Here is a 60,948-nt window from a genome sequence, read left to right as displayed (position 1 = left end):
GCCTGTGAAATGCTGGGAGAATATAGCCTGGGTCAGATAAGTGCAAAATTGAAGTCTTTGGATGCCATAATACTTGGAGGCCAAAAGGCACTGCATATCACCCCAAAAACACTAAACCACTAGTGAAATTTGGAGGTGGGAACATCAACGTAGGGCTGTATTTCAGTTTGCGGCACTGGCAAACTTCAAATAATTGAAAGAGGGATGAATGGACAAATGTACCGAGACAATCTTGATAAAAATTTGCAGCCATCTACCAGGATGATGAAGATGACAGTCAAGGAAACTCAACTGGTTTCCGAGAAAGAAAATAAAGCTGCTAGAATGGCCTAGCCAATCACCTGACTTGAATCTAATAGAAAATGTATGGAAGGAACCAATGCTTAGAGTTCATAGATTTGAAGAGTTTTTGTCATGCTGCGACTGTACGAGATTGGCGAAAGGGGCTCTGCACCATCCATGGAGCTGGGGGCCTAACTATACCTGCTCCCAAAGGTACCTCTAAAGGTAAGGAGGTTTGGGCCATCAGGCTTACTGTTCTGTTATACCCTAAGATGTACCCTCCCCCAGGAGGCCTGGGACAGAAATGCTAGTGTATAAAAACACAAGAGACAAACAGGAATAACGAAAAGAAACTATCATACAAACACTCACCAAAAGTAGAGTTGAGTATAGGGAGGGTTAGGAATGTACACACCAATGGGAATAGGAAAATGAAAGCTTACACCCAAAAACAGCATAAAACAATCTCCAGCAGCAAATATTTCCAACTTCAACAGAGCAACTTCAGCAAACCATGAAGTAAACTTTCACTGGTGAGCAGGGCCGGACTGGCCATCTGGCAATTCTGGCAAAAGCCAGAAGGGCCTGTCTGGCCATGGGCTGCCTTGTCTACTATGTTGTTAACCGAATTGGTGTTCTCAAGACACCCATATTGTTAAGAGTGCTACGGAGCACAAAACTGCTGACTCCAATACTTACACCAGCATTCCACGGGTATCACCAGAAATATTGGTCTTGTAATAAATCTTGCTTTCCTCCATTCAGTGTAAGATTAGTAATATATCCCCATCTGGTGCTTGGAGATGGGGTCAGCATAGGCCTGTGTGATTGCAAATGCCAGGGCTGAATTTTCGTCCCAGTCCGTACCTGCTGGTGAGGAAGAGAAGTTCTGACCAGATTTTATAGAGAGAGGAAATGAGCGGGTCAAGAGCAGCTGTGAGATGGAGCTGCATAACCCTAACCAGCATACAAGGGGTCATTAACCTCTTCAGCACCAAAGGAAACAAAATCCATTTAATGTGGGGAACAGACACGCAGGCTAACTGGAAGCCTTGCGATTCATAATACGTAATGATTTCCTAACCCTAGATTTCCCAGGAGGATGTAACAGTTTTTGTGGGGAAGAATGGACTAAAATATACCTGAGCAATGCATGCGACTAGTTTCTCCAACCAATAGGCGTCTTGAAGCTGTCATCACCAACAAAGGCTTTTGTATGATGTATGAAATACATGTCAATAAGCGCGTTCAATACTTTTTCCCTGTGTCATTTCTCATTATTACACATAACTTAGTTTATGGACATCCAGGGTTTGATTTCTTTGCCTGTGTGGATTGGATGGGTTATTACTGACATCTGGTAATAATTTCATGTCAATAGCACCTTTAGAAATAGATTTACTTAGAAAATTGCTGATTGGTGTTCAATACTTTTTTAACCTGCTCTATATATCCAACAGTCTTACTCCAGTCTAACACATGTATCTCTCTCTCACTCAGCCCTACAAGCCCTACAAACTTCCCAGTCTGCTCAGTCATAACCTCTCTGTTCACTGCCACCGAAGAAGCTCTGCACAGCCCAGTGCAAACTTGTCTGCTATTTCAGGTCTATTTGACACCAGTGTACTGTGCCGAGTTTAAGCCTGACAACCTTTTTTTGTACCGATAGTCTCAAGTGCACCCCGGAGGACCCAACTCCCTTGCAGGTGGTGGACAGATGACATGGGCGCTCACTTTTCTAATGTATCTGGAACAAATTTTCTTTTGAATCCCTTAAACTAATTGTAGAATGTATCCACATTGTGAAACGGGAAGAAGGTTCCTTCTTCGGCTCTGATCACGAGGCCCATATGGCACCGGAACAGTGTATGGGGGGGTCACTGGATATCAGAGCCTATACTATGACCACAGTGGTTTGCAGGGAAGGTATCTCCACTGGGAGCTGAAACACGAAAATCCTATAACTAAATAATGAGTCTGATACCCTTATTGGTCCTTCATCCAAATCTGCTGCTTCAAACATGCATGTGACTTCCTGGAGGCCAACCTAATGGCCGGCCACGGGAGACGGGGTAGCGTTTCGGAGAGATTTTGGACTGTAAGTGCAAATGAAGAGACTTTTTTATTTACTGAATTGACGTCAAAGCGTAACTTCATCTTGGGAAACTTTTGACGTCAAAATGCTAAGACGAAGGTGCTAAGCCTTTACGTGTAAGCTATGACAAGCAAAGGAATGTTTCCAAAAAGCTCAGGCGCCCTCGCGTTGTGGTTCATTTATCATTTTTCTTCCCAGCTGTTTACATGGGACATAACATCAGCACTGCACCCAATGCCAGACACATTCTCACCGATGGTCTCGGGGAAGGTGACTTCTGTGCGGTTTATTTTTTACAACCCCTCTAAAGGCTTATTCAGACATCATTTTTTTTACCATTTGTGGGCTGAATCCAATTTTTGCTCTTGTGTCCGTTTTTCTTACCATCGGTGTGGCATGTTCTCTCACTCGCAAAACCGGCCAAAATAGTAAAAACTGGGCATCACTCAGATGACGTGTGGATGGCGTCCATGTGCTGTCGTGTTCTTCCACCGAACCGTTGATTTGAATCCACAAATTGGATAAAAATGGGACAAGTCTCCAATCTCATGAACAGCTCCGCAGACGATAATGGGTTAATGTTCTGTAGGTGAAACACACTATAAATGAGGCTTTGTAGGAAGAGCCCTTTAATAATATAATTACCAGATAAGTGACCATAGCTTGGAAGAAATGAAAACAAAATACATCTTACCCACTGTGCGACAGTCTCCATAGCTATGGCACAGCGCCTGTCGTGTGTAGAGTTGGGATTGCGCCTTGTGCTACTGATTGATGCTCTGCCAGGATTCTGCTGACAGATCTGCTCCACAGGAGAGTGACACACAGAGCAATGATCACTCCTGCTGCCCCACATAGCTGGCGGCAGGGGGAGCCCTTGCACACGATCACTGTGATCGCTGAAGCTCTGCTCTTCACTATATCAGTGCATTTGCTTGCAGGTTTGATGCTGAAGAGGTTCTGCAGCAGCAGCAGCAGGACAGGCTGTAGCTGGTACTGACGTGCACAGTGTGAGGTGTGTGCTGGCACCTGACTGTCCCTTTAACGCTCAGGAAGGGGCAGCGCTGGCGGAGGAGGAGGGAGCTGCCTCTGTCTGGCTGTTTGCAGACGGCTCTGCTGTGCACTCGATCTCCCAGAGCCTGATGATCGCTGGCCATGTAAGCGCTGCCCGGCTGCACAGACATGGATCGGGCCAACCTGCCCGGGGGCATCCGGGGGGACCCGGCACAGCTCATCCATAGATCCCTGGACTTCAAGAGCCAAGGGGCGCAGTGCTACAAGGACAAGAAGTACCGGGAGGCCATCGGCAAGTACCACCGAGCGCTGCTGGAACTGAAGGGGCTCCCGAGCGAGCAGGACAGTGCCGGGGACGTGCAGCAGCAAGTCCGGCTAACGGAGGAGCAGAGGAGGGCGGTGGAGGGCATCGAGGTGGACTGTTACAACAGCCTGGCAGGTGGGTGCTGGGTGGGCATGATGCCTGACATGTCACATCACAAGTGTCAGCTGGGGGCACCTGGTATGGTGGGCATCCTGCACAACAAAGAACACAGTGCCCTGTGCAGGGGAGCTCTGCTGAGCATGCCCTGTGCTACCGGGGTGGACTGAGATGCCCTTCCATGGGGCAAACATTGCAGGCTGTGATGCCCAACCTGCTCACTGTGTCTGTTATGTCCCCTTGGCATAAATAGATGGTTGCAATGCACCCCCTGGGCATGTAGTGACTGACAGTGATGCACCCCCTGGGCATGTAGTGACTGACAGTGATGCACCCCCTGGGCATGTCGTGACTGACAGTGATGCACCCCCTGGGCATGTAGTGGCTGACAGTGACGCATCCCCCTGGGCATGTAGTGACTGACAGTGACGCATCCCCCTGGGCATGTAGTGACTGACAGTGATGCACCCCCTGGGCATGTAGTGACTGACAGTGATGCACCCCCTGGGCATGTAGTGACTGACAGTGATGCACCCCCTGGGCATGTAGTGACTGACAGTGATGCACCCCCTGGGCATGTAGTGGCTGACAGTGACGCATCCCCCTGGGCATGTAGTGGCTGACAGTGACGCATCCCCCTGGGCATGTAGTGGCTGACAGTGACGCATCCCCCTGGGCATGTAGTGACTGACAGTGATGCATCCCCCTGGGCATGTAGTGACTGACAGTGACGCACCCCCTGGGCATGTAGTGACTGACAGTGATGCACCCCCTGGGCATGTAGTGACTGACAGTGATGCACCCCCTGGGCATGTAGTGACTGACAGTGATGCACCCCCTGGGCATGTAGTGGCTGACAGTGATGCACCCCCTGGGCATGTAGTGGCTGACAGTGATGCACCCCCTGGGCATGTAGTGGCTGACAGTGACGCATCCTCCTGGGCATGTAGTGGCTGACAGTGACGCACCCCCTGGGCATGTAGTGACTGATAGTGACGCATCCCCTGGGCATGTAGTGAATGACAGTGACGCACCCCCCCGGGCATGTAGTGTCTGACAGTGACGCATCCCCCCGGGCATGTAGTGACTGACAGTGACGCACCCCCCCGGGCATGTAGTGTCTGACAGTGATGCACCCCCCTGGGCATGTAGTGACTGACAGTGATGCACACCCTGGGCATGTAGTGGCTGACAGTGACGCATCCCCCTGGGCATGTAGTGGCTGACAGTGACGCATCCCCCTGGGCATGTAGTGGCTGACAGTGACGCATCCCCTTGGGCATGTAGTGGCTGACAGTGACGCATCCCCCTGGGCATGTAGTGGCTGACAGTGACGCATCCCCCTGGGCATGTAGTGGCTGACAGTGACGCATCCCCCTGGGCATGTAGTGGCTGACAGTGACGCATCCCCCTGGGCATGTAGTGGCTGACAGTGACGCATCCCCCTGGGCATGTAGTGGCTGACAGTGACGCATCCCCCTGGGCATGTAGTGGCTGACAGTGACGCATCCCCCTGGGCATGTAGTGGCTGACAGTGACGCATCCCCCTGGGCATGTAGTGACTGACAGTGAGGCCCCCCCGGGCATGTAGTGACTGACAGTGACGCACCCCCGGGCATGTAGTGACTGACAGTGACGCATTCCCCTGGGCATGTAGTGACTGACAGTGAGGCCCCCCCGGGCATGTAGTGACTGACAGTGACGCATCCCCCTACGCATGTAGTGACTGACAGTGAGGCCCCCCCCCGGGCATGTAGTGGCTGACAGTGATGCACCATATAGGCAAGTTGTGGTTGGCTGAGACACCCCCCCCCCAGCAGCTGGTCATAATGCCTTGCCTTGGTAAGTGGTGAGTGGCTGTGATGTACTCCATTGAAAACAAGCCACTGGCTGTCATTCTGGGCCCCATGACCCCAACAATAATGCCTGGCTGTTACACCTCAACCCCAGATGAAAAGTCTCGTGGCTGTGATGCTGTTTGGTCTAAAGTAGCTTGCTGCAGCCTGACCTGTCTCACTATGTTGATGCCCGGGTTGAGCAAATGAAAGATTGGCAGGGAACTTCCACCATTCCGAAACCTGCCCAATATTTTAGGATAGTAGGGATGTAGTATAGTACTATAGATGAAGTTCTCTCTGGGTAACATTGGTTAGTTGCCCATAATTTGGGTCTTTGTGGCTGATGCATAACGGTCTTGTTTGAGGAATTTCCCATTTCTGCATGGCATTAAGAGTTCTGTAGGCTACTTCGTTTTTCCAATAATAGTCCCCCACTTGTCCATAGGTTGTGTATAGTATTGCAATCCCATTGGAGTTGACCATAAGGAAACCTATAAACCAATGAGGCACTGTTCCTACACGAAGCAGCCATGTATTTTGAATACTGTACAACCCCCTTAATGGTGGCGCATATTAATGTCAATATTACATCACCAATATCCAAACTATGGTGGTGTTCGTTCGTTCAGTAGAACCATGGTAGGTCCTCTTACTGAGGCCACAGTTCTGGCACTCAAATGAGCCTACGTTAAGGCCATCTTGAAGCAGCTTCTGAATTCAGGGTTAGTGAAAACCTCAGAGCTAATTAGAAAACGACCCAAAAAAGATAAGCGCCATCAGCAAATTGAAAATTCTTATTGCTGGGCTACTAAGGAAAAATCTAACTAGCTTATGATGGGGCACGTCGTAGAAAGACCTTTAATTGGCACAAAAAAGTATTCTATCCACCGATCACCTCTTCACTGGTGGAGCTGCTGGAGTCCTGGTGGAGCTGCTGGAGTTCTGGTGGAGATGCTGGAGTTCTGGTGGGACACCGGGCACTGTGCACGGTTACTGACCTCATTAATTATGAACAAACTGGCATATAAGTAGCCTGGCACCATCCCTACTGTGTTATAAACAAATGGGCATGGATTAGTTTTGCAGCGCCATACCCGCAGCTATGACTGAGCAGCTGTTCTTACGTGCCCGGGCCGCCGGCTCGGCACCTAATTTGCGATCCAGACGCTCTTCTCATTCTCTGAGCAGCTGTTCTTGGCTGTGGACATGGAGGCCGAGCACAGGATGGCTCAGCTGCCCCAGTTGGTCAGATTTTGCTGTAGATGAACATGATTCTTCCAGTATTTGTACAACGTCCTATTTTTTGAGTGACAGCTGTGCATTGCCGGCTACACGTAAAATTAGGACAGTACTTGGTGACTATTTGGCTACCCACAGAGACGTGGTATTTAGAGAGCAGCGAGGAGATGGTGTATGCTGGCGAGTATTTTTATATACCTTATATTTTATAATTTCTGGGGTTCACTAACTTTTTAGGAATATTCGTTATCGTATTCCCCCATCCCAAGTGCCGATCCCAGGGACCGTGGCCTGCATTTTAGATTGACATGATAAATGTGGCTTTATATTCTGGGTTTTTTTAAGTTTTCTATAGAATTTTTAGGGCGTGACTCGTCACCATGCGGCCGGCAGTCACTTTTCACATGGCACGTGCTCCTCCAATGGGCCTGACATTTTTAGATCGTTTACCACTGTCGTAACTATATGACCCAATTCATTATTGCATTTGTTCCTTTTTTTATTTTCTTAAAGCCCGTTTACTTTCTCTATTTTATGTGTTCACTTGTTTTTATGTTCGCCGATGCGGCCTTGGATTTAGTTTTTGAGGTGTTTGACAGACAGTTCATCAATTGCATTTTTGCGCAAATGTAATTCTGTCCCCCTCTGAGTGATTTTATTGATGCCTGTAATTTTTGCGACATTTTACGCTTAAAAAAATAAGATAAAAATAAAGAGCATTATTTTTTTTATTTTTTTTAAATAATGCTTTAACGAATACCACAAGACAAAAGAAAAGTGACTTTAAACCCCCCCCCCCATCTCCTCCAATGATGAATCTTGCCCATAGACATCTAAAGAGGTTGCATATGATTAAAAAAAGTCTTTATTTAAAAAACGGCACCACCACAGGTGTTGTGTGGTATTGCAGATTAGACTTTTCACTTTACTAGTCCAGAATTACATTTTATTTTTTTCTTAGATCGTTATAACGAACAGAGGTATACTCTCCTCCGGTCACCCCTGTGGGGCCAGCACAAGCCGCTGTAGTGGCTGGTAGCGATGACTGAGGCATCCAGATGTCACAGGACAGCTGACACCTCAGGTGACTGGAACAGCTCATCATTGTTTATTTTTTGGCTGCTTCAATCTCCTGACCTCTTCGGATGATCGCGGGCCTCAGAGGTCCTGTGACAGCCTGGTGGTGCAGTCATCGCTTCATGAGCCGGTGCTGACCACCAAAGTGTGGGGCGACAGGAGGTAGGGTCCTCCTTATAACAGTCCGTGGCTAAGTAAAAGTAAAATGTAATGCCGCCCCACCCCTTGAATGGCGCTGAGCTGAAATACTAGACACAACAGGTATGGCGCTGTTATTGGGAGAAGCCACCATGTTTCTGAATCTTGTACAGTTGTGGCCAAAAGTATTGACACCCCTGCAATTCTGTCAGGTAATACTCAGTTTCTTCCTGAAAATGATTGCAAACACAAATTCTTTGGTATTATTATCTTCATTTAATTTGTCTTAAATGAAAAAACACAAGAAGAATTGTCCTAAAGCCAAATTGGATATAATTCCACACCAAACATAAAAAAGAGGGTGGACAAAAGTATTGGCACTGTTCGAAAAATCCTGTGATGCTTCTCTAATTTGTGTAATTAACAGCACCTGTAACTTACCTGTGGCACCTAACAGGTGTTGGCAATAACTATATCACACTTGCAGCCAGTTGACATGGATTAAAGTTGACTCAACCTCTGTCCTGTGTCCTTGTGTGTACCACATTGAGCATGGAGAAAAGAAAGAAGACCAAAGAACTGTCTGAGGACTTGAGAAACCAAATTGTGAGAAAGCATGAGCAATCTCAAGGCTACAAGTCCATCTCCAAAGACCTGAATGTTCCTGTGTCTACCGTGCGCAGTGTCATCAAGAAGTTTAAAGCCCATGGCACTGTGGCTAACCTCCCTAGATGTGGACGGAAAAGAAAAATTGACAAGAGATTTCAACGCAAGATTGTGCGGATGTTGGATAAAGAACCTCGACTAACATCCAAACAAGGTCAAGCTGCCCTGCAGAGACAAAAGTAGAGCTTTTTGGGCAAAGGCATCAACATAGAGTTTACAGGAGAAAAAAAGAGGCATTCAAAGAAAAGAACATGGTCCCTACAGTCAAACATGGCGGAGGTTCCCTGATGTTTTGGGGTTGCTTTGCTGCCTCTGGCACTGGACTGCTTGACCATGTGCATGGCTTATGAAGTCAGAAGACTACCAACAAATTTTGCAGCATAATGTAGGGCCCAGTGTGAGAAAGCTGGGTCTCCCTCAGAGGTCATGGGTCTTCCAGCAGGACAATGACCCAAAACACACTTCAAAAAGCACTAGAAAATGGTTTCAGAGAAAGCACTGGAGACTTCTAAGGTGGCCAGCAATGAGTCCAGACCTGAATCCCATAGAACACCTGTGGAGAGATCTAAAAATGGCAGTTGGAGAAGGCACCCTTCAAATATCAGGGACCTGGAGCAGTTTGCCAAAAAGAATGGTCTAAAATTCCAGCAGAGCATTGTAAGAAACTCATTGATGGTTACCGGAAGCGGTTGGTCGCAGTTATTTTGGCTAAAGGTTGTGCAACCAAGTATTAGGCTGAGGGTGCCAATACTTTTGTCCGGCCCATTTTTGGAGTTTTGTGTGAAATGATCAATGTTTTGCTTTTTGCTTCATTCTCTTTTGTGTTTTTTTCATTTAAGACAAATTAAATGAAGATAATAATACCAAAAAATTTGTGTTTGCAATCATTTTCAGGAAGAAACTGAGTATTATCTGACAGAATTGCAGGGGTGTCAATACTTTTGGCCACAACTGTATAGTTTCTTGAATGCCTAGTTTTTACAATTTGTATATATAACATTCTATGATTTGAGACACTTCTCGCACATCCATGTTTATTTTCCCTGTCTTGTACATGGTTATTCTACCTGCATGTCCACATTTCTGTGCCACCACCTCCCTAATTGTGAGTCAGTACGGACCCACTGCCAGAATGCCTTCAGGGGGAGATTTAGGAAACTGCCTTCAAAAAAAATAAATTCCATTGTTGCCTATAGCAACCAATCACAGCGTAGCTTTCATTTTGTATTTTGTTTTTGAAAAATGAAAGCGGTGCAGTAACTGGTCGCTATGGGCAACCAAGATGGCTCATATGTCTGCCCCCAAAGGGCTATAACTAGTGATGATCGAGCGTACTGGGATAAGGTGTTCATGTTCTGGTGTTAACCGCGTGTCTTTAGCGTAGCCCATGCTGAGCGCCCTGACTGACTGCGGCGCTGTCTCAAATTTACCCTGGTGGTGCAGACAACAACAGACACTTGGAGCAGCGGTGGAGACTCTGCATTGGACCTGGGGAGGGTGAGTGAAAGGCTAGTTTATAAATAAATTTGAGCCGGGGAGAGGCATTTAACAAAAATGGAAAACCCCTTTAATTTACGTCAAAGAATTCCTAGTCCAAGTGAAATTTCCATTTGCTCATTTTTTTCAAACTGCACACACCAGGTGATAAGTCACCCATGAAGCTATAATCCTCCGAGCCCTTGTTTTGTGGCTGTCAAATAATGGGCAATTAGGGTGCGCTGCTCTAGGGACCTGTGGGCGACCTAGTGCTTGGCCCCCCATCAGTCTCATTAAATACACATGCATTCTTCTGCCATTTCTATTGCCCTATAGAGAAGCCTATGGGAATATTACAAGAGAAGAAGCCATTAGGATAGTTTCTAATTCTAAATGTTCTCTATTGCACCAAATTCTGACTCCTCTTTGACCATCTTTTCTGTTTCGGGTGTACGGTTTATGCCGGGGCTGCATGTGTTGTGTGACAGCAATCCTCAGATAAATTGTGTGACCAAATACATTTGTGAAACTTCTCACGCAATTATTTTAGAGCTGCAATTTTGCTGTGTAAAGCAAAGAAAACAAAAAACACTAGTTCCAATGGAAACTACGGCAGTCTACATTCGTGTGTAACTTGCGATCATCAACAGGAAAATTGAACACATTTGGATACATTGTGACTGTAGATCACAATACCATAGAAAATCACTGCTTCCGAGCCTTTCGTTTGGCACATTTGGCCTGGAAAAGTTCCCAGTATAAACATCACATATATTTTAAGGGTGCATTTGCCTAATGGAGGTCAAGTGAGTCTCTTTGGCCTCTGTTGTGATAAGTATGGCATCTTTTTTTCCCAACCCTACAGCAAAGTGCATCACACTGTGTCTTCCTACACAAGGTGCCATAACAAAAATGTTCCCAACATAAACCACCAACGACCGGCTCAGACTCAAAGCCTTAAGCCTTTTACACATTAGACAGTCAGCTGCACCTGACGTTATCAGCAACAGGTTTGGGAAACGCCTAATGTGGATGAGAGCCTACATAGTTGATTGTCTGGGGGGCTATAGGAATCCAGTATGTCCAGTTTTGGACTTCTGATATTTTTGCTTTCCATGAGATAAGCCACCGCCAGAGATGTCCAACAGTGGAACTCTTGTAGAGCACTCGTGTATAACAGCCCTACATAATTACTTGTCCGGGGATATAGGGATCAGGTATGTCCGATTTCGAACCATTGATCTTTTTGCTCTCTCTGAGGTTAGCCATTGCCAGAGATGTCCAACAGTGGCTTTCTCGAAGAGAACACAGGAGCACTCGGATGGGAGAGTCATATGAGAGAGCTACTGGTTGCGATCAACAAGCATGCAATGCATATAAGGGACTTAATTGTACAATCCTGCATCTCATAGTTATAGATCTGCTCATCACCACGCAACTAGCTAAAACCTATGTATTTATAATAAATTACTGAGCTGAATATATAGAGTTGGGCCGCCGATCTCCTGCAGCAGTTACTACTTTGTTCTTCTGTCTTCTATGGTAGGTTGTTATTTGTGCAGTGTTTCTATTTAACACTTCTGTTTTACGCTACTAAAAATATAGACAATTTGGGCTTTGAATTTTAACATTGCGAGATGTCTGCTGGTGGTGAGCGGGCACATCACAGGATGCATTGCCGTGTAGTCTCACATCTGCTTTACATGTTACCAGCAGTATTAGACAAATACCGGGATATTGATGTCCCCCCAAAATCTGCTTCCTGCCTGATTTTTATGTCTGTCTTAATGTTAGGGCCATCTCCAGTATCTCCTGAATTGGTCTAATAGATTCCTAAACGATGCCGTGTATGGAGTTGCCAATGGATCAGTTTATTTTATCAGATGGTTGTCATGATCCATGCGGGATCAGAACTGAGATAAAGCACAGGTAACCTTTTTTTTCTGTGCTTAGGTTTGGTCTTTGCCCCCAGTGGCCATTAGGATTATTGCACTGTGGTGTCTTTTGTTCTAAATTTGCCCCCCCGGTGGTGGTGAGCGTCATTGCACTCTGTTTCTTTAGTTTAGTGCACATGATTATAAAACAATTGTGATTGCTCTATAAAAGAGTGTCAGGTGTGGTAATCACTGTGGGTGATAGTTCCTCAGTTACAAGCAAGCCTGGGTGAAGTATGGAGCTGAAGGAGAGTCCCGGGCAGCTCAGTGAGAGTCCTGGAGTGGCAGCTATGGTGTCTGCGAGGAGGGCTGGCTTGGCTTGGCGGAGTTGCAGCTATGGTGTCAGCAAGGAGTTCTTGCATGACTTGGTGGAGTGGCAGCTATGGTGTAGAGCTGCACTCATGATGCTGGACTTGGTTGCTGGAAAGCTGGACTCATATGCTGGACTCTGTTTCTGGACAGCTGCACGCAGGTGGTGGACTCTGTTTGCTCCAAGGCTGCACTATGGTGTTGGATCCGGTCGGAGGAAAAGATGCACGCAGGTGGTGGGCTCTGTTGCTGGGAGCGTAAGCAACAGAGCAAAGCTAAGTGGTGTTTCCCTGTTTTGTCTCTTTTCCTTATGTGTGTTTTAGTGCAGTGGTAGGATTAGTTTCCGCACCGTCCACTTCACTAGTGAGGGTTTAGGTGCAGGGCGAGTCAGGGTTTTTAGGTTCCTGATCGTCGCCTGGTGCGGAACTGGCCTAGGGAACGTTAGGAATGCAGAGACACTGACTCAGGGGAGTGCAGGAGGTCTCCACGTCCCCCGTTCCCTATCGCAGGGCCACCATTGTTATTGTTACCCAGGTTTTCCCTTTTATTGTTTAAATTCGTCTTACTGGAGGCGGGGTTTCCAGACATACGTGTATTTCCGAAATTCGGCTGTTGGAGGCGGCGTATCTAGCTGCACGTTTTATTATTTAAATTCGCCCAACTGGAGGCGGTGAATCCTGGGTCACGCGTGTCATCTTAGTCCGCCCTGCTGGAGGCGCTGTGTCCAGCCATGCGTGACCATGACAATGGTTACCTGGCTAAGTGCCTTATATTAAACAGGTTTTCCTATTTACTGAAGCGATTGATACTTTATGATTGATGGGGGTTGGACCTGTGGGAGAACAAAGAGTTTTTTGAGCTCCACAGAGTTAAAATTTGGGATTTTTATTGAATCATATTAAAATCAAGATAAATATCCAAAAAAGGTTCATGTAGGAAACGCCAAACATTTTTATTCATGATGCATAGGACACATATAGAGGCCACTTAATTACTGTTCCATCCTGTGGGACCCCCACCAGTCCTAAGTTTAATGTGTAACTTCCTGCAGGTAACTGTGGCCCATTCACTGCCGTTTCCTGCACAGCCGGGTGGTCAGTGTGAGGGGCTCTGATGCTCATGGTCAGTATGGGTTCCAGAGGTCTAACCTCACTAATTATAACGCGATAGCATATCCCGATGATATGCCATCACTTTACGAGATGGAAAACCTCTCTGGCTACAGTTGTGTCACTAGTCCCAGGATTGGAATAGTCTCAAGTCCTTCCTTAACTCGACTGTTAACCTGAAAAAAAATATTTTTTGAGAAGTCGGGAATATAATGGGCTATGCCTAGTATTACAGCATCGTACCATTGAAGAACATGGAAGCTGAACTGCAATATCACACACAACCTGTGTACATATGTGGTGCTGTTTCTGGAGGCAAGCAGCCATTTTCTTTGAGCCCTTTAAATATCCCCATCTGACTTGTGTTTAAGTGTAGAGTTCATTAGTAAAATGATGTCGGTCACATATTTATCAGGATTTCTTTTGCTAAAAAAAAATAATACTCAGCCACATACAGAGTGTTTTATTCCGTTGAGCTTTTTGTAATGTTGCATCTGGCCAGGCACTAGTGGCAGACTACATGTGTTACATAGACATAACACCTTGGAGACTATCCTCCTGGGTTACAGCATACGCAACACCTTAGAGGCTATCTTCCTGGGTTACAGCATGGGCAACACCTTGGAGGCTATCCTCCTGGGTTACAGCATGGGCAACACCTTGGAGGCTATCCTCCTGGGTCACAGCATACGCAACATCTTGGAGGCTATCCTCCTGGGTCACAGCATACGCAACATCTTGGAGGCTATCCTCCTGGGTTACAGCATACGCAACATCTTGGAGGCTGTCCTCCCGGGTTATAGCATAAGCAACAACTTGGAGGCTATCTTCCTGGGTTACAGCATGCATGACACCTTTGAGGCTATACTCCCAAGTTACACAGGCCCAACACCATTGAGGCTATCCTCCCAGGTTACACAGGCACAACTCCGTGGAGGCTATCTTCCCAGGTTACTGCATACCCAACATCTTGGAGGCTATCCTCCCGGGTTACAGTGACTAGATTTATTTGAGTTGTTCCTTAAACATTTTTCATTGTATTAGTGGATGAGGTTGCAGGTCGGTCATCATTTAGGATATTCTGTAACCTGTCTATATGCGCGATACATTTTGTGAATGGGTTTACTGTAGCAATAAATGTAAACAATGCAGCAGATATGTATCCTGTCCTTCCCTGTGTTGTAATATACGCCCTCACATTTCCTGCTTGTCAGGATGCCTCCAGGACAAATAACACAGCAAAGTCATTCCTGCACAGTCTGCAGCTGTTTCTAGCAGTCATGAGAAGTCTCACTTGCTTCCTTAATTTTCCATAAAGAGCATCGTGTTTTTTTTAGCTAGAATTTAGATAGAAGTTACCTTGTTGCATAGACATAATGTACAATTTCTGGACATGTTAATATCAACATAGTGAAGCTGCACAAAAATAACTTGGCAAAGAAAATAGATTTTGGATGTTTGGTCTCTCCGATCAGTGACCCCTGTGTGGTGTTTCTGATATTGACAATGCAGCTCAGGTTCACCCTGGACTTGGACACAATTTTGTCATCTGGGTAAACTCTACAAGATGTCCACAAATAGCTCAAACATCCCCAATTAGGAACCGCCAGTCTAAAAAGTCCAATGAGCGACTGATGAGACTAAATATTTCCTGTTCTTGGTTATAACTACGGTATACGTTTTCCTTCTTCAAAAGGAGAACATAAGTGTTGGTGGTGGGTCACCAATAATTGCCACCCATGTTCTTTATGGAGTAATGGATAACTGTGCTGGTCTCCAAAAGAACAGAGAGATGCAATGTTGTTATTTGCGAACCACAGAACGAATGGCAAGGAAACATTTTGGACACTGGGCACCAAATTCCGCAAGTGACCATTGTCACTTTCCATAAATCTCACTTTGCCTGCCTGACCTGGCCTGCTTCCTTTGGCTGTAGTACAGTTAGGTCCATACAGTATATATATATGGACAGAGACAACATTTTTCTAATTTTGGTTCTAGACATTACCACAATGAATTTTAAACAAAACAATTCAGATGGAGTTGAAGTTCAGACTTTCAGCTTTCATTTGAGGATGTCCACATTAAAATTGGATGAAGGGTTTAGGAGTTTCAGCTCCTTAACATGTGCCACCCTGTTTTTAAAGGGACCAAAAGTAATTGGACAATTGATTCCAATGCTATTTCATGGACAGGTGTGGGCAATCCCTTCATTATATCATTCTCAATTAAGCAGATAAAAGGCCTGGAGTTGATTTAAGGTGTGGTGCTTGCATTTGGAAGGTTTTGCTGTGATGGAAACAGCCGGTCAAAGGAGCTCTCCATGCAGATGAAACAAGCCATCCTTAAGCTGCAAAAACAGAAAAAACCCATCCAAGAAATTGCTACATTAGGAGTGGCAAAATCTACAGTTTGGTACATCCTGAGAAAGAAAGAAAACACTGGTGAACTCATCAATGCAAAAAACCTGGGCGCCCACCGAAGACAATAGTGGTGGATGATCGCAGAATAATCTCCATGGTGAAGAGCAACCCATTCACAACAGCCAACCAAGCGAACAACACTCTCCAGGAGGTAGGCGTATCAATATCCAAATCTACCATAAAGACAAGACTGCATGAAAGTAAATACAGAGGGTTCGCTGCACGGTGCAAGCCACTCATATGCATCAAGAATAAAAAGGCTAGACTGGACTTTGCTAAAAACATCTAAAAAAGCCAGCACAGTTCTAGAAGAACATTCTTTGGACAGATGAAACCAAGATCAACCTCTACCAGAATGATGGAAAGAGAAAGGTATGGCGAAGGCGTGGTACAGCTCATGATCCAAAGCATACCACATCATCTGTAAAACATGGCAGAGGCAGTGTGATGGCTTGGGCATGCATGGCTGCCAGTGGCACTGGGTCACTAGTGTTTATTGATGTGACACAGGACAGAAGCAGCCAAATGAATTCTGAGGTATTCAGAGCCATACTGTGTGCTCAGATCCAGCCAAATGCAGCCAAACTGATTGGTCGTCGTTTCATACTACAGATGGACAATGACCCAAAACATAAAGCCAAAGCAACCCAGGAGTTTATTAAAGCAAAGAAGTGGAATATTCTTGAATGGCCAAGTCAGTCACCTGATCTCAACCCAATTGAGCATGCAATTCACTTGTTAAAGAATAAACTTCAGACAGAAAGGCCCACAAACAAACAGCAACTGAAAACCACCGCAGTGAAGGCCTGGCAGAGCATCAAAAAGGAGGAAACACAGCGTCTGGTGATGTCCATGAGTTCAAGACTTCAGGCAGTCATTGCCAACAAAGGGTTTTCAACCAAGTACTAGAAATGAACATTTTATTTACAATTATTTAATCTGTCCAATGACTTTTGGTCCCTTTAAAAACAGGGTGGCACATGTTAAGTTGAAACTCCTAAACCCTTCATCCAATTTTAATGTGGATACCCTCAAATGAAAGCTGAAAGTCTGAGCTTCAACTGCATCTGAATTGTTTTGTTTAAAATTCATTGTGGTAATGTCTAGAACCAAAATTAGAAAAATGTTGTCTCTGTCCAAATATATATGGACCTAACTGTAGTTCTTCTACATCACACTGCGACCCTATTCCACTTGTTCAAGGATCCAGTGGTGCTAATTGCTCTACAGTAATGTGTAGGGGGCTTTACAAGGAATGTTCCTCCACTTCAATGAGGTGGAACAACAACGTCCATTTGGTTCTGTTACTGAGCTAAGGTTTTTAATTTGATTCTTTGGTTACTGACCCAAATTTATATTTGACCGTCTTGTCTACAGCCCACTCTGACTTCTGCATGTCTGTCATTGTTGACCGTTGCTTTGACTGATTGAATTTCCTGCTTGGCACCACAACGGTGTCTTTAGTTTGACTAGATTTCAATTTTGGCTAACTGTGATCACTTCAGGGGTACTGTACTGGGATTTCCCTATGGAATATAATGGTGTGTGAAAAACTTGCGATTTATTGGGCTCTGCTCATTGTGTTAGCCTTAAACCAAATCCATTAGCAACCCCTGAGAGTACTTATCTCCCAAATACTTAATTACAACCATTTTATTCTTTGTGTGTCAAATTGTTTCTTATTCAGTAGCCCGCACTGTGTTCTGCATAGTTCGTGTTCTGACATTCCAGATTGTTGGTCTGTCGCTGTCTTTGGCAAACATGGCATCCTAAGTGGTCAAACTTGTCACCCCCTTCAGATGTTTGGGAACAAACCAATCTAACTGGATGGGATCAGATATTTGGGGGGAAGTTTCATGCTTCCAACTTCTTTCTTCAGTTTTTGTGGAACAGGAATTTCATCTCAGTTGTACATTTTCTTCTTGAAGGTTCTCTAACCTGATCAGTAGATGTCAGACAATCGAATGTTTCTTAATGTTGTCCTCTCCCACTGGTGGTCAAGACCAAGATTGCCTGTTGTCCAAAATATGTCTTATAAAATCAGGTTTATTAGGACCTTGGAGAGCTTGCACAACAATGAATAGGCTCTAACAGCTCACCGTTCCTTCTATTGCCTATTTCACTGCCGCAGCAAATAGGATAAAATGGTCACGATCCACCGGCGGTGTCCAATCTTTAAGGTAATGCCATTTATCCTATTATGCTCTTTAAATTCCAGATTGAATTTGCAAAGCTGCATCTGACTTAAAAGCTCATTGAACTCCACTGATGTTCGTTACCCGCTGCAGTACTGTGCCAGGATTTATAGGAAATCACCGAACGTGCAGATCAAAGTTGCGATCATTTCATTGCAGTTGTGGGCATTGCTTTTGTTTAAGTAATCGGATATGTAAGCTGCTCTCCGTAACCATATAGATCAATGACTGACCTAAATGTACTATTATAAAATATATATAATGTAGCGTTAAAAATTACAATTACTGAAGATACAAAATGTATGTAGTCCTCAGTGTCGCATATTACAAGGAATCCCTGCAGATCTGTGCTGCGGTGCTGTAGGCGCTGTGAATACCGCTGTTTGTAATATGGTACAGCACAAAGAATCAGAGAGATTCTCCTCTTGAAGCGGCGCATTTAGGGGAGAATAACTCAGATCTGGTGTTCAATGGATTCTAAATAATATCACGGGAATACTTTGTAGAAATTTGGATTTTGGAATAACGTCAAGGTCTTTAAACATGACCTGTCGCCGTGCCAAATGTGGCCAATTTTTGCTCTTATATTATTCCTGCTGCACCCCTAAATATTCCAGTTTTTGCATTGTAAAAATCCGCCAAACGATTCTAAAGATATAGGCCTTTTATTTGGTGATAATTTTTTGCCAAGGAAGCATTGCTCACTGGGTAATAATGCAGCCTAATGACACGCCCCCAGAGTATCCTGTGAGCCACACCCCCTTGTAAAGATAGGTGCTAAACAAAAAGGCTTGTATCTCTAGAACTGTATGGAAGATTTTAAAAATACAAAAAATGGCATACTCAGGGGAGCAGCGGAAATAAAGTAAGAGCAAAAATAGGATAACTTTGATCTGGTGACAGATGCCCTTTAAGCCATAGTAAAGCAGTGTGCAGACATGTAAAGAATACTGCTGTGCATAAATCTGCAAAATGATCCATAAATGATCTTGGATCGCCCTCCCAGGGCTGTGGGGTACTCGGTACCGGGCCGGTCTCTCAGAGGGGATTGTCACAGCAGCGGTGACCCGGTCCGTGGCCCTGGGCGCCCATGTAAAAAGGGGTTGAGTTGGGAATAAAGTTTATAAGTGATTCGTGACGCCACCTGTGGTGTTCGGCAAGGGAGGTGTTAAGCCGACGCTGCAAGCAGATCCTCTGGGACAGATGGTGTAGTGCAGCAATGATGTTGTAACCCTCCACAGGTAGGGCTGTTGGTCCCAGGGCAGTGTAGCATAATGTTTAGGAAGAGGGTGCAGTGTTTGGCACAGATGTAGCAGTGCTGAGGATGTTGCAGGAAGGAGACAAGGACACAACAGGGTGCAGTTTCTTTACCTTTACTTGGCAAACGCAGTCCAGGGTCCTGGTTACAGATGACACAGGAGCAGGCTAGCCTGGAAGCAACTCAGGGATCTCTCTATCATATGGGTTGTGTAGTCTTCTTCCTAGCGCTGGCTTGAGGTACATCCAGTACTGTGTTACACTGAAGTTCCTCCCTCTTATCTTCTCTTAGAACTACCTCGTATGGCAGACAGCTGTAGCCCTCTATCTCTCTTGGCTCACCCGTTGCTGTTGTGCCTCCGAGTCTTAGGTGGGAATACAGCATTTACAGCTTCCTATTCCTCTGGTTTCTGTTGCAGGACCTTCAGTATCCATACAACCGTAGAGACCAGGCTCCAGATCATGCGCTATCACTGGGAGGGAGCTCTCTATATCCCGCTCAACCTCCAGCTTCTCTCCACACGTCTACACCCTTTGCCCTCCTCACACTAACTAATTTCCCTTCCTGGCCCTCAGAGAGCACTCCTCCCCCAATTCTGGTTCAGAGCTCCCTCTGCTGGCCTGGAGTGGGAACTGTGTTGCATGACATGGTTAACTGTCAGAGAGACCCTTCATTGCCTCCATGCCTGACATCACCCTCCCTGGAGGAAGACAATGCCACTGTGGCGACCATACTCCTGGGGGCGCCACAATCTTCTTCTGATTTTTGAGTTAGCAAGGTATTTTGCTTGACTGAAGGGTAGTAGTAGATCGGCACTGCTCAGAAGTGTCGCGATTTTTCCTGTGGATTTGCATTAGTTTGCAGCATATGTCACGTACATGCAGCAGCTCATGAATTCGCTGGGTTCCTACTCCATAGCACTCTCAGCGCATTGCACGGAGTACTGCTAGTGTAGCCAGAATGCGGTCTATTTTTTCCCCAGTGAGGCGGCATACTCGTGCTGTCCGGTTCCCTTTAATGGTTGTGCATCATATAAAGTGCTACTACGTTTTCTTGATCATTACAGCACCAAATCTTGATGTGGTATCACTGTGTGTAAAACGTTCATGTATATTTTAATGTAACACTTCTACATTATAAAATATTCATGTGGCTGATCGGCTTCCATTACAGTAATTTCCCTAAAACATTAAAATGATTTAGAAAGAGCATTGTGAGGCGTTAGAAGCCCTCCCAACCTCCCTCATCTGCAGAAAAATGAGAAAAATGTCACTTACCAGGTTATTTAGCCCTGAAGCAAAAGATGTTTGTATGTTGGTCCTATGCAGCAGCCATGAACGCAGCTCAGTATCCACACTATGCATGAAGCAGCTCTCTCCCCCCTCTCCCAGCAGGAAACCTTAGCGCCCCCTCTCCCAATGAGTTGTGAATTACATCCAGGCCGTTAGTTGTATAACTGGACCCTTAGTCCCTGTTCGTATTTGCATTTGGGGGCTTCTGTTTCCAACACTGTACTGGATGCATTGCACGATGGACCCAAGCAGTGCCCGGTACCGCTCCAAACACCGACGTAAGCACACCCTCAGAGGTGAAGAGGGGTGTCCCTACTTTTTGCTCATGAATAAAGGGTTGGAATAAAAATGTTTCAAGGAGCAGATTTGGGATAATCTCCTGATATTTGAGACGGTCGTGTTATCGGAGCCATATTGGTTGTCACCCGTTGTAGCAACCATATTGACCCTTTGCTGTGTAGCGGTCAGTGCTATTTTCTTCCATTACTTTGTTACTTGCCGCGGTCGGTGCACATCTTTCCAGATGATGGGAGCAATCACCGGTTGCTTGTAAAGTGTCATGGCTGCCTATAATAGCGGGCTTGGATTCCTGCTAGTACTAGTGTGTAATTCCACCTCCCATTCCCAAGATAGATTACAGAGTATTTCCTCCAAAATAATAGTTGGTTTTGAAATTGCTTTTGTCCAGGTAGGCAGGCTGTGGACGACGTGTTCTCCATTGGGGTCGCTGATGGGCGTGCCGAAATCACAGGGGACCATTGCTCCACACTGTCACATCTAAGTTTGTGACGCTGACATACATACATTTTGTAGCGCTTACCTTTAGGGTAGGGAACATGGCTTCTTGTCCTCATGTGATCTTAGGGTAGGGAACATGGCTTCTTGTCCTCATGTGATCTTAAGGTAGGGAACATGGCTTCTTGTCCTCATGTGATCTTAGGGTAGGGAACATGGCTTCTTGTCCTCATGTGATCTTAGGGTAGGGAACATGGCTTCTTGTCCTCATGTGATCTGATGAACAGGAGGGTTTGGATTTTCTTTTGTTTTTTCTTTGCAGACCACCACCACTAGCCATGCAGGACTTAAAGAAGTTATCCAGTGATCGGTGGGGGTCCTAACACTGGGATCTGCACTGATTAGCAGAACAGGGAACTTTTATCTCCATCAGAGTGGCGTGACAGTGTGCAGGCTCAACCTACGCCCCATTCATTGTCTGTGGGGCTGCCAAACCCTACGCTCCTTTTCCCGGAAGCCCCATAAATTGCCCCAGTGATTGGGTATTCAATCTACCCCACCAATCTGCAAAGGTGGTAAGAAAAATAAATCCCAATCTACCGGTCAGTGCCAGATACCAGCGCTTGGACCAGTATGTTATCACCTATGCTATGTATTACAACTACGTTTGCAGTACCATGTACAACCTCAGACAATAGTAGCGCTGTTTTTGAAAAAAACAGTTTAAAATTTTTTTTACAACCCCTTTAAAGATGGTTGAACATGGCAGATTTCTTGTTCTTTTTGTTAAAGGAAAAGGAGGGGAGTGATGACATCGGGAGGGATTGTATTTAGAGGGTTGGACAGAGTTGCCTTTTGCTACACGTTATTTTTAGTGATGGGTGATCGTGCTGGGATAAGGTGTTATCTAAGCATGCTCGGGTGCTAACAGTATCTTCGGTGTTTGAGTCCCCGCGGCTGCTCTACAAGAGACTGGAACATATTGTTTGAGCACACGGAATACACTCTGTTAGCACCCGAGCATGCTTAGATAACACCTTATCCCAGCACGTTCGCCCATCACTAGTTATTTTCATACATGCAGGTTCTCATGATCTGTCGATATTAATGCTTCAGCAGAAAATGCACCTATGTAATAAGGTAAGAGGCCCCATGTTCCATCGGCATCTCACCGCAGAGTCGCAGCCACACCTGGCTCAGGAATTCACCCCGAAGTTGTGTGTCCTGGTTTGTCTCTTCTATAAGTGAGATGATGAAGTTTGGTGACTGCAGAACCCCATCATGTCTCTGGGGGTAATTTATCAAGGTGTTGGTGCCAAATTGTGCTTTACATTGATTTAGCGAAAACCTTTCTGATTTCTGAACCTCTCAACACTATTATAATGTATTTTTTTTTTTATAGAAGAAAGAGGGAGTTTTATGTTTTGCTCTTTAAAAAGAGGTTCTGCAACAGCCAAGGTAGCGCAGAGATTCATGACATGCATAGAAATGAATACAACTTGACGGCTGCTAATGTTTTTAAAGGGAATCTGTCATCGCTTTTTCCTACTCCTGAGAGCAGCATGGTGCAGAGGCAGAGACCCTGATTCCAGCTGTGTCACGTACTGGGCTGCTTGCTGCAGTTTTCTCTGCTCTACTGCTGAGGATGTAAGATCTGCAGCCGCTCCATTTATTTTCGCTGCCACATGTGCATGACTTTTCTTAAAAATTGAATTCACACTTTGCAGATTTTGATGCAGTTTTTTTGCAACGGAAAGTTGGTTTCATTCATATAAATGGGATCTTTGCACAACCTTCTGCAACAAAACCTGCACCTTGTGAATTCGCTCTTATCCTTTGTGTAAGTACCCTTCTTGTACCAGCGCTGTGCATGGTTTCTCTGACACGTATGACTGGTTGCTGCCAGTCTGGATGGTAATTTCATATGATGAATGATATGTAGTACATCCACAGCTTCACAAGAATAAATATGGGAGCAAATGAAGAACAACTAATGGAAATCGTAAGTATACGACAACAGCTTTCCTCCATGGGAATATGGATGAGCCGCTAATAACCTCTGTTCCCTGGAGTATGGTGGAGAGATTTCATATCCACTGTACAGGTCAATTTTTTTTTAGAGTGCAAGCGAGATTTCATTAACAGCTCCACCATTGTAATATGCAGCAGATCCGCCCCAAAAATGCACAGCCCAAGTACGGCATCCCTAAAAGATGTGCCAAACTCATTAAAAGTCCTGTGCCATTAATCCTTTCCTTCCCCAGCTGGTCGTAGGAAACGTCAGTATCGGTCGGTCAGCCCCCCGAAGTATGTAGTGTAGTATGTAGTGTATTATAATGTTATTCTCACCTTCATAGATAGTTTACTATCCCGCAATAACTTTCCGCAAATATTCCACCTATTAAAATTTGCAGCCAATCTTGCGATATTAATGCTTATCTGTTGTTTACAGCTTGTTGCTTAGGAGACGGACCACCTCTGCAGCCGAGCTTGTAAGCAGTGCGCTGAAAATAACTGGGATTATAAAGTAACCGTGCTCTCCTGTAATCCCGGTCAGTTTCTTTACAGTGCTTACAAGGTTGATAGAAAAGAGCTTGTAAGCGCTGCACTTGTTCTGCTATGTAGCAGTAGTGGTCAGTCTCCAAGGAAACAATCTGTAAACAACCTGGAATCAGGCTTTCTGCCTCTACATAATGGTGCTCTCAGATTAAATAGTAAAAACCTGCTTCTTGTTTAAGTATTTTTGATAAAATGATTTTTTTTTTTTTTAAATTGCTTTTGCCAGCCTTCTTCACATTCTTTGTCTGACAAAATGATCGTTTCCCCACAGCGTGCCTTCTGCAAGCCGAGCTGGTGAACTATGAGCGAGTTAAGGAATACTGCCTGAAGGTTCTCAAGAAGGAAGGAGAGAACTTCAAGGCCCTGTACAGATCTGGAGTCGCCTTCTACCACCTGGGAGACTATGACAAAGCACTGTTCTACTTGAAGGAAGCCAAGAGCCGGCAGCCAGCAGGTACAATAACTACAAGAGCAGGCAACATAAATGTTCAAATGGTGTAGTGCCACGTTCCCGAGGTCTGCGGTGCTCCTGATAAGACGGGTGGTAAGAGGCCTTTATTTGGAAATGAGTGAGGGGAATGGATACTGATAATCTTGCACAATTCTCCCTTCCCCCAGACTTGCTTGGAATCCATTATTTTACACAGTTCAGCCACTTCATGACCTTTAGGCCCATGCTATCTTGCCATATTTGCTATCTTTTGTGGGGCCGGTGAAAGTAAAGAGCCCAGGATAAGGCGACAACAGCCGGAAATGGACAAGTCAGATGTGAGCACTCCGCCACTTCTATTATGCAGGCTCCTATGTCTGTAGGGTATAAAACCAAATCTATGGGTGAAAGGTGTAACGTATCCCATCCGTTTTTCCGTCTGCCTGCTCGGACCTCAATATTCCCTATAAACAGTTACTTGGGATGATGGAGGTGTTCTGCCTCCTGTTATACTGTAGTCCTATGCTCAACTCTGCCAAGTCATTGTAATTGCTGTTTCCCCGCCAGCCTGTGATGGATGTTCTGCTATTTCCATCCTCCATTTCACAAAGGGTTACATGAGAGCCAGATAGTTGCGCAGCGTTCTTCTCCGCCTGCTCCCTCTGACAATACAGTATATAGTCTATGCTTCTGTATTAGACTCCTTTGATCAATCATTAAAGGGATTTTTCAGGATCAACAAATATTTAGCTTTACTTAGCAGAATCGCAGTCACTCAACCGCTCCGATGCTCCCCAGTCCCCACCAGTGTCTGCAGCCAATCACTGGCCTCAGCGGTGACAGATGTTTGGCTACAGAGTGAGAAATAAAGGCCGGTGGGTGGTAGCGCTGTAGGCTTCATTGCGTAAGTTCCACCTTCAACCATATTTTTGTTGATCCCAGTAAACTCCTTTAATGGCTTATCCTTATTCCAGGTGCAAACAGCCATACTGCAAATGGACCAGTCACGACCGCAAATTGAGACCGAGTCTGCTCCTCAGCTTTGTGGCGGAACTGCCCTTATATTGCATGCATGGGTCTGATCAGTAGAACAGAGCAGAATGGTGCACCTTGGCTATAATGGGCCTATGTGCAGTACATGGTGCACACAGACATCACATGGACTGAATATATGCTTGTCTGAGCGAGCCCTTAGGGTCCGTATGCACCACAGACTCATTCTAGCCAGTGTTCCAGTGCACATGGTCGATCTATCCGTTCGAACTGCTGGTCTATGTGGAAAAAAAACTGCATCAAGCGCTTTGGTCCATTTCAACTCCAATGAAACACAGCTGCATCACCCTTTTGCAGTGCGGACGAACACGAGGGGCTACACACTGCTGCGCCAGTCACGTCTGCAATTTGCGTTTGCGACTGGCCTAATTTTTCAATCCACCCGTCTCAACCCCAGCATATTCATGAGATATGTTGCTGCAGCCTCTTGGCAGATCCAGCTACATTTGGTAAGATCTGTTGAGAACCCGTAGTTTGTGGTGGGCATACACCCAGTATTAGCAGCGGTCTCTACAATCGGCTGGATCCATAGAGAAGAATGTCATCTCTATGGCCAACTTAGGCCAGGCCAGGTCATCCATCTCCTGGAAAACTCCTTGATGTTGGGTGCACTCATAATGGGAGTGTGATCTACAGTCATTTCTCGCACATTACCATAGTTTTGTGATTAGGCGTTTTGCTGCGCTGTTTTCACAAGTAAACCGTGCCAACTCATAGGTTTCACATGCAGAAGAACGTGCAGATAAAAAGTGTATTGCAAAACATGTATGTCCTGCTACAGATGACTATACATGAATCCACCCCTGCCTAAGGTTGCATTTTTTTTTAGATCTACTGAATGATTAAATATCGAGCCGCAGCCCAAAATTATGAGGTGTAGGTGACACATTCAGGAGCACTACAGAAAGACTCCACTGAAACAATGGTACGGTGAGGGGCAGCCTGACAACTGCGAGAGGGTCCTGCAGCAGCTAACACATGCATGACCGCAGCCTTAAAGGGAATCTGTCAGCCCATTTTTGGCCTATAAGCTGCGGCCACCGCCATCAGGGGCTTATCTACAGCATTCTGTAATGCTGTAGATAAGCCCCCGATGTAACCTGAAAGATAAGAAAAACACGTTAGATTATATTCACCGTGGGGTGGAGTCGGGTGCGGTGGGTGTCGCGGTCCGGCACCTCCCATCTTTTAGAGATGATGTCCTCCTCCTTGCTTCTCCCTCAGCTCCGGCACAGGCATACTTTATCTGCCCTGTTGAGGGCAGAGTAAAGTACTGCAGTGCGCAGGTGCCAGGAAAGGTCAGAGAGGTCCCGCGCCTGCGCACTGCAGTACTTTACTCTGCCCTCAACAGGGCAGATAAAGTATGCCTGTGCCGGAGCCGAGGGAGAAGTAAGAAGGAGGACAGCATCGTATAAAGATGGGAGGTGCCGGATCGGACAGTGACACCCATCGGACCGGACCGAACGCCAGGGTGAGTATAATATAACTCTTTTTTTCTTATCTTTCAGGTTACATCGTGGGATTATCTACAGCATTACAGAATGCTGTAGATAAGCCCCTGATGGCGGTGGCCGCAGCTGATAGTCCAAAAATGGGGTGACAGATTCCCTTTAAGTCATTTTCACACACTTGTGTTTGGTGGAGCACAATGAATAGAGCATATGCGGCTCTCCTGACCCAACCGTGACTACCTCATAGGCATATACAGTACTCTACAACAGTTTTAGGCATGTGTAGAAAAATTGCTGCTTAGTAAAAAAGCGTTAAAGTATAGAAGTGTTACTTATATTTTGTTTTTATCAATTAAGTGAATAAACAAAAGAGAAATCTAAATCATATCAATATTTGGTGTGACAGACCTCTGCCTTCACCAAAGCATCAGTTCCTCTAGATACTCTTACACTCAGCTTTTGAAGGAATTCGGCAGAGTTTGTTCCAAACATCTTGGAGAAGTAACCACAGATCTTCTGTGGACGTCGCTTGTGGAAATCCTTTTTTCTCTTCCTGGTATCCCAGACAGACTGGATGATTATGAAATTAGGGCTCTATGGGGTCCCGATCATCACTTCCAGGACTCTTTGTTCTTCTTTTATAGTGGATAGCTTTTAATGACACTGGTGGTATGTTTTGTGTCGTTGTCCCCAGAAGGATTTGCACAAGCAACATCCACAGAAGATCTGTGGTTGGTTATTCAAGATGTTTGGGACAACATCCCTGCAGAGTTCCTTCGAAAAGTGTATCTAGAAGAAATAATGCTTTAATGCTATTATGAAGGCTTAGAGCGGTCACATCAAATTACATTTCTCATTCATTCATTCACATAGATGAAAATATAATCAATCAAAATGCAAACTATTAATACTGATATATATATTTTTAAAGCATTTTTACTCGGCAGCATTTTTTTTTTTCACATCTGCTTAAGATCTTTGCACAGTACTGTATCAAGGTGTTCAGGTCAGCAGATCGGCAGTCAGTCCCTAATAGAATATCGTTATTGCAGCTTTTCTTGTGGAGACTTTTCTATTCTCCATGATTTCTAGAGCAGCCTCGAGCTCATCAATGGCCTCCTGGCTATGGCACAAGCCCTTCAGTGTCTGCTCTGGGGTTATGTAATCTTTTGGTCTGTACTGGTCAATGAAGCTATTATGATGTCAGGATAGTCCATAATTGCTATGTAAGGTCTATAAGTGACTGCTCTGCATCCTTTATTGTATCCTGAGTCGCTCATGCAGGATATCCTTCTTGATATATAGCCTCCAAGTAGTTCAGGGGTTCAGGATCATCAAAACCATACACAATAATCCAAGTCATAACTGATTAATGAGTGACAAGAGCTGGTGTACTGCAGATCTGTAACCCCCCCACCTAAAGCATCACATCTTTCCACAATGTCATCGCTGTCAGTGTCCCACAAGGGTTGTTAATCTCTAGGCACCCGGAGCCCTGTCACTATGGATGGTGGAATAGGAAAGTCTAATCATAGGAGACGGTGTAAGAAAATATCAAATCGTTGCATCCTATCACTGTACATGATAGTATGCTATCCACACTGCCAAAGTACCAATACCTGGTTTAAAAGCAACAGTATCACTGTGCTTGATTGGCCAGCAAACTTGCCTGACCTTAACCCCATAGAGAATCTATGGGGTATTGTCAAGAGGCAGATGAGAGACACCAGACCCAACAATGCAGACGAGCTGAAGGCTGCTATCAGAGCAACCTGGGCTACCATAACACCTCAGCAGTGCCACAGGCTGATTGCCTCCATGCTAATCCACATTGATGCAGTAATTGATGCCAAAGGAGCCCCGTACTGCGTGCATTTACAGAACATACATTTCAGTTTTTTCAAGCTGGTGTTATAAAGTATTCTAATTTACTGAGATAATGACTTTTGGGTTTTCATTGGCTGTAAGCCATAATCATCAACATTAACAGGAATAAACACTTGAAATAGATCACTCTGTTTGTAATGACTTTTATATGAGTTTCACTTTCTGCATTGAAGAACTGAAACAAATTAACTTTTTCATATTCTATTTTTGTGAGAGGCACCTGTAGATCATAGCTGAAATTTTCATGCCACCCAACACCGAATCATTCCCAAATAACAATTTAAAGGGTTTGTCCAGTGAAAACAAGTTATCTCACATATAATAGGCAATAACTTGTGAGTCCTACTGCTGGGAGCCGCACCGATCAGCAGATCTAGAACTTTTTATTCCCATTACAAGATGGAGCAGCTGGTTGGATGCACGATCGCTGCTCTATTCATTCTTGATGGGGCTGCCAGAAAAAGCTTAGCGCAGAGTGCAGCACTGGTAAGCCCCACAGAGAATGATTATAGCTGCAGTTTGGATGCTGAGTGCAGCACTGGTAAGCCCCACAGAGAATGGATGGAGTGGCAGGTTGGATGCAGAGTGCAGCACTAATAAGCCCCACAGAGAATGAATGTATCACGGGTGCAGTTGCTGATTTACAGTAGGGGGTTGCGCACGTGTCCTAGGGGAGCATGGGATACCTGGTGCACGAGGGGAAAACGGTAACAGGCGTGCCAGCAGGTGCACAGGACCTGCGGCACGTGACCTCTGGGGGAAGTGCCTGGAGGCGGGTCCGGATGCCGAGTAACGGCAAGCAGTGGTGGGGACCTTCGATGCCGGAGGAAAGTCAGATGAAGCCGAAATCGAGCCAGGAGGATAAGTCGGTGCCGACGGGTGCGACGTAAGGGATGGTGATGTCAGAGCCAATAGGTCAGAAACCAGAGATAGCGAAGCAGTGCAGAAGGGACAGACAGGCGGGGAGTCAAAGTACGGAGCCGAGGTTAGGACCAAGAGTAGACGGTACAAGCAAAATCAGCAGACAAGTTCACACAACGGAAAAAAGGCCGGGTCATTCACTAAGAGACAAACAAGTGAAAGCAGTATACAAGTACACCAGGGGGTCAGCTACTCAGCCGACAACTAATGTATCACTGACCGGGAACTCTGACAGGAGTGGGTAAATATAGCCCTCCCCAAACCAAAAGGAGGCCACACAAAATTATCCCTGAGAGGACGAGACAAGGAAATCCCGTCCACAGCCATGACAGAATGAAGCTGCAGGTTGGATGCAGAGTGCAGCACTGATGAGCCCAAAAGTAAGAAAGTAATAAAAATGCCTTAAAACATTCTCTCTCATTATTCTGGCATTTGGCAAATATAAATAATTATGGCAATCCTAATTGACCTAAAATGGGAAAGGTTTATTCTGATTTCATGTCAGATATTGAGGAAAACCATGCATGTGTGTCTTTTTATATAGTGTATGTAAACTTCTGGTTTCAATGTAATTATTGGCATATGAGGTGTTGGTTGTATACTACACTCAGGATCAGAAATGGTTTAGATCCCAGCACCCCTCAAATGTCATGAATGCTATTAAGTGGTCAGAGAGAGGTAGGGGGCATCCTATTGTTAACCCTTGTAATTCCTGTATTCTACAAGTTAACCATTTTGGGTGTCACAAAACATAAAGACAATAGATCAAGGTGTGCAAAGTTGATATATACCACAACATGAATCAGATACTGGCTGCACTGGGAGAAGCCGACCAGGAACTGTGCTTGACTATTCCTATGGTCCCTGGCCAGATCTTTAAGGTATATTTTCTGGGGTAAATAATTTGTTCCCTTTGGATAAATCCATGGCCGTGTTCAGTAGATTGTGGGATATTAATGAGAATTATCGCGTAGGAGACTGGATGACCACAATCACCTCTAGTGTTTTGGTTGACGCTACACCTACGTGATGATAGATTTGATCGATCAGTTCTGTAATTCTGATTTGTTTCTCGTCTTTCTACAGATACCAACGTCATCCGATACATCCAGTTGGCAGAAATGAAGCTCAGTAGATGTTCCCAAAGAGAAAAGGAGCTATCTTAAATCCATTTTCCATTTGCCATTGGGATCACATGACTGTTTCATCACTGCGAGCTGTGCGGGTCGGGGGTCTTCCAGTACCACTGCTTTTTATCATTTTTATTTTAAGGGGTACCCAGCTGGATGCATCTTTGCTTAATCCCTTGAAACCTTACTGCCAAGAGGGCCAGGAGCTGCTACAAAGGACCTGCAAGTGTGATCTACTGTGTAATTCTTTCGTGCACCCTGCATCCGCTGTGTAGGAAAGGGAAGGGGTTGATGTCACAGGGGTGCACATTTCACATTAAACCTGCATATATTTTTTAAATCTGCTTACGGTTCCAACAGTTGATGTTCGTAGGGTCTCCTGCACTCTGCAAAACCTTCTCACCCAGGCTTGATTCCTCCTTCACTTTAGACACCAATAGATCTGTAATTGTTAGAAACGTGTCTACTTAGGAGGAAAAGCTCCATGCCATTCTGGAGACAGAAAAAACGTGCAGGACAGGGGGAAGGAAATGGGCACTTAGTAATCTGCAGCCATCAAGAGTAAGTCTATGTGTGCAAATTGTTGTCTGGGCTGGGCCACATTCCTCTTACCATCCCACACTGATTATGGGGTGCAGGTCATCCGTACCGGACACTGCACCCTGTAGAGGCGGCTATTAGAAAAATCGGATCCGGCAAAATCTGCCGCCGGAACCGGTTTTCTCTCATTGAATTGTATTAGCGCCAGATCGCACCGCATGGCCTTCCGTTTCTTCCGGTTTTCGCCGGATCCGGCTAAAATTTAGATTCTGGCGTCTGGAAAAATTGTCTCATGTAACGTTTTTTGTCTGCGGCGACCACCGGATCCAGTTTTTTAAGTCTGAGCATGCTCGGATCCAATTGGCCAGCCCCCAGGAAACAGATATAAACAATGCTAGTGAGCCTAGACGGATCCGGTGTAAAAACTGATCAGTTTCATCAGTTTTCCTCAATTTACGCCGGATCCGGTTTTTCTAAAAATAGCCGGATCCTGCCTGTCGGAAAAAACCTGATGTGTGAAAGTAGCCTTAATAAAACCTGTTTTGTAGCTGAATCTTGATAGTTTATGGTGCTTGGGAAAAAGCTTGTTACATTTCATCGCCTGGGGGCCACTCCTGACAATGACCAAGACACGTACCTGACACCTGGCCAGTTCCTGCCTTTTATGACTGCTGCAGGCCTCAATGGGTTCAATAACATGAATGAAAGGGATTTTCTCGATATAGCAGGGAGTCGGAGGTCCGGCTTTCAGATATGACCTGCTCCAGACTAATACGAAGGTTTTGTATTGCTGTGTATCTATCTTTGCACTTGACGTAGGGATTGGACTTGTGCTGATCTCTAGTACAAGCTAAAGGTTGCTGTATACTGTAGATAACCAATGGCCGCTATTCTTCCACATACATAGATGCCAGGGCAACAGTGAGAGGGAAATAACCTGTTGTCAGACGACCCTGGCATAGGCTTATCTCCACAAATGTAAATTTGTGCTTTTTTCATTTTGCCTTTGATAAATAATTCCAAAAGTATCTGACCATGTTACTACACCTCTTTTTGTTACCCCCCTTTTTTTTTTTTAAAATGTGCGATTTCTATTAAAATCAGGAGTAAAAATGAAGTATGCAACATGTGGTGTATAGTTTATGCCAAGTGATCAAGTCTACTCCAGTCCATCTTGCGCTTATTTTTGTCAGCTATATCAATGTGCTTTTGGAAAATATCCTTTAAAAGGTGAATTGTCAAATGTAAAATGCACACAAATTGTAATTAAAGGGTTATTCCAGTCTTCATCGACGGATATTGTCTGACAGTGCTTGTCTAGACGAGCAGTTTTGCAATTTAATGCCTGTTAAAATGTTCATGCATTTTTTTTTTAAAAGCTTGTTGTCTTGGAGACATACCGTGGTTGCTAGACAGAAGAAGAGCTTGTAAGCGCTGCACATGTTCTGCTATCAAGCTTGTAAGCATTATGTTGAAGCTGGCCAGGATTGCTGGAGTACGCTGTTCACTCCTAATCCCGGACAGCTTCAACGGTGCATACAAGCTAGACAGCAGTAGTGGTCGGTCTCCTAGGCAACAACATGTAAACAAAAGTGTTAATATTTCAAGAAGTGGCTGCAAATTTTTAAAAATAATACAATAACAAAAGTGGACACAGCCGGGAACGTGGCGTTTTCTGGCAGCAAGGCCCTTTTAATTTTCTGTTACAAGGAAACACACGCCCATACCTGTCCTATATATAATCCTTTTATTCCTACGAGGTTTCTTATGTGTCATTTGGGTTTTTGTTGCAGGTGGTTTTCAGTAGTTTCCTTCCGGGTTGGGTTTGTGATTTTCCCTTTTGTTAGGTCAGCTCTTTGATTTCGTTTTACGCCATTTTTAGTTTTGTTTAACGGTGAACAAAACAGAAGACAAAAAAAATAGCTCAGTATTAGAAGAGTAAAGTGAATGTGGATTGTAGTAATTCTATGAAATGTAATCTCGATCCTCTTTTCTCTTACCTTGGTGTTGTGCCGCTCCTCTGTTATTGCTAACAGAAATGCATGAATAAATTGACATTTGAATGTTAGTCGGGGGCGTGTTCCTGACTGTCCAATCAATGCGCTCTGGTTGGACATATAGGGACAAGCCCCATTGATGATGAAAATGGTAACTCCCAGTTGTCAATTTCTTCATATTTCTTGGAAAAATAAGTGGAATGGAACTCACAGAGGTAGGAGACAAGATGATCCAGAATCTATGGAAACAAATAAATATAATCACCTTCATCAATTCTTGTAACCCATTTATATCTAAACAGGATACCCCCTATGTACTGCCAGACACTGTAATGATTAGCTTTTTTTGCCTTTGTATGATCACTTCCATCCAATCCTGACCTCTGTATACATTACTTTACAATGTGGCTAATACTCACACATCCATTATTCTAAGAGATGGCTCGCCGGATAGGAGATTATGGGAACGATAAAACCAGGACCTGCTGCAAAGTCTACTGGGAACTTCTCCTGTACAGCATCTGTTATACTGGTTGAGATCTTATGATGTTACTAGATGGATGTAAGGTGGACCCCGTCTTATTAGCGAGAAGAATTGTAGGCATCGCTTTACAGCATGCTGCGTTTCTGGAGGGCTGTACTAAATCACTGGGGCTGACTGCATTTTTTTTTCTTATTAGAATTGTTTTGTAAAAAAAAAATAACATTTCAACTATAGCATGATAAATTATTATTTAATACTAATAAAGTTTAATATATTTTCTTCCACCTTAAAAGAATCTATAAATAACTCATTTCTTAAAGGGGTTGTCTCATTAACAACATTTACTGTGCAGATGGTTGATAAATGTATGATGTTGGTCATCCCAAAGTCCCTTGTGTCAATTGGAGTACTAGAGTGCATGAGTAACCAGAGATCCATACACTTCTATGGAACTGAAGGAGAAACCCATAGATATTGTCAAATGGGTCACGTCTAGAGATGAGTGAATTTGTTCGGCTCCCTCCTTATAGCACTTACTGAATAAGCTGTAGAGGGAACCCGGATACCTGAAGCACTACGATAAGCAGGTGTCTGGCGACACAGCTGCATGTCGCGGCTGTTTCACTGTCACATCACATGCATGGAGAGCCTGTTTGTATGGCTATCCATGCATGTCCTGACCTCCTCATTTCCTCTCCCTATAAAATCTGGTCAGACCTTTTCCTTGCCAGAGAACATTCTACTTACAGGCTTCTGGGAGTCGCTCTGCTGAGTTGGAGATCGTTGTTGCTACTGGAGATTGCATGCTGTTTGTGCGTGTATGCTATCCTCCCTGTCCTATTCCCATTTTGTTCTTACATTCCTGTCCTTCCCTATATACCTCTCCACCTTTTCAGTGTTTTTTGCCTTCTGTTATGTCTGTCTAAGGCTAGTTTCACATTAGCGTTTACGGCCGCAGTGTCGGGCTGCGCACGGCCGCCGCTAAGCCCCGGCCCTTGCAACGCCTCCGCCGGTAGCTCCGCCTACGGACGCATGACGCTGTATGCATCCCCTATCTTTAGCACTGGTGACGCAGGCCGTGCGCAGTATGCGTTTGGCGGCGCATGCGTCCTTTTGATGGTGCGCCGACCAGCGCCAAACGCAACAGGTTGCAATTTGGTGCGCTCGGCACCGCGTCAAAAAGGACACATGCGCCGCCAAATGCATACTGAGCACGGCCTGCGTCACCAGTGCTAAAGATAGGGGACGCATACAGCGTCATGCGTCCGCAGGCGGAGCTACCGGCGGAGGCGCGGCAGGGGGCGGGGCTTAGCGGCGGCCGTGCGCAGCCCGACACTGCGGCCGTAAACGCTAATGTGAAACTAGCCTTACGTGTTGATACACCTAACATTTCGGTCCCAAATGTGAAGTAGCGCTGTCATTTAGTTAGGGGATTCTCGCTAGGCAGCGAACAAATCACATCCGGCACAGGTTTTCCAACAAAACATAGCAGTCCATGCGGTTTATTATGCAGCATAAACCATCACAGCAACAGACAGTTCATTTCACCAGCATAGCGTCCATTACAGAGTTTCCCTCTGTTAGAAATGTCCAACATACACAGGCTCTTCAGTCTCATCATTATCTCACCCACGCCAGGGTTTCCTCATGGCTGTTGCTCCACGCTGCAGACATCCTCTCTCTCCTCTGGGACTCTCAGGCTCTGGCAGCCATTACACACAGCCACGCCACAGGCTGTTAGCCAGGAGATGCTTCTCACGGGACCTTCCACTCTGGATCACCCAGGTCCCTGCATTCACCTCAAGTGACCTACCCTGGCCACACTATATGGTTCATAGCCACGCCCACCGGGTCACATGACTGACCACATCACAGGTCCTTCAACCACTCACATATACACTTTACAATAGCGTTAATAAACACCCCCCCCCCCCGGGTGGGTTTGGAGGTAACTAGCTCCTGACACATTGAACCAGCACCTCAGCAGTATCACTGCTGATTAACACATAAATCTCCATCTCAAGGCCACCCACCTTGAGATACATAACGGTCATTCCGTATTTCACCATTCATCCACTCTCCTGGGACATCCATACAGCGCCCCCTAGTGGACACAGTGGTTACTACGCCACACAATCCTGTAGGGGAAGGTGACAGCTTAGGGAATGACAGGAGAACAGTAAGGCTGGTGTCCCAAAACTCATCACCTTTAGGCTATGTGCCCACGTTAGCTTTTTTTAAATGCTCAGGAAACTGATCCCCTTCCCAGAAAACGCGCGTCTTTTTTCCGCGCGTTTCTTGCGCGTTTTTTGCACAAAAGATGCGCGTTTTTGACACGCGTTTTCTGGGAACATTGGGGAAGGCTAAAAATGCTCAGCAATGTGGAAATTAATGAGCATGCTGCGTTTTAAGTCGCTAAGCAATTCCTGAGCGTTTAAAAACGCATGCATTGGCACAAAAAGCCAAAAACGCATGCAAATTAATGTGAAGCTTCTTTTAAGCGTTTCTGCAGTGTCTGAGGCGGCACAAACACTGCGGAAACACTTAAAAAAATGCAACGTGTGCACACAGCCTTAGGCTAGTTTCACACTAGCGTTTATTCCACGCAGCGCACGGCGCCGCTAAGCCCCGCCCCCTGCCGGCTCCCTGCCCGCCCCATCCGGTCATCGCCGCCTACTATCGCACATGGACGCTTGCGATCTGCGCACCCTATCTTTAGCATAGGGTGCGCAGATCGTGCACTGGCCGTGCGCTAGTAGGATTTTAGTGTGCGCTGCGCCCTTTTGAAGATGCGCCCGTGTGCGCCGAACGCAGCGCATGCCAAAAGCCTACTAGCGCACGGCCAGCGCACGATCTGTGCACCCTATGCTAAAGATAGGGTGCGCAGACCGCAAGCGTCCATTTGTGATAGTAGGCGGCGATGACCGGATGGGGCGGGCAGGGAGCCGGCAGGGGGCGGGGCTTAGCGGCGCCGTGCGCTGCGTGGAATAAACGCTAGTGTGAAGCTAGCCTTAGAGATACCTTTGGGAGAAAGAAGAGTTAGCGCCCCCAGTCCTAGGGGGGGCGGTTCACGGCCCCTTTCCCTTATCACAAACAGTCACCATGACACCGATTCACAAAGGGGACTTTAGGACACCCCTTCTTGGGATAGACTGGGGTCCTAGTAGTCTGTCACCCAATTATAATTTATCACAATGTAATATGTTAATTAAGATAGAAACCCTTTAGGAGGCAAGATTTGTGATTAAAAAGGGTATTCTATAGTTGGCAGATTGTTCCACCACAGCTCTCAGGAATTAAGACCCAGTCAATAAAGAAAGACCCTGTGAGATGGCAGCCGTTCTGTTACTACTATTAATGTAGTTACAGAGTGTACAATGAAGGCAACAAACAAAACCAATGGCAGAATTTTTTTTTCCACAATTCCATCACCTTTGGAATTTTTATCCTGTTATTTTCAGTGAATTATATGGTAAAATGAATGGTGTCATTCAATACTACAATTCCTCACATGTCTACAATATGTAAACAGAAAAATAAAAGTTATAGGTCTTGTAAGAAGGGGGTAAAATTGATTAAATCCCTTGGGTGTTAGGGGGTCTCCACAATTTGTGTTCTAAAATAAGTTGGCAGCATCCCATATGATGCCCTACTATATGGGCACTCTGTGGTAGTGAATAAATATTTCTAGAAATATCTGAATAATATAGCAATGACATTTTGGAAGTTGGACAGTTAAAGGGAACCTCCAATATGTGGGCAGCCTGATCGCCAAGGTTGGTGCAAAATGCTGAAATCCTCTCCTGCAAATGCTCTACTGCGGAGACGTGAATGTGGACATCACCAGAGGTAAGCCATAAGATCTAGAGCAGGCTGGTTTCACACTTGCGTTCTTTTGCGCTGCTTTTTAGCGCAAAAAAGCATGCGTTTTTTCCCCTATACTTTAACATGGGTGCGCACGTACGCGTTTGTATGCGCATGCGTTTTTTTGCAGTGTGCACTCGGGCGCACAAAATGCATCCTGTTGCATTTTTTGTGCGTCCGACTTGCCCCCAAAAAACGCATGCGCACGCAATACGTTTTTTTACAGCAAAACACCCATTAAAGTCTATGGGTGTACATACGTGCGCATTGTAATGCGCCCGTATGCTCAATAAAACGCAAGCGTTTTTTTAAATAAAATGCACCAAAACGCACACAAACGCATGATGCTTTTTTTTCATGCGTTTGTGTGGGCAAAAAACGCGCAGCAAAAAAACGCAAGTGTGAAAGTAGCCGTAGAGAGACTGGCTATGTACAGTGAAGCTCATCAACCATGTTGCAAGCTGATAATCTGCATAAAAGCCGCCACCCGGTGCTGCAGTGAGACGCTACATTATTGGCTTTTGGCTGCTACATTTCTATTTTCCTCTGTTCCCATGAAATCATCTAGAAGGATTACCAGGTGTCGCGTGTATAGGCTGTGAGTCATCCAAAAGAAAGTGATTCTCGCTTTATGTCTTGGAGCTAATTACTTCCCCGTCTTCTCTTCATCCCTCTGATTTTCCCCTGATAATTGCTTTTATATGGAAAAAAAAGCGGATCTTGCTCTCTGAATGCACTTTTATTTTAATGAATCTAATCCCTTCCATTGTTGCTGCAGTGACAGTCTATTCTGCCTAAGGCCATGTGCACACGATGCAGATTTGCAGCGTTTCCGCAGCGGATTTTACCGCGCAGAAACGTTGCATATCCGCATTGTGATGTACAGTAGCCTTAAAATCAATGTAAAAAAAAAAACGCTGTGCAGACGCTGCGGATTTTTCCGCGTGGTTTTCCTGCGGTACAAAATCCGCAGCATGTTACTTCTTTTGTGCGGTTTTCTATCTCCCCTGTTACCAAATCCGCAGGGGGAAGACCGCAATGGAAAACCGCACAAAAACCGCATGAAAACCGCGTGAAAAATGGAAGAAATCCGCAGGAAAAATGCAGGTCATTTGAGCTGCGGTTTTCTTCCATTCTGCACGGAAAAATCCGCAGGGCTCAAAACCCCGTCTGCACTCAGCCTAAAAGGCTCCTCGGTGCTCTGCAGTACGGCACAGTCTCTGACCCACAGCTTCAGACCCTGCCGTCACGTGGCACATCTGCATCCTTACTAAGTGGCTTTGTTTGTTGGTTTAATTCAGATACAGAAGATTTGTTGCAGAAATTTCTGGAGCTGAAAATAGTTCCATACATGTGAATAGATGTTCTGCAATGCAGTTATTTGGAGCAGTTGCAGAAGTGTCTGCAAAAAATTTGCAAGTTATTAATGGTATGTAATTAAAGGGAACCAGTCAGGTTCAGAAATGCTATTTACCTGCAGGTATAGGGGAAATTCTGTTTGGCTGCCTTACTGGAGCAGCGACTGCAGGGAGAAAATAAAGTCATGTTCTCCCTGCAGCTGCTCGCTTCCAGTCATTGAGGTGGAGCAGGGAGTGGTTTAAGTCACTGATCACTACACAGTGAAGGCTGTAATCACTTCTTGGAAGTATATCAACACAAGCTGCACAGCAAGGTGTCAGAAAATGATTGCAGTATAGCGAGCGGTGCCAATAACCATTCCCAAAGATTGGAAGCGAGCAGCTGCTGGGAGAATAAAACTATTTTCTCCCTGTAGCCGCATTTCAGGAAGTCTGCCATAAATGCCGGATTTAAATTACTATTTACTTGCAGATTACCCCTTTACCTGCAGGTAAGAAGCATTTTTGAGTGTGACAAATTGCCTTTTAAAGGTTAAGTAATTTGCCTACCTAATAATGCAGCAGTGCCTTTGTGGATATGTGTAACCAGCTGCTGTCTGCAAACTGGAGTTTGCCAGTCTGAGATGAGCGAAGCCGTCGGCACTGCCTCCTACACTATGCTGCCACTGCTACATTTGGAAAGTAGCTGTGCTGCTGACTAGGAGGTTCCAAATCAGCACAAAATGGCTCCTATATGTAATAGACTTCTTCAGGGCTGTATCATTGATGACATAGCCATAAAAGTTCCCTGCCTCACCCCAACCTCCAACTTGATTGACCGTTCAAACCAATGCTTTTCTATGAGACAGCTTTACCTCTGCAGCATCGGAGAGCCCAGGGACGCTGTAGCTGGCTGCGATCAGGAGCTAACCATCTACTCCAGTGATCAAGGCCAGCTTTAGAGCAGTGCTTACAACTCTATTGGAAGGAGCTTGTAAGCACTGTGCCTGTTCTTGAGAATGGACGTGAACTTTCAAGACAAGAACTTTTGCTATTTTCCTCAGAATGATATATAGGTTTACTGGAAAATATTTAGTATAACTTGTATTTTCTTCATTGACATCCCTGGTATTTGTATGGATGAGACCAATGGGCAGTCCTAATACAGGGAAGACTGTCCATCACTGAGTAGACCACTCACTGGACTTGTATGCATAAAAATACTGGAGATTTCAATTAATAAAAAGCAAGAGTTGCTGAAACACTACCCATAATGATGTACATCTGATCAGCATCATGGGGCTTTATCATCACCTGCCTGTAGATTAGATACAATATTCAACATGACCGGTTCCCTAGGGTTGGTCATCAGTGTTTCATTGCTGATGAAAGGTACAGAGCCCCCTTTATCGTTTTCATTGGCTTAGCCATTCATAGGGGCTGAGCCCATTTACCGAAATGGGACGAGTTACAGTCATTGGACGAGCTGTCCTACACACAGAGCTTATAGTGCTGTGGCCCCTCCATTGCCCTGATCGGTGGGTCTGCCAAAAGTCGGTCAAACATCAGGATAGGCCATCATTGTACAGTTCTGGAAAGTAAGCAGATATTATACTGCCTTCCCCCCCGTACTGGAGATTAGCCATTAGTGAAATGGGGTTGGGCGGTAATTGAACATTTAGTCCTGGAAGCCGTAATGGAAGGATTTCTGGATGTTCTGCATTTCTCTGGAGCGTCCGGCATAGCAGAGACTGCATTATTTATAAGTTGGCTGTGCAAAGCTTAAAATAAGTGCGGAGAGATAAGTGACTCCTTACCTGGCCCAGTGGTTTCATAACAATCCAGTTTGCGGGAGTAAATGGGACGTGCATTATTGGCGATTTAGCAATACGGCACAATGCTTTATATGGCCGATATCTGCTGTGTGGGGAGTTTACCACGGATAAATTACACCGCTCTGGAAAGTATCTTGTGCGAGAATACGGCGTGGAAAGATGATGCACCCTAGAGTTATGGTTTATCTCTCTTCAAGTGAAGAGTAAATTACAATTTGGTGCGCAGATAACGCAGCTTCTCGCATAGCTTTATACCCTGCGCGAATTTATGGACTTGGCAATATAAGCACACTGATAACGTGGCCTTTTTCTGCCTACGTCGACAAGCAAGTTTCACAATCCTTGGTTTCTAACAGAATCAAACATTTTATAGAGCGACCGTCAGTAAAAGCCTGGCTGGTGGCTGCTCATCTGCCATCTGCTCTCCGCGTCCTTAATGGACGATTTCTAAACTTACGGCAGGAGGTAAGTCTGGTGTTTAAAATAAAAAGTTAGCTTGTCAAACATCAGTGAAAATGGCTTGTTTATGCCCACAGAGCACATATTAGGCTGCTGTGTTTCTATTATTCAGCAAATCATTTTTTAGCTTTGCTGTATAGACTGGGGCAGAGTGAGCAGAATCACCTCATTGGCAACATTGACAGCTATGTTGTACTGCTGCTTATAAGCATGTACTATTATTTATCCTAGCCACACTCTACCGCATAGTCTCTTCTTTGGGAGACGATATTTATTTTATTCATTTATATAGCGCCTTTAATTCCACAGCGCTTTACAGACATTATCATCGCTGTCCCGGATGGGGCTCACAATCTAAATTCCCTATCAGTATGTCTTTGGAATGTGGGAGAAAACCCACGCAAAAATATGAGCTCAGCTCGATGGAGGACTCGCCAGTTCAAGTCGTTATTTTAGATTTTCAATTTCTGTAATTAGTGCGACTCGTTTTCTACCTCGGGCTCTCTGTTCCTATTTCTGGCTTTTAATGAGTATGGCTGTCTCTGTTATTGCCTTCCTGTGGCTGCTACTGTTATATTATGAAGTAGCGGTGTGTTTCGCCACTCAGAGTGGATGTTCAGTGTTCTGCTTACACCTGGATTTGCCTTCATCATTTTGCACTGACTGGATAGGGAAAAAAAATGGATTGGATGGTCCAAAATGCGTTAGGCTGAGGATTAAATAGAACGGATGGCAGATGGGATGACCTGCATTTTGTCCCATTTTTTTGCTTTTTTTAATCAGTCGCCATGTTTAGTGATGTCATAAATTACAGTCAAATCTTTTATTTTTACTTTTGTTATAAAAACCAGCGCTGTAAATGTAGAACCTGTTCCCAGTAACGGAGACCTCCTTCATGGTTTTGGCTGCTTATTTCATATGGCGATGATCTCATAAATTGGGTGTAATCTAAAAAGTTTTCTTAAGACATTTCCATAATACAGCCATAAATAAGGAGACAGAAGGCAAGCAAACATTTCCTTTATACCCTGGCGGCCCACCAAACATCCCGCTCCAAGGGTATATGGCCTTAAACGTGACCCCATGTTAAATATGACAGTATGTAAGGCAGACACTTTTTTTAATATGGCCACTGTTGAGGCATGGGGGATGTCGTGGAAGGTCTGAACCCCTGTTCTCTGCCGTGGGATGGACACAGCACTGCTTTATCCCACACCAATGAAAAGGCAGGGGAGGCACAGTGCGAAGAACTCCCCGTATCTCCACCGCAGACTTTTTGGAGAAAGATGGTGACCCGCTCTAAGACTGAAGCAACGGCAGCAGCTTGGATATTGTCACATTTATTATAGAGGGAGAAGCGCCTCTTTAAAAGGCAAATTTTGAAAATGTTTTCTTGGTAGACATACACAGACTGAGGATGGTAGGATTCAGGAAGTCAAAGGAGGGAATCACAAGAAAAGAACACCCACCATTGTTTCCCTGGTATTGGTTTAAGGACTTTTTATAGAAGGTTATGTTCACCCATGTCCTTGGATAAGCATGTTTTATTAACATGGGGGCTTATGGGAGACATGATTTAGAGAATTGCCGTGCTTGTCTCTGCTTGAGAGCTACTAATCAAAAATCTTACAAATAGATCAGGGTGAAAATCAACAGGGGGACGAGGACTACCCGAGTCCTGGAGGCAGTCATGCAGCTTTCTACATATAAAAATACCGATAGCGGACCCGTCACCAGGATTTCACAATATTAAATAAGACTCTGAGAACTGATGAGGCCAAGGTACTTCACCTTCACATCAGAATGGATGTATAATCCTTTTTTTTGTAGGATTAGAAAGCCATTCTGACATGGCTTTTCAAAGTAAGTGCCCCAGCTCCATCCAATCTAAAGTCTACCTAGTACAGCTCTTACTTTGGCTTAGAGCAGTTTTAGTGAACTTTTATAAGTTATTATGATTATTTTTCTGTTGGGCTTAAAAATAATAATTTGGTGCCAGGAATCAGATTTTGTTACAGTGCCAAAACTCGATGATTCACGAACGTTTCCCTCGAGCCTCTGAAGAATTTTGGATAACACTTTATCTCGTACCCAGAGCAGCAAAAAGAACATATAAAAACGTGACCGTTAGGAGCCGACTTCATGCACTAGTTATAAACGTGGATGAATGCTTTGTATCATTCCAGCTCTCCAAATCAATTTTAAGAAATAGCTGTTTCCCCAATAATACAAAACTAAAAACCATCCTGGAGGATCTGGTCTGCTTTGTGCCATTTCTCCATCTTTCTTCTTGGAAATGGGAGAATAAGTTGATAACTGGGTCTTAACCTTCTTATTTAAAGAAATGTGCCCCTTATCTTTGCCACTGTCAGCACTGATTGGACAGGGACGCACCCCCAGTTGGTAATACCCAGATGTCAATTTAGGCTAGGGCCAAATGGTGGCTTTGGCTGGTCACAAAAGTGAAGTTCGCTCTATGCTCCTGCTGCAACGTTGCAGCGCAAAACAACCCGGAAGGTACTAGGGAAGCAAGTTGCAAAAGATCAAATGAGGTTGGACTTCTTGTGACTTGCTTGTTGCAGTACTGTTGAGGTTGCAATGCGACCTGATCCATTTGTGCGACTAGTGTTGCAGCCAAGTTTGCCGTGTAACCCCAGCATAATTCTTACATTAATAAGACTTCTAGAAGAAGATACTCCAGAATTGTGATTTCTTGAAGAATAAAACTATTTATTAAAACACGACAGGAGACACATTCAGATAAGATCTATCGTATTACTAAATCATTACACTGCTAAGCATTCACATACACGTACAATAAAGCGGGTGATTGCATATGGATTCTTTTCTAAGACTATTCAAGTATCTCCCCAACTCAGATAAAACCGTTGAAGGGATTACCAAAAACATATTGACGACCCCTATGTAGGATAGGTCATAAACATGAGATTGTTGAGAGTCTGGCATTCCCACAGATCAGCTGTTATTTGCTCCAGCGGCCAATGGATGTAAACATTCTCAATGGAACTGCAAAATTTGGCTCCATTTAATGTGTAGCCACCGCTGCTGGGTGCTGCAGAATGGCTATTTTCTTAGGCCGCCTTCACCCATCTGTATAAAACCAGCACAGTAAACTAGTACCGGTGTCATCAGAATTTGGGTTAGTGTGCCATCAGTATTTTTCCAGTATGGATAAAGAAAGAATGAAATTACAAAGCTTCTCCTAAACACAGGCAGCACATGTACTGTACACCGATTCCATCCGTGTGCTGTACGTGTGTTTCATAGATTTGTATTGGCCATTGTCCTATGTGCTGCTGGAAGAAAAGGACATTAAATAGATGGCCGGTGAGCAGACAAGTCCTCTGTAAGAGAAATCTATTACCATGCCAGTATTTGGCGATACATAATTCCCTCATTCTCACTATCCCTCCTGGCTGTAGCTTTACATTATCCCCTATAAAAAGACTTTTATAAACATAAAAATTCACAAAAGACGTCGGTTTGAAAATATAAAGAGATGGGGCAGGAGAGGGACAACACAATCTGTCATTGCAGCGACTCGTCCCATTTTTGCCGTATCGTGTATTAGAAGTGTCACCTAATAAAACAGCTGAGAAAAGACCATATGCCCCGAATGTAAAAACACCAATATTTGTACCGTGTGACAAATGTCAATGTTTGTGCTGCGCCTGTATCATCCATATGGTTACATAACTTTGTGAAGCAAGATCTTGAAAGCCATTTTTGAATTAATGAAAATAGTAAATTTGAAATAGTAAATTATCAAAAAGGATATCCAGGACTTTGATAATCTATCCTAAGGATTACTATTATTATTATTATTAACGGCCTTCGGCTCGATCTTGAGCCATGGCGACTTGATGGATGAACGCTCTGTAGGAAGATCGATTTTGTGCAGCCTAGATAGGTCCATCAGGATCTTCTCCACCATTATCTTGATAGTATCAAGCCATCGGGCTGCTGGACTTCCTCTTTGCCTTGTTCCTTCTATTCTTTCGACCATATTGTCCTTGTCCAGTGATTGCTCTCTTCGTATGATGTGTCCAAAGTAGGCAAATCGTAGCTTGGGGATCTTTGCTTTAAGTGACATGTCTGGAATGAATTGTTCCAAAATTGGTTTGTTCTTCTTGCCATCCATGGTATTGATGACATCGTTCTCCAGCACCACATTTCTAAGGCGTCGATTCTTCTGTCCTGTTTCTTTATCGTCCAGGTTTCGCATCCGTGTGTTACTTCGGAAAATACCAGTCTATGTACGAGCCGTGTCTTCTTTGCCAGTGAAATATTCTGTGGTGTAGTAACCACTGAGTCCGCTAGTGGGCGCTGTGTGGATGTCCCAGGAGAAAGGATGAATGGCAGAATACGGAATGGCCGTTATGTATCCCAAAGTGGGTGGCTTTGGGATGGAGACTTATGTGTTGTTCAGCAATGATATTGCTGAGGTGTTGTTTCAATGTGTAAGGGAGAAGTCTCCAGGTAACTAGAGAGATGGGCGGACCTGGTTACCTACAAACCCACCCAGGGGGTGTATTTAAAGCACTGTTGGAAAGAGTGTGTAAATGCTTGAAGGACCTGTGATGAGGTCAGAGTCATGTGACCTGGTGGGCGTGGCTATGAACCATATACGTACTGGGGCTGAAATTCAGCCCTGGCATTTCAAATCACACAGGCCCATGTTGTCCCCTTCCTCAAGAACCAGATGGGATATATTACTAATATTAGTTGAACACAATCCAACATTATTAAGAACTTCAGTATATTTCCACATCAGGAAAAAAGTTCAAAACACATGGTATTAGGACAACTCCCAATAAGCAATATGTACCTATATAGAAAAACTGGAGTATAACATCCAAAGTAGTAAATTTCAAAAAGCAAAAGTATAATGAAAAAGGTATAAACTTTATTGATACAAAAAATGAATAAAACGTTTTTTTGTTCATGTATATAATACAACAGTATAATCAGGTATCAGAAGAGACTAATATTACCCTGGATGGAGGAAAGGAAGATTTACTACAAGACCAATATTTCTAATGTTACCCGTGGCCTGCTGGGGTAAGTGACAGTCAGCGAATTGGTGCTCCATCACAACTCTTAACAGTATGGGTGTCTTGAGAACACTGATTCTGTTAGCAACATAGCAGACAAGGTGGTCCACGACCAGACAGGCCCTTCTGGAACTTCCCAGACTTGCCAGATGGCCAGTCCGGCCCTGCCTTCCAGTGTCGGATGCATCATTAACATTAAACAGGTGGGGGTCCAGTAGGCATCTTGACCAATCATCTATTTGAAGGGGTCCAGCTCCATTCATTGAGTAGCGGCTATTAATCATGCTGTAAGTTCCTGCCCATACAGATGAATGGGACAGAATTGCTTTGCCATTCACAGCGACCACATAATTCACAGGGTTGTGTCACTTTTGTTATACTTTGATCTGTGGGTAAAAGGGAGCCACACTCTGATCGGATAAAGTAGATTCCCTTTAATACTAATGACTTGTCAGCAGGTTTTTACTATGGAATCTGAGAGCACCATTATGTAGGGACAGAAAGCCTGATTCCAGCAATGTGTCACTTACTAGGCTACGTTTTGCCATTTCAATGCAATCATTGTTTTATCAGCAGGAGATTATCACTAGGAGGACAAGCTGCCTCCTGCAGGGTAGTCCAACCTTGCCTGATTAACAGGTTTCTGTCATTGTACAGAATGACTTTCTAAATTATATTGATTAAACATTGTATGCCGTATTGCTGCTGCAGAGTCTGTATGTCATTTATCTAGCCGAGCAATCTGCAAAAAAAAGATACAAATGCGTCAGAGCTCCCCATCATTTCTCTAGGTGTTAAGCCTCCCTTAAAAATGAGAGATTTACTGTGTTCTCTATGAAAGAGCCACTGTCAGACATCTTTGACAGAGGCCAATTTCTAAGAGACTCCAAATATTGGCCGCAAGAAATCTGACATGCTGGATCTTTTTCTTCCCGCTATCATCTGTTGGGGGAAAGTCATGAGTCATCATACATATTAGACCGTCCACTGATATTGACAGGGCCAGCCGAATTTAGACTATTGTGTAGGGAAGGGATGCCTTTAAGATAAAACAGGAGGGTTGAATGAAGATTTGCAGTGGAGAAGGGAGAGAGTAATTAAAGGGGGAGAGCATGGTAAGCAGACTTTAAACAATGAGGAAAGGACATGGAAAAGAAATAAGTGCAGTTCTTTAGCCGTGCTGATACATGAAAGTTAGTGAAGACACCCTGGATCCAGCCTATACTACTGGGAGGGACACTCCCACAAAAGAAAAATCAGAAACTTGAATCAAACTACAAGCTACATACCATACTGAAAATGAATGGGGATGAAATCTAAAGCATGTAAATATATATTTTTTTCCCCATGTCAAATGTTTCTCTAGCCTTATGCCCTTAACGCAAAATAACGAATATATATGTTGGCGCTGGGGTGGCAGAAAATGGAGTGGGCACAGGAGCAAAAATCCCTCCACAATTGGTAGATGCCAACTATGTTAAATAGCTGTCTTCTGTGTCTATCATTAGTGTTCAGAGGTCTCTGATTGCTGCTGTTAGCCATTTATATGCCACTGTCAATTTTTCACATTGGCATTTAAATGGAGTTGTTTTTAGTGTGTGTGCTGGCTGGGCTACAGTATTGCAGTATATAGTATAAACGATCACAGGATTTCAAATTCAAGTCTTCAAAGATTTTTATGAACTAATAAAAAAAAATATTTCTAAAAGGAAAAAAATGGACACCCCCATTAAAAAAAAATGTAGAAAATTAAAAAGTCAATCCAATAAATAAAAAATAATTAACCTATTGAAAAAAAAAAATCAAAACCATCTAGAAAAGTGAGTTTTTGGGCACCACACCTCGCTAAGAAATAAAAAAAAAAAACAAAGTAACACGAAAATATATCAAAATGTGTGCATCCTAAATCGTTATGAAAATATCAGCTCAGGGTTCAGAAGTGGAGGAAAAAAATACAAAACGTAAAAAGAAAGAAAAATGGCTGCGGAAGTAACGAGTTATCATGTTACAACTGGCTCTGTAGAAAGCAGATTGACAATACATATGAATATTGAGTACAGCGGAGATTACGTCCCATCCAGCATCTTCAGCTGCCATAGGAAACCAAGATCACAGAATATAACGTTGTTACAACCTTATTACACAGTCAGACAAAAAGAGCAGAAGAAAATAAGGATTATTTTATATCTAGCGAATCATAAAAGTCTTCTACACATGCTGGAATAAGGACAGAATGAGAACAATTAGAACTATCATAGTCGCTGCGCCCCAACGTGCCTGACCTCAAATACCCCGGTCTTCCAGCTGAACGACCTCTGTGCTGCCTCTAGGCAGGAACCTGCCCTACATAAGTTGTTTACTACCGGACCGCTACTGCGAGAGGTAGGAGGTCTGTGGGGTGCAGAAACGTTCAATAGTGAAAAAAGGTGATGCAGAGAAAATAAACAAACAGTGGGAGAAGGTTAGAAATAAAGCACAAAAGAAAAAAATGGAAAGTCCAGCATTCTTTATCTGCAACGTTTTTTTATTTTGGAAATTGAGAGCAACCTATAGGGTTGCTGAAAAAACAACTATGCTTTTCCTTTGCACTATTTTTGATAATGCATGCCTTAAAGGGAATCTGTCAGCAGGTTTTATTGTGTAATTCGAGAGCAGCATACTTCAGGAACAGAGAGCCTGATTCTAGTGATGTGCCACTTATTCGGCTGTGTGTTGCGGTTTCAATAAAATCTGTGTTTTATCAGCAGCAGATCATCAATAGAAGTCTAGCTGCCTTGTGCCTTCTAATCCAACCTAGCCAATGAGTGGTGTGGGTGGGGTTACACAGAGATCAGCATTCCATGGACTGCTAGATCTGCAGGAGATAAAACTGATTGTATCGCAACTGCAGCAATCAGAAAACTAAGTAACACAGTCCTGGAATCAGGGTCTCTGCCCCTATATTCAGCTGCTGTCAGACTACATAGTAAAAACCTGCTGACAGATTCCTTTAACACAAAATTTCCATGATGAGTATTTGGTGAGTTTTTGATGTTGCTTATTTTCGGCACCTATTATGTAAATTAGATTACTTGAGTTTGTTTTTCTTTCCATTTTTTATTGAATTTTTTTACATGGGTTTTTATCACCTTTTTTAAGCGGAGATGATTGTAGCATAGTAAAATAGTAATTAAGGTTGAAGGAAGACTTTAAGTCCATCTAGTTCAACCCATATTTGTTATGTCATAGTTTAAGTAATAAAGTATTTGGCTAAGCAATTTATAAACAAATTTCCAGCCAGATCCTGGTGTAAGGTCGGGGTCAGACTTGCGAGAAACTCGCACAAGTCTCACATGTCAATACCCGGCACTGCCGCCGGCTCCCGGGACTGGAGAAATACTGTACATGCAGCTGAACGCTTCGATCCGTGTGCCGGCAGTACTGAGGTGCGAGACTCATGCGAGTTTCTTGCAAGTGTGACCCGGCCTAAAGTGGATGAAACCCTTCTTTATTGATAATAAAATCTCAATATACAATGCGTTTGTGGGCTATTTCTCTGTAGGTCTGTATTTCTATCCATACATAGAGATAAACAAAAAAAATCTATAATATATATATATATATATATATATATATATATATATATATATATATTAAAAAAAACTTCCTTCTCACCCCCAATGGGGGTGGTCTTTTTTGTCCTTCCTCATTCTCGGGTCCTCTACCAGAGGCCTGGGAGTTTGAGGGTTCTGTGCAGGATCTTAGTTGTTCCCAGCATTATGGTTTTCTGGACAGAGTTCAGATGTTGCTCCTGGGATCTGTTGTAGCCATTTTCCCAGCCTAGGGGTCACTGCTCCAAGTGCTCCTATCGCTGGAATCGCTGTTCCTTCACCTTCCACATCTTCTCCAGTTCTCCCTTGAGGCCCTGGTATTTCTCCATCTTCTCAAATTCCTTCTTTCTGATGTTGCTGTCACTTGGCACTGCCACATCTATTATCATTCCTGTCTTCTGATCCTTGTCTACTATGACAATGTCTGGTTGGTTAGCCAACACCTGCTTATCTGTCTGGATCTTGAAGTCCCACAGGATTTTAGCCCTTTCATTCTCCACCACTTTCTCTGGGGTCTCCCACCTGGACTTAGGGGGACTTAGCCCATATGCTGCACAGATGTTCCTGAATACAATAACTGCTACTTGGTTGTAGCGGTCAGTGTACATCACATACTGCCAATATGCTCTATGGCTGCTTTTTCAATTTTAACGAAAGCGCATGTGCAGTCTTATCGCTGCGATGCCTTGTCAGCTCCTGTATCTGCCGAGCACCCGGCGTCGGATCACGTGGGGCTCCAAATGACTCTGATGTCGGCTGCTGGATAGTGCGTGGGTGGACGGATGCCATGGTTGTTATGACAGCAACATGCCGGCCACTTCAGGCTCTAATTAACTTCCGGGCTTGTGCCTTTTTAAACACACTCACAGACGATACTTCATGCCCCCAGAGGAAGGAGTGTTTTATCCAAAACGTGCGTTGGGGCAGGTGGGCCAACCAGGTGTTCTCATCTTTACTCACTGACAAGTAATTAATATGCGTGTTTAATACAGTGACCCTTCATTGCAATATTTAAAGATACAATACACCATTTTCTATATAATGCGTAATAGTACTGTTTTGATTTATGGTGCATGAGAAATATATATCACTCTATAATACTTTACCAATTTTAGGGTCTGGCAAGTTGGCGTATGAAATATTCACTCTACAATATTTGTGATGGTAAGAGTACTATTTTTCTGACCTTAAAATGGATGTTTTCACTGGTGGCACCTGCCCTCCATGTTGTATGGTGGTTGTCTGCCCACCTTTTAACTTTCCCATTTACTTGTGTAAATCTGACCAATAAAGCTATATTTGTTTTGCATTGATGGACTGTATGATTGTAAATTTTTTGGTTTGTCTTTCTCTATGACCTTCTTGAGCATGACCTTCAGGGTACTTCTTAAACCTCTCCACCAGGCTGTCCATTTTGCTGATGTTATCCCGATGTCCTGAGTTGTGTAATCTTACACAATTCATCACTTTGGACATGAACATGAACGGAGTCCCCATCTCCTTCGGCAGGCCAGTCAGTGAAAAGATTTGGATGAGTTCTAGGGCTTTACTTCTGGCTGAAAAGTTTCTTAGGGGTACCGCCTCCCATGTATATAGCCAAAACCCACAATGCTTCCAGGGATCAACGGGTGAGTGAGTCTGGCCCTTACGAAGGTTACTAGGTTCCCAGTTTCCAAGATTCCAGCCACCAGTACTCCATTTAATAGTCACGTAACATGTCTACAGCCCCTTCCGGGGTTGGCAGTCCATACTGCTGTCTCGATAAGCACAATAGGAACCGCGCCACCCTAGGCTGCAGTCCATCTGTTTGGAGGACATGGGACAATGAACCGTTATGTGCCTGGACCCTGACACATCCAAAAAATTAAGTCCTTAACCCTTACCCTTGACAACCCCTCAGGGGGCCCTTGGGACCTTGAACGCCCCCATTTGTGGTCCTAGTACCCCTTTTTGAGTCAGTCTTGTTTGGGTACCCCAGTACAGCGGGCGGAAGGTACCTGGTTTCCCTAATGACTTCTCAACTACCTGGAACCTTTCCACTAGGCCCATCAGGTGGTCCACATTGCAAGGATTTCCCTGGGTGACCTAGGTCAGCACCTATCTAGGTAGGGCATTAATAAATAAGTCCATTACTACACACTCGACCATCTAGGTTGGAGTGGAGGATTCCGACTGCAGCCTCTCCTCAACCAGATGTAGTAAGTCAAACATTAGGGAGCAGGGAGGGTGTTGAAATACACCCAATGTTGGACCTGTTGTGCCCTGACAAAATCACTCCCAAGCGTGCCAATATTTCTGTCTGTAGTTTGGACTTGTCACGATATGTCTGGCCCTGCGTGACGCAACCCGATCGGTCGGTCACAAAAGCAACCAAGACAGACGAGGGGACACCGGAAACACAATTACAACGGTGGACCCTGCAACAGGGAACGGGGAAAGGGACACCTCCTGCACTCTCCTGAGGCTGTGCCCTGGACTATCCTGACGTCCCTATATGGCTTCTTTCAAACTGTCGCCAACTAGGATACCTTAGCCCTCACTCACCCTGTACCTAACCCTCAGTAGGGAATTGGTCCCACCGCTGCACTAATAAAACATCAAGGAAAGTAACAGACAGGGAAAAAACAAACACCACTTAGCTTCCTCTTCTGCCATGCATCGGACAGCAGAGTAAGGCACCTGAAAACTGCTTTCAGCAGAAACACCACTGCTTCAGATAACCTGCAACAGCACTCCTCCAGATAGCTCCTCTCTTCAGAAAGGTTGGTTAGCAAATGACCTGTATTACCAACAGCTAGCTGCTGCACCAGGTGACCTGATATAGGAAGGTGGGAGTGGTACCAGCAGACTAACTAAACATGCAGTAACACCAGTGGCCACCAGGGGCAATAACTGATATTAACCCCCGATGGCCTGAAAGGAAGAAAGTTTATATCAGAGCAGCCCAAACTTACACAGATCCAAAAATGGATAGTGACAGTACCCCCCTTACAATGAGGGGCCTCTGGACCCTCAACACCGCACCTCACCGGAAAACCACTTACAGTGAGGACACCTAGATCCACAAGAATTCACCACAGTGACCACCTGACTCTCAGGTTCATGGCAAACGTGGACTGATTGAGGTGACAACGTATGCTACGGAGGCACCACAAATCTCCAGAGCGCCGACCTGGAGAATGAGTTGTGTATGGGCATTACTGGGGGTAACTCCAGCTGGTAAGTCCCCGGGAATGAGTTGTGTATGGGCATTACTGGGGGTAACTCCAGCTGGTAAGTCCCAGGGCCAAGAATGTCTGACACCCAATATGGCCCGATCACCCAAGAACTCCAGACTCTTGCAGCACACTTCCATTGGATGTTTTTGGTGGACACCCATACATACTCGTTCACACACAGGTCCGGACCTGAACATTTATTGCCATGCACACGTTTTCCACAAGATGGTGAACTCTTTAAGGAACTGACAACAGAGGAGTCCCCCTGTGTCACAACACTCACACCCCCACAATTCAGAGAGGGAACCACCACCCTCCTCCGACCCCTCCTCCTACGAGGACTCCGCCTCTCAGGGTTGACTAATGCTGAGGATTGAGACTTGCCCCTACTCCCTGGCAGCACCTCTGTTGCCCCCACTGGAGAAGAAGGGGATGGCTGTAGAATGACATCAGACAGTAGTCCCCAGGCAGCAGCCCTCACATGACTGACCCCAGACGACTACTTCCCTAGACCGCCAATCTACTACCGGGTTGTGTCTTTTCAACCAAGGGAGGCCTAAAACGATTGGTGATGGCATTCTCCCCAAGACGTAGCATGTCAGGGACTCTTCATGATGAGTCCCTATATGCAGATGTATGTTATGCATGACTTGGGTCAACCTCCCCTGGCTGTGGGACAGAGTCAATGGCCTGGATGCTTAGGGGATTAGCTAGCGTACTACACCTCAGGCTATGGGTCTGGACAAAGTGGGCGTCTACCAAATTGACTCCTGCTCCGCTGTCCACAATCACCGATACACCCTCAATTACCCCACCAACCACCACCTCTGCTGACAAGGTACACTAAGGGGACAAAATGGAGGAAATATACATTCCCTGGTTGCCTCCTTCCACATGACCAGGGGGACGCGGCTTCTTAGGTGGTACAGACGTTTTGGCGCGAACTGGGCAGATCCCGATAAAATGACCAGTCTGCTCACAGTGAAAACATGCCCCCACACCACGACGAACCGCAGGTGACACTGTTTGGGAACTAGCTCCTCCCACTTGCATGGGATCGTCCGTCAGCTCTGATGTGTCCTCCTCCCTAACAAGGACTACAGGGGGCACATTTGGTGTATGTCTCTCCCTGAGGGGTCTATCCACCCGGATGGCAAGGGACATGGCAGCCTCCAACGACCTGGAGGCGGCGTACTGCACCAGAGTATCCTGCAACTTAGGGGACAGACCCTGCACAAAATGACTCCTAAGAGCAGGGTCGTTCTACTGTGTGTCGGTGACCCACCTCCTGAACTTTGAGCAATACTCCTCTGCTTGCCAGCCTCCCTGTTTGATTTTATAGAGTCGGGACTCCGCCAGGTAGACGCCATCAGGATCTCCATACACCAGTGCCAGGGCCGCAAAAAACCCTTCCACCGACCGTAACAATAGTGAATCGGTTGGCAGGGAGAAGGCCCAGGATTGGGGATCACCCTTAAGAAGGGAGACAATAATCCTCACACGCTGTTCCTCACTCACTGATGAATGGGGGTGGAGCCTGAAATATAATTTACAGGCCTTCTGAAACACAAGAAATTTTTCTCTCCCTCCAGAAAATCTGTCAGAGAGCGATATCTTGGGTTCTAGTTGAGCCTGAACCTGAGCCGAGGCCCAGAACCCCACTATCTGCTGCAGCTGCTGCACCACCTCACCCCGCAGCACCTTAATCTCCTCAGTGAGGGAATGAAGCAGTTGGGCAAAGGCCTGCATTTGGGCCATAGTTCACCAGAAAAAAATGGGACTGTTGGTAATAATGTCACAATATGTCTGGCCCTGCGTGACGCAACCAGACGATTGTTTTTGTAACCGAACAACCAAGACAGACAAGGGGACTCCGGGAACACAATTACAATGGTGGGCCCTGCAATAGGGAACGGGGAAAGGGACACCATCTGCACTCTCCTGAGGCTGTGCCCTGGGCTATCCTGACGTCCCTATATGGCTTCTTTCAAACAATCGCCGACCAGGATACCTTAGCCCTCACCCTGCACCTAACCCTCAGTAGGGAATTGGTAAGTGCAGACACTGGTCCCACCGCTGCACTAATAAAACATCAAGGAAAGTAACAGACAGGGAAAAAACAAACAACACTTAGCTTCCTCTTCTGCCATGCACCGGACAGCAGAGTAAGGCACCCGAAAACTGCTTTCAGCAGAAACACCACTGCTTCAGATAAGCTGCAACAGCACTCCTCCAGATAGCTCCTCTCTTCAGAAAGGTTAGTTAGCAAATGACCTGTATCACCAACAGCTAGCTGGTGTACCAGGTGACCATATATAGGAAGGTGGGAGTGGTCACCAGCAGACTAACTAAACATGCAGTAACACCAGCGGCCACCTGGGGCAAAAACTGATATTAACCCCTGATGGCCTGGAAGGAAGAAAGTTTATATCAGAGCAGCCCAAACTGACACAGATCCAAAAATGGATCGTGACAGGATTATTCCTTTGCATCCTGTAAGGGGAGGTCAAACTAAGCCTTTTGGGGGGCCCCCAGTTAGATCTGGCACCAGCAACAGCCTCTCATGCTCTGTGACCCTTTCAAAAACTGCCAAAAATGCCTTAACATAGTTACTCTGGTCATCTTTTGCATGGCACGTCTTACCATCTCCCAGCCGTGAGAGTCATCATCTGGATTTGGGGTTGGGGTGGTTACTCTGCTGTGGACATCCCCTGCCAGGAGTTCCATCTGTTGTTGCTGCTGTTGAATCTATTATATCAGGAGTTTGTCTCCTGATGGGCTTGATGCAGCTGCTGGCTTTGAATCAGGTGCTAGATCAGCTCTTCCATTTTGTCTGAACGCTGCTCCATCCTTAAAGCCATCTTTAGCCAGGACATCCAGTTTGTCCACAGCTGTTATACTTGCTTCCTGGGTATCTTGACCGCATTCTCCACCAACTGTGGTAGATTGGCTCAGTTGGCTGCTTAATCAGGTAGCCATAGGAATGCTTCTTGTTTAAATCTTCAACAAGTTTACTAATTTATTAAAACAGGTATCAAAAACCAGTCCAAACAAAAGAAAAATAGACATTCAGTATTTTTGACATAAACCAAACAGCACTCACTAAAGTCCTTATAACTGTGGGGTTCGTCCGCACAGGAAACAGGATTCAGTTCTGTTTAGGCCTCTTTCACACTTCCGTTTTTTACAATCAGTCACAATCCGCCAGGTTTTGAAAAAAAACGGATCCTCAATTTTTTTTTGAGGATCCGTTTTTTTCCCATTGACTTGCATTAATGGCGGATTGTGATGGATTGCTGTCCGTTGCATCCGTTTTTTGTGAGGATCCGCCAAAAGTTGCTGTCCGTCACCATCCTCAAAGATTTCAGAACGGAGCTTGTAACGTTTTTTTCTCTGGCGGATCCTCCAGACACTCATTTAACCCGAAATTCTTTCTGGGTACCGGACAAAAATAAAAAATATCTCTCTCTCTCTCTCTCTCTCTCTCCTTCCTTCCTGGCGATTCCTTTAAATTTCTTCATTTTCAGGATCCGTCTGAAAACGGATCCTGTGCCATCCGTTCACATCAGTTTAGAACGGATCCGCTTGTCCGCCTTTTTGGCGGATTATAACTGATACAAAAAAACTGAAGTGTGAAAGAGGCCTTACCAAGATCCCAGCTCTGGAGGTCAGCTCCTCTCCAGAGTACACAGAACAATCATTAAGTCCAAAGGTTTCATTTTTACCTCCTGGATCCCCCCTAGGGTGGAGATATGGCTAACAGATGACAAAACCACCTTTTCAGGTGTTCATAATAAACCTGGCCCTGTCATGGCTTATTAATCCCTCAACACATAATATGCTGGAGCAAAACTTCCAAGTGTGTCTGTGTATATACATATATACTGTATATATTATGTGTATGTGTGATCGTGTATATATATATATATATATATATATATATACACACACATACATATACATATACACACATACATACATACATGATATATGCAATCTATATATTCAATTCCTTGAAAATGAACATCAAATCCAAACAAACAGCCATCCTTACCTGGCCACAACTAATGCACTACATGATGCAGCAGGGCCTCGTGATAAAGGCAGAAGTGGCACAGATGCAAAATACTGATGATCAACCATTCACAAGTCGAACATTCATGGAAGGAGTTGCTTAAAACAAGTATTGGTAAGTACAGCTGCTTCTTTCTGTGTTTTTTTTATAGACAATTTATGTCTTGATTGCTCTCTTTCCATGTATTTGTCTTATTATCTCCCTCTCCTGTCAGCATCAGCTGTTCGTTCCAAAGCAATTGCTGCCAATCAACATGACTGGATGGGTGGAGGATGGTAATTGAGGAGGCATAACAGTAACTCCGCAGCCCCATCATTTACATATTCATAAAAACTTTTTATCTAAAAAAAAAAAAAGTTACAAAAAAGCTACTGTACCAATAAGATTTTTATTTTATAGGGGGCCAAGTCCCCTATATGAATGTTTAAATAGTTCAATTTCACTTTAGTGGAGACAGCCTCCCTTTAAAAAAAAACAAAAAAAAGGGTAAACAAAAATCCAAAAGAAAAACGTGCACCTTGTGAACGAGATTTTAGAAGTAATAATAAATAATGGAAAAATGCTGCGGTTTTTGCATAACTACTGCAATAAATTTTTTCTATGACTGCACTAAGGAAAAACTTATTGTTCAAATCAGTTTTTTTATATTAAATTTATTTTTTCCCTTATATCAATCTATATTAAAAAAAAAATACTGTCCAGTTTTCACACTGGCCACTGGGGCTTTTTTTATTTGTTTAGATTAAGTTTCTGTGGTTTCAGGAAACACCATATGTACATTGGCAGCAATATACGGATACCAACCCTATATTTTCTATTGAAGCATCTAAGGAGCATGTGTACAGGTCACTGTGGAAAGCGGGGAAGCAGAGTCAGCTGTGACAGCCTATTGTGATGGATGGATCCGGTGTTATCAGCTGTGTATAGAGGCGTTACGGCTCACTGTAATTCTGTCTCTGATGATAAGGAGCCTGCTGAAAATGCTTCTTAAAAAAAAAAAATCACAGGAAGTATGAATCTAAAAGATCCCAGGCGACCAATGTGAAAATTGCACAAATTACTAGTTTTATTTTTTTTAATAATGATCGGGAAATGAACAAAATTGTTTTTTTTTTGCCAAAATTGCTTAAAAAAATCCATGTAATAAAATCCTGATATAAACAATAGGTCATTTTGTTTTGATTGTTTCAAGTTTTCTTCTTACAGGGAAATTTTGTATTTAAAAGGCGCTTTTTGTTAACATCACCTGCAGCACTGGAACATCAGTGAGCAAGCACAGACAAGCATATCGTTATGTCTTTGGACATGCTCCATAACAGCAAAAGAGCATCTTTCTTCTTAGTTCCCAAGATTGCAGCATGGAATTTGCCGGCAGCAAGTACATTATGCTCAGACTTATGCTATGGATATGGAAACACTAAGCTTTTGGAATGAAGGAAATGATGAGAGTTGTCAGTCTGTATACAAGCTGGCATCACCTGACCTTGGAGTATCCCTTTACAGAAAGCAAATGAAGGGTCCTAAACCACAGCACAAGTCTAGTCTTTACACGGATGACCAGCAGCTCACTGATTACCCAAGAAACTAGACTATCATATCCAACAGAATTTGCCTAAAGGGATGTTGTGGGAATAGAAAATATCCATCATCCATCAAAATTGTAATTGTAACGTCCGTCTGCGGTTCTGGGCTGCAGCCAGGCAACACCCCGAGAAACACTGATACCCTTTACCCCTATACATGGATCTGGATTTATAGCAGAGCCCAGGAGGTAGCTGTCTGAATATGAGCAGCGGCCAGAGCAGGACGGTCGTCAGAGTGAAGTACAAAAACGGCAGGCAATAGCAGAGTCAAATTCAGGCCAAGGTCAGAGTCAAAAACCAGGAGGGCGGCAGAGGTACAGAATGTTAGGAAGTAGCAGAGTGAGAATATCCAGGCCAAGGTCACAAACCAGGAGAGTAGAAGTACAAAATCGTCAGGCAAAAGAGGGGTCAGAAATCCAGGCTGAGGTCAGAGTCAAAAACCAGGAGGGCGGCAGAGGTACAGAATCGTTAGGAAGTAGCAGAGTCAGAATATCCAGGCCAAGGTCACAAACCAGGAGAGTAGAAGTACAAAATCGTCAGGCAAAAGAGGGGTCAGAAATCCAGGCTGAGGTCAGAGTCAAAAACCAGGAGGGCGGCAGAGGTACAGAATCGTTAGGAAGTAGCAGAGTCAGAATATCCAGGCCAAGGTCACAAACCAGGAGAGTAGAAGTACAAAATCGTCAGGCAATAGAGGGGTCAGAAATCCAGGCTGAGGTCAGAGTCAAAAACCAGGAGGGCGGCAGAGGTACAGAATCGTTAGGAAGTAGCAGAGTCAGAATATCCAGGCCAAGGTCACAAACCAGGAGAGTAGAAGTACAAAATCGTCAGGCAATAGAGGGGTCAGAAATCCAGGCTGAGGTCAGAGTCAAAAACCAGGAGGGCGGCAGAGGTACAGAATCGTTAGGAAGTAGCAGAGTCAGAATATCCAGGCCAAGGTCACAAACCAGGAGAGTAGAAGTACAAAATCGTCAGGCAATAGAGGGGTCAGAAATCCAGGCTGAGGTCAGAGTCAAACAGAAATCAATCACTAAATAGCACACAGGGGAACCAAGAATATATCCGGCGGCTTGCAAGACCAGTCCCAAGGTATTTGAGGGATCAGGTCATCCCTCACAGGTTCCTGGACTGGTGATGTCGTTAGGGCCGCCCCCAGGACCAGGCCAGACGGTGATGCAGTAACCCCCTGGTGACTGACAGAGGGGCGGAGCCTGCGCTCACCAGATGCCTGCGCAGGAGCCACTTCTCTGTCAGCACCATAACTCACGGGTGGACCACGGCGCCTCCCAGTGGCCGAGGCAGGAACAGCCGTCCCCGAGTCTGACAGTGAAGTGGCGGTCCGGCTCCTCCTAGTGGCCGTGACCGGAACAGCAGGCCTCGAATCCAACGGTGACGTGACAGACCGGCGCCTCCTAGTGGCTAAAGCTGGGACCATAGGCCCTGAGTCTGACGGTGATGTAATAGAACCACGGCGCCTCCCAGTGGCCGAGGCAGGAACAGCCGTCCCCGAGTCTGACGGCGAAGTGGCGGTCCGGCGCCTCCTAGTGGCTGCGACCGGAACAGCAGCCACAAATCTGATGGAGACGTGACAGTAATGTTCTCATTTCTGTGGAATGGATCTAGTGTTTAGGCAGTGACACTTCTATGCCTGAGATGGGTTTCACATGAAAGTGAAGTGCTTTGAGCTATCAGAACATACACAGGAACCTTCAGTTATGTGATGATCCACAGACACTTAATACAGAAAAGATTAACTCTGTTTTTAGACTAGTTTGTATTTTTACATGTAATTTTCAGAAAGTTACCTAGGCAGTCTCCTTCCCCCTCTGGCAGCAATGCAGTCCAAGCAAATTCCCTGGTCAGTCTCTTTGATCCTCTGGTAGCAATGTAGTCCAAGTAAATTCTTCAGTCAGTCTATATCCCCTTTTGGCAGCAGTAAGACACTTGGGCAAGTTCCCTGGT

At 44.8% G+C, this 60,948-nt stretch overlaps 1 protein-coding gene across 1 annotated transcript; it reads left to right on the top strand.

The window, feature by feature from the left end:
* Positions 1-3,272: 3,272 nt before the first annotated feature.
* Positions 3,273-32,765, top strand: TTC9 (tetratricopeptide repeat domain 9). The gene is made up of 3 exons (XM_073554142.1): positions 3,273-3,830; positions 24,332-24,514; positions 30,889-32,765. Exons 1-3 carry the CDS (start codon positions 3,560-3,562, stop codon positions 30,966-30,968), a joined length of 534 nt encoding a protein of 177 aa, XP_073410243.1. The 5' UTR covers positions 3,273-3,559; the 3' UTR covers positions 30,969-32,765.
* Positions 32,766-60,948: the final 28,183 nt, after the last annotated feature.

Source organism: Dendrobates tinctorius, unplaced genomic scaffold (genome assembly GCF_039654945.1).
Source record: "Dendrobates tinctorius isolate UK_male_01 unplaced genomic scaffold, ASM3965494v1 ptg000208l, whole genome shotgun sequence".
Classification (NCBI taxonomy): Eukaryota; Metazoa; Chordata; class Amphibia; order Anura; family Dendrobatidae; genus Dendrobates; species Dendrobates tinctorius.
Note: the sequence above shows the minus strand (reverse complement) of the source record. Positions and strands in the feature narration are given on the sequence as shown.

Bases quoted from the DNA above. Each gene is read 5' to 3' on its own strand.
- TTC9 (XM_073554142.1), top strand. From the start codon at position 3,560: ATGGATCGGGCCAACCTGCCCGGGGGCATCCGGGGGGACCCGGCACAG. The intron at 3,831-24,331 runs GTGGGTGCTGGG...GTTTCCCCACAG, and splicing joins CTGTTACAACAGCCTGGCAG to CGTGCCTTCTGCAAGCCGAG. The intron at 24,515-30,888 runs GTACAATAACTA...GTCTTTCTACAG, and splicing joins CAAGAGCCGGCAGCCAGCAG to ATACCAACGTCATCCGATAC.